The 72,089-nt window shown below is 39.0% G+C and overlaps 3 protein-coding genes and 1 long non-coding RNA gene across 9 annotated transcripts in view; 3 read left to right on the forward strand and 1 right to left on the reverse strand.

The window, feature by feature from the left end:
* Positions 1-6,392: 6,392 nt before the first annotated feature.
* Positions 6,393-7,276, reverse strand: LOC144531213 (uncharacterized). Its single transcript, XR_013503200.1, has 3 exons — positions 7,133-7,276; positions 6,866-6,987; positions 6,393-6,738 (listed from the first exon to the last, which is right to left on the reverse strand). It is a non-coding gene; the product is annotated as an uncharacterized LOC144531213 (long non-coding RNA).
* A 4-nt stretch (positions 7,277-7,280) lies between these two features.
* Positions 7,281-34,493, forward strand: gpsm1b (G protein signaling modulator 1b). Of its 4 annotated transcripts, XM_078271217.1 has the most exons (15): positions 7,281-7,536; positions 17,845-18,066; positions 18,834-18,969; positions 19,326-19,468; positions 20,910-21,033; positions 22,564-22,679; positions 22,968-23,123; positions 23,215-23,323; positions 23,405-23,546; positions 24,998-25,068; positions 25,175-25,345; positions 29,983-30,145; positions 30,236-30,441; positions 30,633-30,839; positions 34,411-34,493. In XM_078271217.1, exons 1-14 carry the CDS (start codon positions 7,475-7,477, stop codon positions 30,831-30,833), a joined length of 2,022 nt encoding a protein of 673 aa, XP_078127343.1. In that variant the 5' UTR covers positions 7,281-7,474; the 3' UTR covers positions 30,834-30,839; positions 34,411-34,493. The 4 variants fall into 4 exon arrangements, with proteins under 4 accessions (XP_078127343.1, XP_078127344.1, XP_078127342.1 ...); XM_078271218.1 differs by lacking the exon at positions 34,411-34,493 and having other exon boundaries at positions 29,986-30,145; positions 30,633-33,714; XM_078271216.1 differs by lacking the exon at positions 34,411-34,493 and having other exon boundaries at positions 7,282-7,536; positions 30,633-33,714.
* Positions 34,494-34,517: 24 nt separating this feature from the next.
* On the forward strand, positions 34,518-42,297 carry ak1 (adenylate kinase 1). Of its 3 annotated transcripts, none has more exons than XM_078271221.1 (7): positions 34,518-34,570; positions 40,356-40,393; positions 41,089-41,124; positions 41,235-41,398; positions 41,722-41,838; positions 41,932-42,123; positions 42,210-42,297. In XM_078271221.1, exons 2-7 carry the CDS (start codon positions 40,387-40,389, stop codon positions 42,273-42,275), a joined length of 582 nt encoding a protein of 193 aa, XP_078127347.1. In that variant the 5' UTR covers positions 34,518-34,570; positions 40,356-40,386; the 3' UTR covers positions 42,276-42,297. The 3 variants fall into 3 exon arrangements, with proteins under 3 accessions (XP_078127347.1, XP_078127348.1, XP_078127346.1); XM_078271222.1 differs by lacking the exon at positions 34,518-34,570 and adding an exon at positions 39,710-39,813; XM_078271220.1 differs by lacking the exons at positions 34,518-34,570; positions 40,356-40,393 and adding an exon at positions 40,850-40,990.
* Positions 42,298-46,807: 4,510 nt separating this feature from the next.
* Positions 46,808-72,089, forward strand: part of eng (endoglin) — a 43,176-nt gene continuing 17,894 nt past the window's right edge. Inside the window, exons 1-3 of the mRNA XM_078271017.1 lie at positions 46,808-46,934; positions 47,938-48,143; positions 65,563-65,705. Of these exons, the coding sequence (XP_078127143.1) occupies positions 48,086-48,143; positions 65,563-65,705 (201 nt within the window). The 5' untranslated portion in view covers positions 46,808-46,934; positions 47,938-48,085. The remainder of the gene's footprint in view (positions 46,935-47,937; positions 48,144-65,562; positions 65,706-72,089) is intronic.

The raw sequence follows: 72,089 nt of genomic DNA on the forward strand, positions 1-72,089 counted from the left end.
GTAGTGTATTATGATGAGCTGCAGAGGCCTTTTGTCCTGCTTTCAGAAATTAGAAAGACACAATGTTTGAATGATAATCGTCCTGACGTGAAACAACACTGTAAGAGAAAAGCTGTTTGTAATGGTAATTCATCAGGTGCTCACCTACAGTATATACCTGAATATCTGCTGCATATCTTTATGTTTTGACCACAAAACGAATGAAGCATAAGCCAAAAACTTTTACTTTTAATTTATTTTGCAATTTATTTTCAAATTAAAAGTGATATCTTATTGTTGATGGCATTGCCTTGTTTGATTGGATTGGTAATATTGTATATTTTGCCATTATAAAGTACAGTATGCAAACAAAGCAAATCAATGTTGTCTACATGGGTACATGGTTTGAATCTTTGGAATGCAAAACGTAAAATAATAATAACAACAAATTGAAAATTTATATAAAGTTAAAAGGTTTAAATGCATGTATTTAGAAGACTGTAAATCCCACTGATTAAATCAGCGAGGGCACAGATTGATAGTAATCTTCACACTGCCTCACGTGAGAGGTCAAGTGGGCTTAAGCAGGCTTAATCTATATACGTACATATATATGTACGTATATAGATTAAGCCTGCTATAGTGTGTAAACCATATGATAAACCCAAACTTTACATATTTAGCAGTCTGCACAGAAGGACAAATGTAACACCTACTGTTGAATAAGCTGTGATTGGAACTTATTGGAGCAGAGACAAACAATGCATGTTTTAACAGCATGCAGCAATAAATGTCTTCCTCCTGGTTTACAATCAGCTTTCATCTTTTAGCTCTATCTGTTTAACCCTGTCTTCGGTGAAAAACTTGGTTTCTATTTATGAAACTGGTGACTTTCTGGTGTTAAGAGTAGCTGTAGCCATATTTGATGATTCATATGTGTGTTGTTACTTAAAAACCTTTGATTGGCCGCTTTTCTTCATCTACTTTACGTTTACCTTCATTTTTATTTAAAAAAAAAAAGATTTGCTGGTATTTCACATTTGCCTTTATTTCTCATGTGCCAAAATTACCAAAGACCTTTTTTCTTCTTCTTGTGTAACCGAAAATACACATCATCAGTTACAAGTGGAAGCAAAATTCTGGTATGATGCAGATGATACACACTGAGCTTGTTCAACGCAGGAGCACTTCCTTATATTGAAATGGCAGCAGAGAGGTCAGAATCAATAGGGAACTGGTGCTTTTTACATTACTCTATTAATTACTCTATTACTTACTATGTTTTTTATTATTTCACCAAATCCCACACTATTACAAGAGGAAGCAAACTATTGCCATAATCATGCCAGAAATCTGCCTGTTCATTATCTAAATTTAAGCTGTGAAACCTATTTTTTAAAGATTAGGGCACAGTTATTTTCAGAAGAAAATGTACCAATAGTTTGTTGTTCTAACTGCCAAGCAAAACAAACTTTAAAAGATCATATTACTGTTTAATCCTCCTCATATTTCCCACCATGTTACCAGCAGACACACAATTGTCTGCCTGTTTTGTGGCCAATAATATATACATTGTATTGTATACATGTTTAGCTTTTATGAACAATGATAAAACGGTAATATGTTTTACAGTTTTTTCCCTACATAAATGCAGTAATATCCAGAAAGAGTAAGGAAAATGCACGTCCCTGTCATACATCTGTACTGACTGATGTTACCATAACCCTGTGAAAAACAATACATTTCCAAGAGTACCTAATAGATGCAGGCAGATGGTTTTGTTTTTGTGAAATGGGCTGCCTCACAAAAGAGAAACAAATTTGAGTTGCTCAGTTTAAATCTGAAATCAGCTTTCCTCAATCTCATTTTGCTTTTGCTGCTCCTTGTTGTCTGTAATGAGCTGCTGCCATGCACAAGATCCACCAGATACACGGCCGAAGGATTAAGGCAAAAACACAACAAAACGTAGTGAGACCAAAAACACTTTTTTAGAGAAAACAACAACATATAAGAATCTGAAGTAGGTGATTTGAGGAGCTTATTATTTCAAATGTAAAAGTAGGGTTTCATTAAAATAAGTGGTTTCCATTGCAATAATATAATAGTAGACAAAACAAATACAGTATAAACATACAGTACTCTGAAGATTAGTGGTTGGTCGTTTGTCCTCTAGGAACATTTTTCTTATAATCCCTAGTTTGTCAAAGCAAAAGCTCCAAATAATAAATAAATTTGACATGGAAATGACATCAGTGTGTTAATATATATACAAAGTGATAATGTAAAGAGTACAATAATACCATGTCATCATTATTTTCTAACTGTAATTGTAGAAAACGTTTATGTCAGTGATATGATGGGTAGGATGAAAATAAAACAGAAAATGGATAACAGCAAATTAATTTAGAACAGTGTGATACACAGTGTATAAATAATGTTGGCTTCAGGAGAATTCCAGCTGTTTTCTTTCATGATTTTGTTGCATGAAATTATAAAATTCACAGAAGACCTGCATTTATTGACAGATTATGATCATGGGCATATTAGGCATAGATAATATTTATTCTTTCTTAGTCTCTATTTTCATTTGCTGTTCTGGTGGATAAAGGAGGCTGGGAGGTGCATGGATGTGTGGCTCTATGCATTAATAGGATTTTCACATACCTAAATCTCGTTATACATTATCATGTTGCTGCTAGCTAACATATTAATGCCATAGAAGAGGAGCATTGAGGAGTGCTGAAAAGCCACACGACCTGATACACTGCAACCAAAACAAGAGGACTGCAAACATCACAGCACAACAGCTTGGAGCCTATAGTGGGGCTCCGTATGTGACAGAAAAATCCCATGAAAGGCGAAACCGAGAATGTGAAATCATTTTATAACATTTGTATATTACATACAAACTATTTTACACAATGAATCATTAAATAAATTGCAGACAAAATTAGTGGATATGGAAAACTAATACTTATTGTTATGTTTGCAGCCATGTGTTCCACCAGTGGTCCATGTACATGTTCAAATATTACATGGTACATTCAAACAAATAGGCAGATTATATAGAGCAGTAATAAAATAGTAAAATATATATAATTACTGAAATATGTACTATCATGAGAAAAAAAGAGGAATACTTACCGCTGGAATTAAAAAACACAACAATGAGAAGAATACATCTTAAAAAATAATAACTAAGAGGCAAAGATCGGAAAGAAAATTTATAAAAAAGTAAGATTCATGAGAGTGTAGCAGACAAACAAGCTTTATTTAATGCTGATTTTACATCTTATTAAAAAAGGCATAAGAGTAAAAACAAAAATTGAGGCTTAAAAAAATCTTAACATTATAAGGAGTCCAAAAACTTTTGTTGGTGTTTGGTATTTTATGGTTAGGTCTTCATGTTATTGTCTTCCTATCATGTACTCCTGCATCTCTGAGATGCTTCAGTATGGAAAACAATGTTGTTTCTTTTGGCTTGTAATTCACTAGTGCAATGCTGCTCTCTTATGGTGAACCTTAAGAACTGCAGAGACCTCTTAATCATTCTAAGATAAGCCTTTATTGATCCCCAGAGGGGACATTTGTTGCAGCAGCACAAAGACAAAAATAAGTACAGATAAATAGAAAAGTGAAAACAAAAAAAAGAATGTATATACAACTACCATATGTGTACTTCTATTCTTATGGTGGTTGTCAAATACTATAAGAATTGAAGTAAACATATGAATAAAGTGCATGGTGTGGTTAATAGCAGTAAGTCAGCAATTTGCAGTGTACAGTGAATTTACATTGATAAAAAAAATGTTTTGATGTATTTAGACAAAACAAAAGAATATGGCTGAACAGCAAATTGACAGTGAAACTGTATGTCATTTATTATGAGGGATACATTTAGCAATTAATATGTGAGTAACAAACTCCATATGGCAATGTTATAAATTAATTTCAAGATGAAGGGATGGATGGATCATCCTATTTATATTCAAGTAACTATGAGGTAATAGAATGGATTAAAGAAATTAAAATATTAATGAAAGCATCACATGCATTACTACTGCACTACTGCTGGCCATTTTCCAAAGCATCATTTTATGTGGGCAGCCATTGTTCAGGGTTGGGCTCAGGGAACATGTTGTGTGTCTGCCTGGTTATCTGGCACAATTGGCATGTATTGTTTGATGTAACATCAAAAAAACAACATTTTATTTCTGAATCTAGAGAAGTGGTTCCCAACCTTGGGGTCAGGACCCCCAAGAGGTCACAGAATAAATCTAAGTTTCTACACAAAAAGTACAATTATTTTTTCAGATGTTCCTCTAAACTTCTTGTAAATTGCTGGATAATATCTCTTCATAGGCATCTAATAACTACTCAAATCATTTATGCTTTTTGGTTGACTTGCTCATAATCCATAGATTTATGCAACTGTAGTTGTGATGGGTGTCAAGTAGGCATTGCTTAATTTTAAGGGGTTACAAGGCCAAAAGGTTGTGAACCACGTACGTACCTAAAGTATATAATATATTCAGATGTCTTTCACAAAAACAGATTTTACCAATATAGCTGGGCAGCATCTTGGGATGCATATTATAGCAGGGTGCATGTTTGCCTTTAGCTCTCACTATGACAATGGTAAATCAGGTGGTGGGGTGAAAGGGCAACAGGGTGGACTGCGTCTTTGCATAATTGAGCATATGTTTGAAAGGGCTACTGAACAAACTTAATGACAACAGGCTGAAATTAAGAGTATATATATTGTTAAGGGAAAGGTATTTCCAAGGCTCTGCAAAGCTGATAATTTAGATACCTGTCATAAATCTAGTAAGGTGGTGTGACACAAATCTGAATGACAAGGAGCAAGTCTATTATAAGCAGGTGCAGATAGCTGCATTACGAGAAAGTATCCCTAAAACAGGATTGTCATGCAAGTTGAAAGTTACTGTGCTTGCAGTTTGGGACTACCGACTCTGCTAATGTGGCCGACGTATAGCTCTAAACTGACAATATACTAAATGGTACTAACGCTGGTCAGCATATGCAGTTTGTGTTGCTTTATTGCAGTATTATTAGTATTTAACCATTTTCAAGATTTTTTTGTTTTGACAGGTATTCCTTTCTGGAAAACTAGGGGTTTCAGCAACCTGGATTGATATTATTTCATGGGCTGATTAAAGTACGTTAAGCCTTATATTTATTTACAGTAGTAAATTTACAGTAGTATTTTGAAAATCTACTGCTTTTAGGCTAATAATTAAATGAAAAAGTAGACTTTAATGGTAGTGTGTGTGTAGACGGCTTTGAAACAGCATTTAGATCCTCATGTTGGGATATAAAAATTAACAGATAATATAGTTAAAAAAGAGTTAACTTGAAATATGGAAAATCCAAATTTTTGTCATTATTTCTAAAATCTTGAATTAGGTCCTCTGGGTTACTAGAGCTATTAAACTTCAGCCTGTAAGTAAAAGCAAAAGTAGGCTACCCTGTAATATTCGTGAGTTAGATTACTGGTGAGGAACAAAGAGGCTGGAAGTATTTTAATCGTTTTAGACAGTATTCGTTGAACATATTGAGTAGCCTACTCACTTGCTTTGTAATTGTCAACTACCATGTGCTACTAGCCTAGCCTGTAACAAGCGGCCCATGCCAGCTGGCAGCCACCAAGATAATGTGTACGGTAACATTAACGTTCCACACGTTCATAAAGTTATTTTTAGTAGCCTATGATTCTTCTGACCGTAAGCTATAGTAGCTGTATAGGTAGTCGACTCATCTAATGGTAAGTTAGCAAGTTAAGGTTACATTACCTAACAATACTTGCGGCTATTTCATTTATCACTTCAGATAGATTTTCATTGGAAATGGTGGTTGTTTAACAATGAAGACAACTCTCATGATCACGCGCTACTTCAAGAAGTTATCAAAAACATAGTTTGAACCCGATTCTTTTTTTTACTCAAACACTTTTATATTTTAATGCGAGTACTTGAATATGAAAATAAATGAAAATGCCCAACCCTAGTTTTAATGGTAGATACACTGCATTAATAAAACCCTGTTAACCCTTGATTGTGCAATACTGCAAATACATTTTACTAAACTTAGCACAAAAAGTAAAGTAGATTTAATCTAAGTTTGGTAGATTATTTCTCTGTGGTAACAATGCTTTTTGGCAATAGATCTTCTACTGTTGGAAAGCCTGTTTAGTTCCCTTTGAAATGGTGGTCCATTTGTAAGGAACATGCATTTGTGGGATGAGCAGCAGCGCTGAGTATGTGGGTTGTTCCAATAAAAAATTTGCCAAATCTTCTCTGCCAATGCCAAACAGTTTATTCTGCCATTGACTCGTTTGGTGTTTGGTGGATTGAATGATTGAAGTTTGAAGAAACAAGACATATTGGCAATTTAACAATTTATTCATTTTACAAACAGGAGCCTCAGTAGCATGTGGAAGAACCATACACAGCCACAACAGCCTGGCACAACCACCTCCTGCTGGTCACACACTGCTGTGGGATGGCATCCCATTATTCAACCAGCATTTGTCGCAAGTCAGCCAACGTGGTTGTGTTGGTCACTCTGGCACGAACAGCATGCCCAAGCTGATCCCACAAGTGTTCAATGGGGTTGAGGTCAGGACTGCTGGCAGGCCATTCCATCCTCTCCACTCCCACATTCTGGAGGTAGTCTCTGATAAACCCCGCCCTGTGGGGGCGAGCGTTGTCATCTTGGAGGATAGAGTTTGGTCCCAGACTGTGGAGATATGGGATTGCCACTGGTTGCAAAATGTCATCTCTAAATCTAAAGGATTTTGAATCTTGAATCTTAACACCCTGTGGAAATATTTATATTGCTAACCTACGGTGGTTTAACTTCTCACCTTGCTGCTGTGTGTACTCCACATGTAATATTAACAATGGTACTCCAGGACCCTGTGACGTCACTGCTGGTGAGGGTAGCCTACAGGTAAAAGAGCTGGCAACCTTCTGACCACACCTCCATCTGTTGTCAGAGGTAAAACAGGCTACAGGTTACACTTTAAAGAGAGAAAAAAACTTTTTGGAGAAGAGACACTAAACAATAAAAACGTTGAGAAAAAAAATAAATAATAATATTTGTAATATGTTGCTTAAAACCCTTTACACACAGTTTGCCCTTGCTCCCCAGCCAGCACAGTTAACGCTCTCACGCACAAGCAACTCCCCCACCTGTGACGTAATTTCGGGGGAGGGGCTGTGTGTTTTTATGGTTTATTTGCACAATACCTCACTTCCTCAGTCAGCAGCTGCCATTGCTGTGGTGAATAAGGAAAGAGGGGAGGGAGAGAAAGAGACAGTGGTGAAGAACGAGAGAAAAGGGAGGAGGGAGTGACAGAGAAGCGAAACGACAGAAAGAAGAAAAGGGTAGCTGCCTCTGGAGGAAATAACTGTGAGGGGACCTCATAGCGGGAGGAAGCAAGCTAGGAGGCAGGCAGATTAGCAGCGGTTCTATGGCTCAGTCGGCTGCTAACGGTGTGGACCAGGATCTGGCCAGCAAGAGGCTGCACTCAAGGTAGGACCCGGGGGGAGTTCACCGGCAAAAGGGGGAGGGGGGTCTGACAGGAGAAAGAGAAAAGAGAGACAAGAGGGAACGGCTGAAGGGACAGAAAGCAGGGAGCATAATATAGCCTGCCAGCTCAGGGCTTTGCTAAGGAGGAGTCGGGCAGGCGGAACTTGACCAGCCAGCTTTCACTGATGTAAAGCTCAAGACCCAGCCACAGTTGCAGCCAGAGCCCGGTTCCAAGCCTCATTCCTGGCTCGGGTCATTGAGCTGCTGTGGCTGGAATGTACAGACTGAGAGGAGCCTCATAAGATGTGAACGTTAGAGGAATATAGCAAGGAATGTGTTTGTCCAGGTTGGACACTGACAGTACACATGGCTTTGATTTAAACGTGCCATGTGGTTGCAGAAGCACACCATGTAAAGTCAGGAAATGACACGATGAAACATGTCAGTTTCACACCTTATTTGTATATTAGGTGTATATATCATAACCATGTTCCCCCTCATTTGCAGACTTTCTCTTTCGTCTTTTCTTGCCTCACTACTATCTGTATTGTTGCTTCATAAAAACACCTTTTAACTTTTAACTGTCTTTCAAAGCAGTATCAATAGCTGTACTTGTTTGTTGATACACTGTCAGAAAATAGTGTAAAATAATGACAAAGCATCAAATCCTCACTTTTGAGAAGCTGAAAACAAAAAATGACAAACTGTTAATTGACTGTCAAATAATGCAGATTCATTTTCATTCAATCAACTAATCGTTTCAGTTCTTCTTAATGTATTTTGATAGAAGCACTGGCTTGCCCATGGGACAGTTTATCTGTTTGCCTTTTGTGTCAAGTCATATAGACACCACTGAACAGATTTCGGAATGATGCACCTGTGTTAAACACTGATTACACTGTGCCTCCACATTTTTGTTACTCAGTCAAGTAGAATAAGGCAGATATACCACCCAAGCATTATGCAAAAATGTAGGGAAATCCTCCTATGTAATAAATGCATGGTAACATTTTCCAAAGAAGGTTTGGATATGAGTCCTGCAATTCAAATCAAGATAATATAGTATGTGTGAAATTTTGTAATATACTTTGAGCAAGCACATTTTCTGCATTGAAATTGTATCCATTTCTAAATTAACCAACATTTAACAGAACAGATACATACATTTTTTTTAAGCCCAGTGTCTGTGACTAAGTGCAGGCTGCTGGGAATGTTAATAACTGTTGAGAGTTTCGAAATGACATTCATCAACCCTGCCAAATTATCCATGTCTCTCTCTCTCTCACACACACACACACACACACACACAAAATGTATGTACGGGGTCTTTGTCAACAAACTAGTCCTGTAAAGTACTTTAGTTTTGTTAGGCCTTTGGTTCCAGACTCTTCATTGGATAGCCTGACCGAGAGGAGCAAAACTGTTGTATCTCCTTAAGGCTGTTTTACAGTCGCCGTAGCCAAGCTGGCACGCGCCAATGTGACGTCAAAATTACGTAGCTCTCGCTGGCGCTCCAGGATTTTGAGTGCTCGTCCAGAGGGCGCGCACCACTCTATTTTTTTCAGCGGCGCGCGTCAAAGTGGAAACGGGAACCATGAACGAACTCGAGGGTAACCGGATGCCAGGACTCAGAGTGACTGCAAGTGTCTCTTGTAAACTTACTGGGTTAAGATGAGTTCTTTTATGGTGAATGAAAGGCTTGATCCGACGAAGTAGGTCATCAAATCAAATCCAAGCATTGACGTAAATGCTGCTGCCAGTTCTGCCATTGTTTACCTTTTTCTTCTTCTTCTAGTCCGTAGAAATAGCAAAGTCGGTAGCCTTTCCTCATTAGCGCCACCTCTGTTCAGGAGAAGACTGCAACTAATGTCGCGACCACCACGCGCGAGTATAAACAGTTTACGGCGCTCCCATGACGTCATAGCGTTTAGCGTTATCCAGTCGTCAATCAGCTACAGAATTGGCTAGTGAACATAACTATGAAGCAAAAGGAGTCACTCAATGTCACCTCATTATGAAAGGATAGATGCCTGACACTGAAAATGGGATCATTAGATCCATGTCATGTTCTTCACTGAGACCAAGGAACATAGGAATAACTGCCTATGATATGAAATTAGTTATTCTTTCCAAAGTTGTGTTCTTTAAATGTTTTCTAGGACCATGTTAAATCATACTGCCCCGTTAATATTGCTACAGACAAAACCGGGTTAAGAAAAAACGAAAATGCAGTTTTACAAGCAAATCGGACAAAAGAAGATAGAAGGAGACAGCTCTGCTCTAACTGGGGGTGATATGCACTGCAAGAGAAAAAAAACATTCCTAGAGAGTTTCTCCTTGGTTTCCGTGACAACTAGCCGTGGCACTCTGTAATTATGGCTGGATTACTACTCTGAGCACAGAGTTTCTTAGCTAAGCCAAGAATAACGGGGACAGTAGTGTAAACCCCTGAATATAGAATAAGGATCTATTAATAAAGAAAATTTTTTTAATTCTAAAGTTTTTATCAGGATTTAATAGGGTCAGATCTCATATTCAGGTTGTGGCTGCATATCGGAACTATTCAAAATTGTACTATTTATTATAAATGACATAGGCCCACCTTTTATGGGACTTGGATTTTCAAATCCAGTATACAATATAATGGTAGACCGTATGTAGCAGCAACTATTTAGGCTAGGTTGTAAGAGTTGTATCTAGGGCTAATGATTATTTTCATTATTGGTTATTCCGCCATTGTTTTATTAATGAATTGTTTGGACTATACTTTTTTTTTTTTTAAATGCCCATCACAACCTCCTAAAGCCTAAAGTGCCAGTTTCAAATGTCTTGTTTTGTCAACAGTCCAAAACCCAAATATATTCAGTTTACTTTATGACAAAGAAAAGCATGCTCTTTTCCACTGAAAGAACAAACCATGTCGTAGTTCAGTTTACACACAAACCTCCCTTCTAACTCCCTTCTAACTCCCTTGCTTCCTGAAACCTGTCCAATATGGTACATGTACTTTGTGCTGTCATGGTAACAGCACTGGGAGCTTTTCTTTTTTAGACCACAGGCAGGCTATTATGGGATAAGTGTCTCCCAAACAGACCAATTAGAGTGGTAATCAGAGGAGGCATTGCAAATTGTACTGCACAGATCCATTGTTTCTCCAACCACAAATATGACAAGAATCAAAGTCACATGGTGAAAAACCTCTTGTGAAGAAAAATCATTTTCTTTGTCTCTGTCTTGTTTTTATGTCTATAAATGTCTTTCTGTTAATCTTGGTCTCTTTTTATTTTATCCTTCTTTCTGTCAGTTCGCCCTCAGAGCTAGCTCTCTCGCAGTACTTGTAGTTTTGTGACTCTGATGAAGATGAGTGATGATATATTGGCCTCTAACTTTACAACTGCACAGCTTAAGTTATTTAACCATGTCGCCAGGCGTTCTTAAGGCTACACCCTTTTTCCACAATCCCCTTTTACAATTCAGGGTTTTACAATTTGGTCGTGGTTTACAGAGGCCCCTGCACCATCTGCAGCTGGACTTAGTCTGTCTTCCTCCTCGTCTTGTAACATCGCATCTAAAATCACCTGCTTCAACTTTACTCCTTATCACACTCATGCTCGCATGAAGACGCTGCACTGATGTCCTTGCAAACCCTCACCTATGATTGGATAAATGCTGAACACAAGTCGAGAAGCATGTCTGCACAAGACGTAGTCCTTGCCAATCATGAAAATTACCTTCATGGCCATTTGGTTATATCCTCCGTTTTTTGTCAGATTAAGCTGATTGTATTGGCATTTTTCCATTACATGGTACCTGCTCGACTCGCCTCGACTCTACTCGCCTTTTTTGGTTTTCCATTATTAAAAAAGTCCCTGGTACCTACCAACAGGTACTTTTTTTAGTATCACCTCCGTCTAGGTTCTAAGCGAGCTGAGGCGATACCAAAAGGTGACGTGAAAACCTGCAGACTACTGATTGGTCAGAGAGAATCGTCACTAATCACTGCGTCGTCATTGCTAGCGACAGATGGGGGTGTCCTGAACAAACCCGCCATTTTTAAATAGTTTAGCCAGCTGTGTTTTTTTTGCTGCCTCCAGCTTCTTTTAAAACACAATTTGTCTTCAGGCTGTTGCACACCGAGAATCCAAAACGACACACCTTCGACGTTCTCTGTGTGTGTGTGTCGTGTTAGGTCACGGCAGTTTCCTGCGGCGTCGCTATGACGACCAGCCAAGCTCGCCTCACGAATGTGGCGATACTAAATCTGCAATGGAAAAAGGAGGACAGGGCACCGCGGCTGAGCCGAGTAGAGCTGGTACTAGCAGTGGGTAAGTGCCATATGAGAAGCAGAGGAGATAAAGGAAAGAAACATCTCTGCCTCTAGTTGGAGTGGGAAAATCGAATTTTTTTTTTTGCGACAATTTTTAAAATCGATTCTTTTCCCAAGACTCAAAACTTTTCTCAATTTGACTCAATTTCTTTTACCAATGAGTCACCAAAGTACTTTCTGTTTATACTGTACCGCTGATGGCGATTACATCATATCCGTTTCCAGCAAAACAGAGCGAAAGCAGAAAATGCAGAAAACTCGTTATGCACATCTTTAACAAATGAAATAAATGTCAAACTGACTGACTGATATATGATGCGCATTCTTCTTAGAAAACAATTAGTTTTTAGAAATGTCTCATGATGAATTGTCTCTAGAAGTGTATTATTCAGCTTTTGTTTTTGTTAAAGAAGAAAATCAAAATTGCAATACTCCATACCATTGAATCGCAATACTTTTAGAATCACAATAAATGAAAATCGCAATACAAATCGAATCAGCACCCATGTATTGTGAAAGAATCGAAACGGGACAAAAGCATATCGTCTCAGCCCTGGCCTTTAGTGCTCTCTGTGCAACGTGACATCATGACTTTGCGTAAACATACACGCCACTTTCCTAAAGCCAAGAGGCGTCTTATCTGTAAGCATTTTCAGCTGTCCGTGTGTATGTCTACGTTGTATACAGCTGACTGCAGTCTGCAACGTCTTTCTAAAGCCACGTGGCGTGTGGGGGTTGCGTTGAAAAAGAAAAAAACTGTTTGGATTAGGAAAAGAAGAACGGTGTTGGGTTTAAGAAAAGAACAAATGTGGAGAGGAAACATCACACGAGGGACACAAAGGAAACGCCACACGCGGGAAGCGATCCCCACTCTCCTGGGTGAAAGTCCTGTGTTTTACCCATCCACCACCCCAACCAATCAGATTTTCGGCCTTTCATACGGTGTCAATTCACACGCAATCACAAGGTAATGTAAGTCAATAGAGGCCAAACGGCGTTGATAAACTCACCAAATAGCGAGTATGCGTCTTTATAACACGCAAATCATGGCATATGAATTGGCGTGTCATACATACGCCACTTCATGAGAACAGTCTGCTCTGGTAGCTTCTGAGGACATGCTGAAACCTTGCATCAGAACAAACAAAAGAGGGTTGCTCTGTGCCATAACACTAGTGCAAGTTGAAGGGACAGAGTCTTTACAGCTAGAAAGAAAGAAACATGCTTTATTGGTCAATCAACACAAGGCAATTTTTGCACATGGGAAAGAGAAAGAAACAAATGTATCTTACTTAAAAAAAACAGATCAACAGTGAAAACACTTTGAACTGTGACATTTCCTTTAATACTTTTGCTGTTTGAAAAATATTTTTCATTCTTTCGTTTTGTTTATTTGCAAAACGTTATGTGATGTGTCTGATTGCTTACTGGAATTATGAACATTTCTGGCCTTTTTCATTTTTCCAAGCTGGAGGGCTTCCCTGTATTTGATGCCAAGGATATGACCTTGTAGCCTAGAAATCTAGACGCACCCTAGTGGCAGCAAATTTATTTTGCAGCTAGGGGGGTCTAGGCACTTTCCGTTGGCTTGCGAGCTGGAAAAACCAAACTGGTCAGGCCAATCACATCATGTATAGAATCGTTAGGCGGGCTTATGGCTGCTGCTGCTGCTGGGAACAGCGGTCTTCTGGAAGACTTGGAGTTAAGCTTTTCTTTGAGAAAAGAACAAAGAACGACACTGAATATATATATATAGATAATATAGTACCAATAAAGATTGAGAGAGTTATAGGTTTGGGCAATATAACAATATATACAGTGAGATGATAAATGTCTACATTTGTCTAGCATCAGAGATTTTGCAATACTGTTGTATGTCCTGATTTCTATCCGTTTAACATATCTGGCTGTAGAAGGCCATTGTAGGATATGTTGCAATTCAATTTTCTCATCAATGTAATGAATTTCAGGTATTACATTTTTGGGATTAGCCACCAATAGACATTTCTGTCTGGTCATGTCATTCATCAGTACAATAAATATCAATACCACAATATAGAATTATTTATTTTTTCCTTATTGCCCACTGCTAGAGAGTGATATAAGTAACAAGGGGGGGGAATACAAAAGACCATCTGGTGGACTCTGCCATGGTGAGTTTACCAGCTCAAAGAGGAATGCTTCTCTAGTTATGATCTCAACCTGCGTTATCGGCATCTGTCTTGGAGAGGTCTGCACATAGGCCTTTTTCTCACAGAGGACATTTTACACAGTAACAAAAGCACAGGTGTAAATAATAAAAATGAATGATGGCTAAATGCCATGTAGCTGCTTTGGTCACAGGGTCCTAGTATTGTGCATGCTGGCTCACTATCAAGGAAAACTAAGACGCTTGAATACAACCGAGCTATTGCTAATGTTATTAGTATCACCTGTGCTTTTTTTACTCTAACAAGTCTAAATGTCTACTATGAGAAAGGTCTAAAGTGGTCAAAGGGGTCACTCTGGTATTGAGACACAGTGTAACTGACACTAGGATATGTCTAAAAGCTGGAAAAATACTGGGTTTGCCATAGAAGAATAAAATACTCCATTTATTTAGATTGTGGGGTAATAAGTAAAGTAACACCTGGCAAGTTTGTATGATGTTTCCATGGCCCTTACACACATTAGCAAAGCAGACATACAGTTCAGGTACAGTATTGCGTGTAGGTCAACTGTGTTTAGAAGTGGAAAAATAGGCTTTGGGTCGCGTTTACGTGTGTATGGCGCGATTGACTAATTTACTTAATTTAGAATGTCCCTGAAAAATGTGTAAATACTTTAAACAGTTTTACGCTTTCTTGAGGTGTTTTTTTTTTTGCCTTTGTTGAAAAAGAGTTGATGCGCTAAATGGGGAATGGGAATGCCTTTGCCAAATAAGTTCTGACGTAGCGAACATTTAACTCACTGATCAGCTGTTTCCAACGGTGGCGTCTTCCAGGATTTTATATTAATTGGTTTCATCCCTGGACTGCCTCGGACAGCATGTGTGTTTACTGGTGGATTACAGCCATGCCTAGCCTATACTGCCAACTTCTGTTGAAACTACGCTATAGCGTAGTTTCTTCGCTCCAAACCATTTAATAAAAACTCACCTAATTTGCATTTCTTTTTTGCAACATTTCAAAAGTTTGCATACAATTTACTTGACAATTAAATGTATAGGTCCCTTACCTCCTCTTTACTCACAGTCTTATTTGTCTTGACTGGTGACCTAAAAATGTTCCTGCTAGTGTCAGCAGATAGTTGGATTAGTCTGGGCCAATCAGTGCACTGTGTGATCTCTACCAAGCAGGTGCAGGTCACTGGATTAGTCTCTCTCTCTCTCTCTCTCTCTCTCTCTCTCTCTCTCTCTCTCTCTCTCACACACATATCCTATCCTTCCTCTGTCTCTCATTGGGGCAGTGGTCAAGCTTAAAAGTATTGCACTCGCTTTGCCCCTGCTCTTACCCAAATTGTTCCCTAGATTACACTCTTCCTCTTTTAAAGCGTGGCTTGTTATGGCAAGGCAAAACAATGGATTTGGCTGTCACAGCTGAGTACAGGTTGAGGAGGATGAAAAGAGAGGACACATTTCTGTCGGGGATAGTAAAAACTGAATGACATAACCGCAACAGAGAACTACTTCTTGATTAAGTTCAGTTGGATTAGTAAAACATGCCCTCTGTAGACTTTTAAATTAACATGTTTTTGCTAATGAATACAACTGTAACTGGAACATTTTTTGTGGAGTTTCTACAATCCACATTTGACTGGCTCGGCTATGGGAGTAGAGGGTTCGTTGAGTTTTTGGAACGTTCTCGAGGACTTGAAAAGCAGATGTGATTCTTGGCTGGTCTGGGACTGTGTGTCGAAATTCCAGTTGGATTGTGTCCAGGTTTGCTGCAACATTGCTGACATTCTGGATTCCTATGGAGTAATTCAGTGGACAATATGGACTTTGAAACAAAGCAACTATTAGGTGGAACTTTCATCTCAATTAATCAAATCAGCTCAGCACTGCATTATCAGTGATACTGCTTTAATGCACTGCTATCTCTATGTAAAGAGTTGCTCAGTTCTCAATTTTTTTGACAGCTAGTCTTATTAACACTTGCACTCATGGCATCTGAGCCTTGCCCCCTGACTGGAGCAGAAAGAGCTATGTGTAGACTGGTGCACTGTGGAGCCCGACCTCAAGCTATGCTAAGGCCATTGCACTTGGAGCTACAGGTGTATGTGGACAAAACACGAACCAAGCAAAAACACAGGTACTGTTTGAACAGTGAAAAGGACCAGTTCTGTGATGATTTTGTTGCTTGGCAAGCAAGGTTTTGCAAACCAAATGACTTTGGTGAGCATACTGATTTTAGATCAGGACAAGTTGAGAAAATTAGACAAGAAGATCAAGTTGGAAATATAAATTACTGTTAATTGCCTGTTACAATAAATCCTTTCAGCATTGAAAAATGTCTACCATTGCAATTACGGTCATGTTTTTGGCAAGCAGGAAGACAGGAGAGACATCTGCATCTACATTTCCCCTTGACTACAAAATGGCTACAAAATACAAATTAGTTTGTACTGAGGGAATTGTGCTGAATTAAATTTTAAGATGACCAACATTACAAGGAATCAAGATGTAGTTTGAGTGCATGTAATATGATGTAAACATTCCTGTGTCCTTGACATAATAATGTATGGTGGTGAATTGCAACATGGCAATATGAAGAAAAGGGGACCAGGTAGCCTAGATCAAATACATATATATTAAAAAAGATGGGGTCCTGACCAGTGTAAATAGAGAATAAATAACAGAGAGATATAGTTAATAGGTGAGGAGGAGTGTAAAGAAGTGGAGGATGTGAAGTGTTTCTTCAATGCACCCATGAAATGAATGAACGCTTTGAGTTTTCTACTAAAGTTGCAGGTAAAACCACACAATGGTACACATGTCTCCTAAACTTTTGAATGGTGCCATTTGTAAAACAGATTGGATTTCAGGATAATCCTTGCCATACTACTGATCTTTAGTTTTATCCTGGATTATACAATGAATCTGGGGTGTATACATTCTGGATAGAACTCACTGACTCAGCCTTGTTGTGCATGATGTGACTGAGTGCTTTGTGTGTGCAAAAGTTCTTTAAAGGACCCTAAGGCTTGATACATCAATATTTTGGTACATGATTATTTTGTCTTTGGAAAAACGCCTGTTTTTTTAAAAAAAATTCTCAAAAATAATGTGTGCCGTGTGCACAGCATTTTAGAGCCCTAAAATGCTTACTTTTCAGATTATTAAAATAGGTTCCATCAAATATTTAAAAATGTCCCCTTAACAATAAGGAAGTTGTCAAAAGACACACAAAGTTAACATTTCTTTTACATTCCCTGAGTTAATCCAACAGTTGCCATGGTAACCACACTATTGTATAAGTGGTGGGAAAACTCCTTGACTTCTGATTTTTGAAGGTTATTTCTGGAACATGAATGGCCAACATTATTAATTTGCTGATTTTTCCATGTTCACATACATAGACTATGAACAGTATCACTTAATGAATTACTCTTTACTTTCTTACTCTATTAATTTTTCATAGAAAGCATTACTATAAACACAATACAAGGTTGATTTTAATCTTGGCATGCAAAGCATCTGTACATCTTTATAAATCAGACTCTAAAAAACAAGCTGATATGAGCATTAATGACAAAAAGTGGTACACCTTTTCAAGGTACCCATCCCTGAGCCGTAGACTCAGTTGCTAAGGCAACAGTCCACATATTTGGCTACCGACCTTGTTGTCATGGCAATTTGTTCCTCACCCTGAGAAGATATTGCACTGCCACTGTAATACGTGTCTATATTGCTATACATTGTTCTATCTCTGATAGTGCTGATGTGTTAATACTGTTTCCTGTCTTTCCCTTTATGTGTGTAAACCTGTGTGTGAACCATTTAGGATGGAGGCCTCTTGCTTGGAGTTGGCCTTGGAAGGAGAGCGGTTGTGCAAGGCTGGGGACTTTAAAGGAGGAACAGCGTTTTTTGAGGCAGCCGTACAGGTCGGCACAGAAGACCTGAAGACCCTCAGTGCCATCTACAGCCAGCTGGGCAATGCCTACTTCTACCTCAAAGAGTATGGCAAAGCCCTGGAATACCACAAACATGACCTGACTTTGGCCAGGTGAGCATTGTACCTTTTTAATAGCTGCTACCTACTACATAGTAAAAGTTGGTGTCAAGTTGCCACTAATTGTTTTGAGCTGTTCAGAATTTTGTGTAAATAGGTGTTCTTTCCTATAGGAGAAAGTAATTGAATTTGAGAGGTATTCACATCCAGTCAGATATGGTGGAAAGTTTTCCTGTACTTTGACTGTAATTTGTCTGTACAAGTTCAACAGTAAACCCTTAAACACTTGACAGGCACAGAATAGAGTACAATAGTGTCTTCATACTAAGGGAACTTATAGATAGGAAAAAGAATACTATAAGGAAGGAAAAGATTAACCTGTTTTTACCAGCATTTGGCTGGTGGCTGGTGCTAATTTCTAAAACTCTCAGGGATTTTATTATGTTGTCATTGAGTTAGACAATGAACATTCCAAGAAAAAGTGAGTGAACTTTCATATAGTAACAGTCGACAACTACCAGCTGGATATTTAGCTTGTATGAGTAATCCGGTCCCCTGCAGAGAGTGCAGCTGGTCCTTCAGCAGGGAACTGATCAAAGACCCCGAGGAGATTTACGTTGTTACAATACAGTCTCACCAGGGCCACTGGGACCTGGTCCTACTATGTAAGCAACCAAAAATATTTTTTACAGCAACTACCAATTAAATCTTCTTATAGTACCTTAATGGATATTGTTTTAACTAAATAACATTAACATAGAAAAACTATAGTCTTTGCTCCCACCACTGACCATCAAAAATGTGTTTCTTTGCTTTCTCAGAACAATAGGAGACAGAATTGGAGAAGGAAAAGCCAGTGGCAACCTTGGTAACACATTAAAAGTGTTGGGGCGCTTTGATGAGGCTGTTGTGTGCTGTCAAAGACACCTGGATATTTCTCAAGAGCAGGGAGACAAGGTAACATGCGTCTTTTATAATGCATGTATTGTGTATTTGCACTTTGGACTGCAATGAAAACTGTCCTGGAGAATCTTTATTTAATATTTGAGACATTTGAAATGTATATACAGAATTGTAATACCTTCAGTTTGTTTCTGAGCATCATGAAACATAGTAGCCTAAGCGTATTACTGCTCACATGCACACAATCTTCTGGGGTGGGGGGGGAATCAAAAGAATAAAAATTAACAAATTAAAATCTTTGTAATTGATATACACTCATATCTTGATATCTGCAGAGAGGTCTTTCTGCATCCCTTTTCACCCTTTTCTTTAATCTTTCTTTTCTGTGTCTCTTTATTATCTGATTGCAGGTTGGAGAGGCCAGAGCACTGTATAATATAGGGAACGTGTTTCATGCCAAGGGCAAACAGCAGTTATGGGGCTGCACCCAGGAACCAGGGGACCTGCCTCCTGATGTCAGAGACACACTGCAAAGGGCTACTGGCTTTTATGAGTATGTGTTGTTGAGTAGTAAACTCAAAACAACAGATGATTTATTGTAGAAAACCCCACAATATTGATGGCTTTAGAATGTTTGTTTTGCTTTCCCAAAATTACAAACAGAAATTTCATTTAAATTGGCAATTGTGTCATTACTTTGATCCCTGCTTAGACTCACCTCTGGTAGTTTGGTTATTATTGAACACATCTGTTCCTGCGTGGCACATCTTGATTTGTGTGCAGTATAACGTGGCTGGAGCGCATCTGTGGGGGAAAAAAGCAAACTGTCCATACACAGATTTTCACAGACATTTTTGAACTTGCCTTTGGCTGCACTGTTTGTCCATAATTTCACAACTCTTTTCAAGAAGCAGTCCAGACTTGATTTGGTTGTGTGGCCAGTTTGTTCAATCAAAACTAAGATTAACTAACTAAAGATTATTCTTACTCATAAAAAATTACATTTACCTGAATTTGCCATTGTTCCATTTATTTTCACAATCCCCTCAGTCCCTATTGCTTAAAAGCAACCCCACATATTGCTACCAATGTCATACTTTACAACAGGGATGCTGGGAGAATTGATGATAATTGAGTCCATTTTCAACAGAATGTTCTTAACCATTGTTGCTGGAGCTTTCAGTTTATTTTCATCAGACCACAGAATAATTTACTCCATGCTCACAGTGTTTAATACGTTATATCGGCAAACTCCAGGCTCCTTTTTTAAAGTGGTTCCTTCACGCCAATCTGCTTTATAGCACAGCTTTGTGAAATACTACACTGATTGACAAGATCTTCCCTCACAGCAAAAGAGCTCTGCAGTTCTGTCAGATTTGTCCTTGGGTAAAGAATGTTTTCACTTTTAACCCTTAAAAGATATTACACCATTACGCCATTATCTGAATGAACTCAAGTTTAGATTAAAGCTTAGGTGCAGCAAAATTCAGAAAAGGTGGAGGTGTTAAATACTTTCTGAAGGTTCACTAGAAAAAGGAAACTCAATGATGGGAATGTGTGGAGCTCCATAAACGTGAGGCAGGTTGGTGATGAAAAATATCATGCACATTTAGCATTGCCTGGATAGATAGAACATTATGATAATAATAGCTCATCTCACAGGGCAGTTCTCTAGGCCCTATTAAAGCCATTTTATTAACAATGGAGCAGTTAACATCAAATTGAGAAACAAGATGAAAGAGTGGACTCACATGAATACCATGTACATATTAAAGGCTTAATTTGTCCTTTTATGTGCAAAAAGAAATGCATTAAGCTAAGTTTGTTTTATAACTAATCCTGCTAAACGTATAACTTTGTTCTACACCAACATTTAGAAATACAGAATACAGACTTATATTTAGCTATTGTCTAATGTTAACTTACAGCGTTACAATACCCTTTAAAATAATGTACATACTGCTACTAAATTGGTGTGTACTTCTCTTTTGTAGGATGAACTTGTGTTTAGTCAAAGAACTTGGAGACCGAGCTGCTCAGGGGAGGGCCTATGGGAACCTGGGCAACACCCACTATCTGCTGGGAAACTTTGTCGAAGCTATCAAGTTTCACCGCCAGGTGAGAAATTCAAGTGTTTTGCCAGCATCATATTAATACCACTAGTGCATAGATAATAGTTATCAGCCTTGTTGTTGTGCCAGAACAGTGACCTTGGGTCACCTGGGCAACAGCCTTAGTTTGCATTTTACACAAGGTCACTCCCATTACAGCTATTCAGTGACTTTGTGGCTCGCCATGATATCGCACTGGAATGCACTTGATCGGAGTGGAAATACAAAGAGACGCAGTGCAGTTGTCGTGGATGGAATTCCTTGATCTCCCCTTATTAAGATCAGGTTTCTGTGAATACTGTGAACATAAACACCCACATAAAGACATCCTCCTGTTTTAGGTACTGCCTTTTTAAGTTGCCTTGTCCAAACCATTAACATGCACAATAAAATGTGTGTTTTGTTTTTTTTAGTGGCTTGTGCACACACTGTGTGGCTATTACGTCCTAGCCAGGGATCTTTAAACGTCCTCCTTGAAGCCACAGTGCCACATGATAAATTTGCAGACCTTGGTTTTCATCCTGTTAAGCCTTTTGTGTGCGCTTCCGTCTTGTGCAGCCTAGAAGCAAACAAGTGGTTACCAAAAACTTGGATTTACTGTTGCATTGTGATCAAATATGTTTGCATGATTTTTAGCTAATGGGTGCAGTCAGACTACACTGCTGTTCATATCAGCGAAGAAGCAGGCTATATGCATTTGCTTCTTGTTAAAAATCGTACCTGTGTGCCTTGCACAGGATGAAATCTTACATACAAAATAGCAAGTCTCCCCAATGCACAGCCAGTTTGAGTCTGAAGGGGGGGGGGGACTTACTTTTGTAATTGTATTGTACCTGTTACAGTCTGATTTAATACAAATAGCAGAGTAGAAGAGATGGCATGGGTGGCAGTGAGTGCAAGGACAGGGATAGAAAGACAATAGAGTGATTAATTTGAAAAAATCAGGTATTTTCTTGTGGCTTGCTAGCGTGAGATAGCGAATCATGTTAGTCCTAGCTTTTTTTGCGAGTAAATAACACCTTGGTGAGTTTTCAGTGGATCACCATCCACCTCACTCTGTACCAACACACAGTGTGCAGAGATTGATGGCGTCTCATTGGGAAAAAAAGTGGAGGAAATTGGTTTCTTGGTGAATAACTTGCAAGCATGGCTTCAAGCTCTGTCTCTCCATGTTTTCTCTCCATTGTAAACCAATTGTCTCCCTGTGGGAGAAGGCTGCCTCTCCTCTTTCCCATTACACATCTATCATTGTGCCATGGAGGTGAGCACACTTCCTTTAAAGGGAATGAGAGGAGCTGATTTGATGCACCACTGCTGCAGCAGCACATCTTTTCATGGAATCATGTGCCCCAACAGACCTTGCAACTTGAGCTTGTGTAATTGCCTCTGCTTGTACATTGAAGCAGAGAAAAAAACCGGGTAAAATAGGGTGAAATGACATGGAGTTTATATGTTATGCTATTTAGCTGCTTAGAGGCAGGTTTAAAATATTGTGCTAATTTGGTTTGACTTGACCTTGCTGCTCTGTCTTTCACAGCGATTATCCATAGCCAAAGAATTTGGGGACAAAGCGGCAGAACGGCGAGCCTACAGTAACCTAGGCAATGCCCTGATATTCTTGGGCCAGTTCAACACAGCCACTGAATACTACAGGTGAGGAAAGAGGGGAGTCTGACATCTAGTGGAGGGATGGTGAAGTGAACCAATTTTTAGAAAGAGTGAAAATGTGACTGAAGTACAAATCAAATATGACAAAAGAAATCATTCTGATGCATGACACAAGCACTCTTAAAATACCAAAAAGAGTGCTGTAAGGCTTTTTTCCCCTTTTCTATTCTCCTTTTCTCTTTAACCTCCCAAACTCTCTTATTCATCTGTAAACTCACTCACCTCTGTATTACCGTCTTCACTCACTTTATCCTTCGGTTTCTTTTTCTATAGGAAAACTTTGCAGCTGTCCAGGCAGCTGAGGGACCAGGTGATGGAGGCTCAGGCCTGTTATAGCCTTGGAAACACTTACACTCTTTTGCAGCAGTATGAGAGGGCCATAGACTACCACCTGAAACATCTGTACATAGCCCAGGAGCTTACTGATAGGTAAGATGAGCAATATCTAATGCATATGCACAGATATGCCCAAGCACAGAAATAGTTTTTAACATTTGTCTGTATGTTCATGTTTCATTAGAGTTGGAGAGGGCCGTGCCTGCTGGAGTCTGGGAAATGCATACGTGTCTTTAGGGAACCACAAACAAGCTTTCCACTATGCCCGAAAGCACCTGGACATCTCTAAAGAAGTGAGACATTGAGAATGAAAATGCACCTTTGGGAAAGTTGAGGCTTCTTGCATTCTGCCTAATTTGACTCATCTGGCTCAGGTTTGTCCTCTTCAATTTTCCCCTCAGATTGGAGACAGAAATGGGGAACTGACAGCCAGAATGAATGTGGAGCAGCTGATGGATGCTCTGGGGGTCAATGAGAGCGACCTTTCACCCTCCAGTTCAGAGTTTGAGATGCAAGGTGACACTGAAACTTATTTCTTTTTATGCTAAACTAAGCTAACAGCTTCATACTTAATGGACAGACATGAGATTGGTATCAATCTCCTCATCTAACTCTGGAGAGGAAAACAAATAAGTGTATTACATACATACACATTCACAGAGTGGGGCAGTCTAATTTAAGAGAGCCCTGAATTTACTGTATGTCTGTCATATACTCTCTATTGAATGTTAGCAATGGAATGACACTGGATTGTTTTTATTGCATATTGTGAAGAATTTGTCAGGTTTTTTGGTGTTCATTTAAAACAACATAAGCATAGCTTAAAATTTCACCTGGGAAACATACAGTATGCTAAACCATTGTACAAGTAAGATGTCCTTATAAAATAATAATTTAGTTTGTACATAACACCATAAGCTGGTGTCAAAGGTCTACTGAGTTTAGGTTTACTGTAAATTGAATTATGTAATGACGTTAATGTTTGCATCTCTCTGTATGCTGTATTCTGCTATAAATTTTGGTGTGTGTGTGTGTGTGTGTGTGTGTCACACCAAGACCAATCTGTTTACACTCTGCAAACTGTGGTTAGGAGAAGATGCCTAGAGCTGTACATGCCCTCCAATCTCAAAGAAATCAGAACAAAAATGAATGTGCCATTGAGCCCGAGGAAATGTATTATCGTGAATGAGGGGTTTATTAAATGGGCATTTATAACTCCCCTTAAAACTACAGAAAACTAACTTTAAAATCTACTTTTCAATAGTTTTTAGATTTTGCTCTTTTAACTCAAACAAAAATAACGTGTGGGCTTGAACAAGCAAACTGAAATACTGTATGTGTACACAAGGTGACCATTTAAATGTAAAACCAACTTAAGGTGAGACAGACATAACAGACCGACACTGTTTGTGTTATGTCTGAACTAAGGCTAAATGTGAGAAAAAGCAATGGGTGTGTACATTTTTGGGGTAAGATGAAAATTCTTGACTTTACCCCCAGTCTCAGGAGGATGGTTTGATTCTAAAATCTATTGTCAACATTATCCTAAATAATAAAATTGATTATTATTTTTATTAATATCATAGATTCCCATCAACTCACATTATTTGGAGCATTTGAAACGTATACAATGAAGAGTGAGTTTATGTCTGTACAGTCAGCATGGCTTTTGTGTGATATTTGCTTTCATGAACCCTCCTCCAGGCAGAAATTCACACCCATGTCCTACATTTCCCTCTTCGGTGAAGAGCTGGCAAACAGACTCTTATTCAGATTGTTTGGTTGTCTGGCTTCACCTCAAATCCACACGAACATCATGGGACCAATGCTGAAAAGAGAAAAGACAGAGCGCCTTGCATGCTTGATTTAATTTTAGACTAAAACTGTTTGCGAGAATCTACAGTTGTTTTAATGTTATGTAATAAGTTATGTAGTTATGCTTATTTACTTCTTTATTTTTTCTGTAGGAGCAAGACCCAAATTCACCAAGAGAAACAGCATGGACAGTGTCGAATTGTGGAAGTACTCTTCAGATAAGGTGATTTATCTCTCTCACATTTCAGTACGACACTCCAGAGAGGAATGTGCCTGTAAATGTGGCCCACACACCTCTCCCCTCTAACGATGTGGTCTTTTACTTGCAGAATGGTGAGAACCAAGACTTGGAAAGTATACCCAGGAGATCCAAAAGTCAGCAGTCACAACCAGGCAAAAGAAAAGGCTATCCTGACAGCCAATCATCAGATGAAAGGCCGTGGTTGGACTCTCCTGTAGACACTGATGACATCACTGTGCAAGTCCCGCCTCCAGTACCAGTGAGTAGCTGTAGCTTTATTTTGTTATTCGCTTCTTCTTCTTCTTCTGACCCAAGTATGCCATAAATCTAAGATATGCCCGCCTTTTATTTCAATCACTGGGAGCCCATCGGAGAAAGAATAGGTTTTATTTTTCTCCTAGAAAGCATCGGACCTGAAATGCTGACTGCTGAATTTAACTAACTACTTTTTCCCTTCTTATCTGTTCATCCTTTGTCCAAAATGTCTTCAGGGCTTCTGCTTTAAAGAGAAAATGAGAGAAATTAGAGAGATTAAATTGGGAACATTTCCCTTAATTTCCCATGAGATTATATAGTATTATGTTAGAAGTCAGATACAGTGTAAAAGGTGTCTTCTCATTAAATACCAACAGTGCTCCATTTGCTCTGAACTACATTCTAAATGAATTTGCTGTTTTGCAGCTGTTGTATCCTAAAATCCTATGCCCCCACAGCACCTAATCATGCCTTGCTTCTGTAACAATGCTAATGGTTGTAATCAGCAAGCTGACATGCTAGAAAAGAGTGAAAATGATTAGGCTGCATAATGATAGTTTATTACCAGGGACTTGAAAGCTAAATGTTGGTAATCCTGATGACATTGAAGCATACCCTTTTTTTTTAAATCTGCCAATCTTTTAAAGCCAGCTGGGAGTCTGTGGACTTGGACCACTCTTTCCTAAGGATAGAACTTGTGATTTCTTTAGGCCCCGATCAGACAGAGAGATTTTTAGCAGCCTTGGGCGGCTTTTTGTATTTGTTTTCGATGAGCGTTTTTACGCTCTGTGCCCCGCGTTTTTGCAGGAGAGCCCTGAATGCTCAAAAAAGTTAAACTCAGAGTAGAAAAGCGTAGAACATCAATTGCGTTTTTTTTCCCGTTTTCTAATCGGATGAATTGAAAGCGGGCCTTTTGCGGTAGTTACCCAGCAACAAAAACAAAAATGACACAGCAAGCTGCTCTTTTTCTAAACTGTAGGCTTAAAAGAAAAACTGTGTGGTGTGCCTCGCGTTTTGCAACCTGCAAAAAGCGCTCCATCTGATCGGTGGCCTAAGGTTGTTGTTGGTCAGGGGCAGTTATACAATAAATAGCACACCAAATCCTGATTCGTTTTAAAAATGGAAACCCTGTCAAAGGGTCTTTAAATAAGCAGTGGATGTCAACATGCGTAACATAATGCTTAAGAACCTAAGCTACACGCCCAAAGCAAAAAGTCAGCATCCTCACCAGTTGAGGATCCATGTAGAAGACATGCAAATGAAGAAACTGCATTGTTCTTGTATTACAGAGTGGAGCAGTAGAGTAGTTATTCCTAGTATTTTAAATATGATAAGGAAAAAGTTACGATTGGACAACTGCTGTTCGGAAGAGCGTGTGAGTGGGTTAGCGAACGGACAATTGAGGATTGGGTTTTAGGTTTAATTTCTTTTTCCTTTATTCTTCATCTGTAATTAATTAAAATATTAACATATAAGAAAGCACAGTGGTGATATAATGTAGGAAGAACTGCCTTTGTCTTTTATTTTCCTCCATTCACACACTATCTCCCCCTCTCTTCAACACACAACTTCATTTCCCTGCATCTCTCTCTCATCATCATCACCGTCACCATCACGTGTTCCTTTCTCTCTTGTTCTGTCCCTTTGGCCTACTTGATTAATTGGACAATAAAGGGAAGTGAGGAGATCCACACATAGACCATGGGGCCAAGGACAGAGGACAGAAATGTCTATAAGTCACAGCTGATTAGAGTGCAAAGAGCAGTTAAATAACAAACCCATTGAGGATTCTTATCTTAGTGCATGTCAGAAAATATCCTTGGTTATGAATGGTGTATTATAGAATGTATCGTTTTTAAGAATTGAGTGCTGACATTGGTTCCTCTCATTTGAGGGTAGTTGAGTAGTTAATCTCTGCTGGCTGCCACTGTTGTCTGTTGGCATGTGATTTACTCATGACTGTACCCATGCACCCGTCTTTCCACTCCCCAGCTCTCTCTGCTGATAATGGGACCTTGATCACAGAGCTGCTACCCTCCCTACAGGGTCAACCCCCTGCTTCCTATAATGAGTTGTTTTCCCACAGTGGGTGAACGGGACAAAAATGGCCTGCCGGAGAGCCACAGAGAGTGAGAGAGAGTGAGACAGAGAGGAAAAAGAGAGGGAGACAGAGAGTGGATGACAGAGATTAAAAGAAGGCTGTAGTAGAGGGATGCAAGATTAGAGGAAAATTAGAGGCAGGGAGTTGAGTACAGCAGGGGAGGAGAGTAAAGCAGTGGGTGAAAGTAGAGGAGAAGGAGGTGTGAGCCAGGCGTGTGGACAGATCGAGAGGGAAAGAGAGCTTAGCGAGATATGAGAGAGAGAGAGAGAGGGATAAATAGATAGAAGACAAAGAAGAAGTGCTGTTGGTAAGATATTTAATTTACGTTTTCCAGCTTGAATAACAACATGGTGCAAAGGATACCAGAGGTTATTAACTATTTTATTCCTTTAGATTATTGACACAGGTGTGTGTATGTATTTGTTTCTACTCTATGTATAGATATCTTACTCTCCTTTCAGGGAGTTGATGTAGTGTAAGTGAAGAACAGTTTTTTTTATAAATGGTAAAAGTTCTGTTTTGTTTGAAGCATAGTTAGATTTTCCAATACAAAAGTTCCTAGAATAAAACTGAGTGAAATCCAGTGTCTGCTGACGCTGACCTACTTTACATCTTGCTGTAAGGCAAAGTAATTTTAACTTCATCCACTAGTTGGTGTTCAAAGTGTCATATCTTATTCTGGCTCCGCGGTACATTGGAATACTTGTAATTGTGAATGTTAATGGGGGTAGTATGATAAGGTGGGGGAGAGAAGGATAGTCAAAAGCTTTTATAATGGGGACACTATTTTTAATCTGTAATGCTTACTTTTACCTCGTCTCCCATTAACCTGCTTTTGGACATTTTTTTGATGTCTTGTCATCACAAATTGCTTTTGCAGTGTAGTGATTGTTGTTCATGTTTACTAAAGTGTGAATTGTCTTGTCAGTGTATGAGTATGATGAGTACGAGTAGTTAAAATGAGTCCTAATCCATCGTTAGTTTAGTTAATTAATGTTTAGCTTAGTTTAAGAAGACACATCATTCATTACAAAACAATATGCCACTGTATCTATGATATGTTTGTCTTTCAATAATGACCACTTTAAGTCTTACATGTCTTTAGCGATATCTTGCAATTTTAGCAGACGTAGCTTTATTTTGATTAGTTGAAGATTAATTTTGAGATTTTATTGGTTCATTTTTGTGGTTCAAGTTTTAATCTCTTTGAGAGACATTTTGAATTATTCATCTGCTAAGTAAAAGTCGGAACAAGTCTTTTTGCCACAGCCCATGTTTCATATTTGAGTTTTTTTATTTTTTTTATTATTATTATTATCCACATTTCTTAGTAAACCTCTTCTTGGAACTGACCCCAGGCATTTCTAAGTAGAACCCTTGTAATTGGGAGGATAAGATGGAGGATTCAGCCTATTTTAGTACTTCTACTGTAGTTTATTATTTTGTTAAGAATACAGATATATAGTTGTTTTTAATTATTATATTGATTTCGCTTTATCTAATAGTTTGAATTAGTTTGTCTGCAATTTTATATGTTCTCAGATCATTTCTCAGTAGGCCAGCAGCTTAATTTTTTATTTTGGCTCAATATTATTTTTTTTATTGCTGCTGTCCAGTAGATTAGTTCTCATTCAGTATCATAACATCGCAATCTGATTTCCAGGATATTTCAGTAGCGCTTTTTAAACATAATAAATTCCACATCTGCTTTGCTTTTGTGTATTTGTAGTTAAAACATTTTTTTCATGCATATGTTATCCACTTCAGTTGCAAAGCGTAAACACATTAGTTAGACTGGGAGAGGGAGCATCATGTGAGAGAGCACATCTCTTAAAACAAACAATGGAAGCAGCACTGTCAGAGGCTGACTAGCCACGAGGATGTAACACGTTAATACATTCAGCCAGTCAGGGATTTCATTATTTTTCGGCTGGTCATTGATTAGATCTATGTGCTCATCTTCCAGCTGAATCTAAAACAAAATACATTTGGTGTTTAATTCTACTGCTTATGCGTGAAAGTTTAAACCAATGAAAACCTTTTTTAAAATAACGTATGCCTTATTAGGTCAAGAAACTAAATAAACCAAAAATATAGCAAAACCCAGTACAACTATTAAAAAGTGACACTCCATATATTATTATTCTATCACATTGGAGTTCTAACTAATTAACATGCTCTATAATATGGTGGCTACAGCTGTATCTGTTGATATTTCCAACTGCTTTTAGAGGATACCACTATATGGCTCATTTTACTTAAATACAAATGGGTTGTTTATTTTTACATGACATTTTATGATATTGTACCACCCTTCAGTATCTAGGCCAAGGTAGTTTCACCAGGAAGGCCTTCCCATGTGAGTTAATCAGATTATTTTTCTCTTTCACAAGCTGGTCACCTCGTAAATCCTCATCCTCTTGCAACGCATAATGTCACTGAGTTTCATTATCTGCAGATCATGTTTCTTGGATCTCCGAACAGCTCATCCTAATCAGGTAGTCCAGTAAAAACGTAGTGAACCACATTCTCTTTCTCAGAAGCTGGGTCGTGACCCCTCCGATGAAGACTGCTTTTTTGACCTCCTTAGCAAGTTTCAAAGCAGCCGCATGGATGACCAGCGCTGCCATCTTGATGAACCACAGAACGGAGACAACAGAGAAGGTGCTGCGAACTCCGTGCCATCCCTGAACGAGATGATAGGTTGGTTGAGAACAGTGTTCGCGTCACTGTCATGTCCTATTTTTAAGGACACTTGTGCTCCTTTTTAATAACTCTTATCTCTTGTCCTAGATCCTGCAATTACCACTTCCCCCCAGACTGAGGAGCTGTTTGATTTGATTGCTAGCTCCCAGAGCCGCCGTCTAGATGACCAGCGGGTTAATGTTGGTAACCTTCCAGGCCTGAGGATTACCCATAACAATCTGGGACACCTGGTGGGTGAGGGAGATCATCAAGAACCTAGCGATGACTTCTTCAACATGCTTATCAAGTGCCAGGTAAGGCCCCAATTCCCATTTGACAAGAACTCAAGGGTTTAATCCTTTTTAGATTCTTAATTATTAGTCTTATAGACAGTAGGGATTGTTGTATAGGGAATAAAATAAGTTGCCCTAATAAATCTGTTTCTCTTTACAAATGTGTAACATTTGCTTCCACACTCTAAATGTATAAATCTTTCTGACTGCAGTCCTCTAGGATTGATGATCAGCGGTGCTCCCCACCAGAAGCAGGCCCCCACGCCCCCACAGTGCCTGATGAAGACTTCTTCAGTCTGATCCAGAGGGTGCAGGCCAAACGTATGGACGAGCAGCGTGTCCAGCTGCCCTCAGACGACCAGGACGACCCTCCGTCCCCTGATCCAGAGCCACCTGGTGGTTTTTCCAGCTAGGACTTGGTGAATAATGCTGCATAACCTAATGTCAAAGAAAATAAAAGCAAAAGAAATGAAATAGGGATGAGCCAACATTTAAAGACGGCACTGAAGAGTGAACTAACAAGTTTAGACAAATCCCATGTGCAATAGGTGGTGCCCTGTCAAATGTTGCTCAATGTATTATGTTCTAAATGTGTTGATGATAATATAATGGGAAAACAAGCAGAATTGAAGCTCGGTGGTTTGGAGAAGAAGGAAATATGTTTAGGGTAACGTGAAACAAATATGACGTCAGTAATCAGTGTAATGCCTTAATCAACATTTTTTTCCAGACTCAAGATTGTATTCCCTGGTGTCAAATGTGTTCAGTAGAAGCACATGATGGGCATACAGTGTAATATGGACAATTAATGTGGAGACGTACAGCATGAGTCGTGGGAATCACATAGACTGTAAAAATAATGGCCGTAGTATCAGTGATTAAACCCATTGGTTTGTGGACTACCGTTTTGAAGCCTTGAGTTCCTCAATTTGACTGTCGCCATCTTGGTTTTTAAACCCAGATGTGACCATTTTTGGACAAGAGAGTGGAGCTGAGGAGGATGATGCGTCCAAGCCAGTGTTGTCTATTCTTGCAATGGCGCTGCGCTAAGAGGGAAAGTTGCCGGTTTTCAACCCTTCTGAAGCGACTCATCCGTCAGTTTTACCAGCAGGTGTGCGGGCCTCCGGGTACTGAAGTGAAAACACACAGTGAGAGGTTCAGAGTTTAAGACGAAAACATAGTCAACACCCAAAACTAGTCCACGTATATTTTAATGTACACAGGGTCATGCATATGCATAGCTAAGCCTCTGTCCTGATTGACAGATCCGTATGTAGCCACACCCTAAAGCATGCCCTTCTTTATTATCTATTTTAAAATAAATGGGACCATAATTTACAAAATGAACGTCATGCTGTATTGAACAAGAGGTGAAAGTAGCGATTGAGGCCATACATTAATTATGAAAATGTTTACTGACGTAATAAATCAAGTGAGAAGTAGGGTCAATTTCTCATAGACTTTTATGCAATGGGACTTATTTTTGTAACCAGTGGAGTCGCCCCCTGATGGAAATTAGATAGAATGCAGGTTTAAGGCACTTACTTTTCAGACCCTGAGGCTCCTTCCATTATTTTTTACGGTATATGGGGAATCAGATTTAATGATCAAAGATCATGAAAACAGACATGACAGATTTGCACTGAAATTCTTACTAGTTTTATAAAGACATGATATAGATATATATATATACAGCAATTTACTAGTGAAATAAGTTATTGTTATACATTATTATTAAATCATTTAATTTTGACCATATGGCCTTAGTCGGTAATCGGTTCAGGCACCGTTAATTATGTATGGGATTAATTTCGATTAATTAATCACAGAGTATGTAATTAACTAGATTACATTTTTTAATCGATTGACAGCCCTTTTATTTATATATATATATATATATATCTCCAATTGTCTTTATCAAACAAGTTGAATTTTCAACAAAATGTATCAGTTCAGTTGTACTCTGATCAATGCTGCTTTTATCATTCGATTTGTTGTGGTTCCCACTGCTCATGGAGAACTGGTGTTATTTGTGCAGTAACAGTATTAGGAATCATCATCCAGTGTTTAACTGCTTCGGTCAGTGTAAACTTTCCACTGATTGATCACCATTCATTTTCTTCTGACTTAGGCAGAGTAATATGATTTATTTAAACGGACAGACTAAAATAGGACTTTCCACATAAATGTTATTTATTTGCATTTCTGCGTTTATAAAAATGCATCTCCTTACACAGTATGCAGTAACCAAGGTTACTGAGCAAAAAATATGAAATGGCTGCTTTTTTTTTTTTTTATAGATTCAAGATTAGAGATGTGTGATAATTCAAGCTCCAATAAAATGTTGCTGCTTAGCTTTAAAAGTAATGCTATCTGCTGCCCATAATGTTCTAAACATCTGATAACAGACTATGGCTTACTGCCATTATTATTATTATTATTATTATTATTATTATTATTATTATTATTATTACTTAACATAGAAATATAAGCAGATGGGTAAGATGGATGTGTCATATTTTGAAAAATGTAATACCATCACCAAAGCACAAATTTGAGGTTGTGCTGCCGGTGTGCTGACTCCCTGTGGTCAAAACCTGGTATTACCCATGAGAAATCCAGAATACAATCGATTGGGGATAAAAGGCATTCCCTACTCTTGAATATCTGTAGGACAACATTATAATATTAATATTATGTGATACAATATGATGATTCTGAGATCTTTCCTCTGGTTTCAGTAACTTAAACCATAAATGTGGAGATTTTTGCAAATCATTTTATAAAGGTTATATTGTATCATTTTAGTTCACTCTTCATTTCTATCCATTCGTTGCCATGAAAGGTCCAAAATCAGCAAGAGAGATACAAAGCGCAGCTAAGAGTTTGAAAACCTTTTGCTGTACAGAGCATCTGGATAATGGTACTGTACAATAAATATTTGACCTTACCTATGGGCTTGCTTTCTATTCAAAAGTAGTGCATACCTCATTTTTGTACCTTAAAGCTCATGGACCTTGGCGATGTTGATTTCTGAACCAGGATGGATCATGTACCAAGTTCATAGTGGTTATGTGTGATTCATCTGTTTTTGATAAACAACACATTGGGAGTTAACGTTAATATTTCCTTTTTCTGTTTTTTGTTGTTGTGAATTAACATTTTTAGAAAGCACCTGGTACGCTTCTATTTGTCTTTGCCATAATTTGTACATATAAATATATTTTGTATTTGTGTTCCTTTTGAGGACATGAATATGTCCCCTCATGCTTTTAATAAAATGTTTCAGCTGTTTATTTGGCCTCTATTTTTATTAAGTTTTGGAAAAATAATGAATAGAGTTTTGTTAGGTTTGAACACATCAATTCCTCTTTGCGTAGGAAAATTACATGAGTAACACTGACCTTTATAGCACAGAAAAACTCACATTCGCTATATTGGATTTCCCCTAATCTTTGGTGGAACAAAGCACAAAGGGCTAAACAAAAGTGTTGGTTTACTACCAGTTTGGTTGCATCACCAAGATTCAGTAGTAATGTAAATAATGTGTTAACACACAAAGATATTTATTCAGCTTTTTCATTGTTAAATTGACTCTTTCCTTTTTCTGCCTGAAGATGCAGTCCCTTACATTAGGTCATGAACCAAGTGTCATGCTGGTTATGTCTAATTTATCTCAATTCTCTCATAATAATAATAATACATTTTAAATTCCAGTTGTATTACTGTCAATAATGACAAACACTTTTACTATGACATGATTAAGACACCTACATCCATGCCATGACAGTTCATTTCCAGTTTCCAATATTCTGCTGGGCCCTGATATTAAGTGAAGTACAACATTTCAAGTTTAAAATAATGCTGCACAAAACGACCCAAGTCACTTACAGTGGTGCATTCTCCCACAGTCCTCCCCTCCTCTCCCTTTAAGTTCACCCATGCCTCTTACTGTCCATCATCCTTTCTCTCCCTCCCTCTCTTACCCAGAATGCAACGCAGGCTGAACAGGCTCAGCTGAGCTATAAAAAGGCATAGCAAGGGGAAGGGAGGGCTGCCGTGCAGTAGGAACTGTGCAGACACACACACACGGGGATCCAGGGACAGCAGCCCCTTGCACTGGGATCTAGAGCCACAGCGCCAAAGAGAGGTCAGTACAGAGGACAAAGGCTCCATAGAGGAAGCATGAAATGACAGGGAGTGGGTCTGACATTGTCAGAGCGAGTGACGAATACAGAGAGAGAGAGAGAGAGAGTGAGAGAGTGGGTAGGCAGAGTGGGCTGGGCTGTTTGATGGGATGGAGAGTGAGAATAACAGACTGTAATGGTGAACTGTCATCTGGTTTCTCGAGACACTTTGGTTAGTCACACTGTTTAAAATGCTTGACATTGTCAGAAGAGCAGGCATTTCTGCATAGTGCAAAGGCATGTAGCTCTTGTGTGACATTGACAGTGATGCAACTCAATGCATGACATAATTGGTTTGCTAAACAAATATGTATAACTATCATTTATTCTTATTTTTTTCCCTCCAGACATTGTATTGCACATGGTTTGCCTTCACTCTAATAACATTATACTCCACCTACACCTATTTAAGGCCATTTTAATGCTGCTCTACCCTTTTAATTCCACTGCCATGCTTCTTGTCCCAGTAGCGGTCATTAACAACTGATTAGGGGCTTAGTACTATTGATCCTTGTGAGTAGATGACACACATTAAAGTAAACCAACGTATGCAATTTGGAACACAAATACGTCCACAACAGCTACAGCTAACACAGAAATGATCTCGCTCCATCCTTTCACAAACATGGAATATCTCCCACTGCACTGACGTCAAAGGGTCCCCTGTACTCCCTTAAAGGAGCAGTACACTCAATTAATTTGTAGAGTGCCTTAGTAACCAACGATACACAGAGAGAATGCACTAACAGATCATGTGCTCAGTACTTTGTTTTCACTCCTGTTGCTTTCTAAGGGGACTCAGTGAAGCTTTATCCCTGTGTGCTCTTTGGGAATGGTTGACATGCTATCCCTTAACAGCTGAGTCTTTTTTTAGCAGGGCTGAATGTTAAGAAAGAGTACTAAGACATGAGGGTGGGACTGGTGACTCACATTGGGGTGGGGGTTGGGGTGTGTCCAGTTTCTCTATATTTCAAATCAAGGATAGAATAACACAAATCACATGTTCAAATGTGTCTCCATATATCAGGTTACACTCAGCAAAAACAGCGCACTCAGTCGCAAAGTATTACATTATTTAAGCAGTAAAAGAATCATGAATGTTAAGGGAAACAATCTGGATCCAATCCTACAGTACATTCACAGGGCTTTGTCCACATATGATAAAGTCCAGTTCAAACATCTTGCCACATCTATCTCCAGTACTGATACAGTCTCTGTTTGGAAATGTATTGGCACAATCACACTACAGCAAAGCCATGTAATGTTTCACTGCATGGTAGGTTTTTGTTCCACAATTCCATGCAGTACTGAGAGGAAGTCCCACACTGACAGCCATGTAATGTTGTTTGCACCATATTAGAACCAGAACACGTCTGGCATGCCATAAGAAGCAGGGGACCCAGAAGATGATACCATAATAGGCCAGAGAGGAATTACCAAACAAGATCTGTGCTGACTCAGATGTCAGCCTCCAAGTGACATTTGCACAGACCACAGGGTTAAAGGCCACTGACATAAATCTGGACACCTGAGAAGCAGCACCACCAGTGCTAAGGAGTGTTGCATGTGGGAATCAGAGAACAAGCTGGTCACATTTACAGCTTAAGTGTACACTCTGCTAAAATATATCTTAATGGTTAAGCAGGAAACACATGTTAGCTCTGGAAAAAGAGAAAATCTGACAAAGTATAATTTAACTTTTTTTTTCCCATCTGCAGTCTAGCTACAATGAAACCTATCACCTTTCTAATACCATGCATTTCTTAAAGCTTACTTGTCAATAATAGCAGGCATGTGGCAGTGAGCAAACAGTTGTTACAAGGTCAAATTTAAGTTTTGTTAAATCCGATCTAATGTCACTCCCCCAATTTGTATCTATTGGGCTAAGAAAATATGTAGGGTGTAGAATTATCCATCAAGACTTAGAGAATAAGTCTAAAATCCCATGATTATACTCAAGGTACAAGATAAACTTTATTATCCCAAATAAGGAAATTTGGGTGGTCAAGGTGCAGATACGCAAAGATATACAAAACAGTCATCATAAAAACAGAAATAAATACAAATATTCAATATGCAATTCCCCTCCTTCCATCCCCCCAACAATCAACCCTGCCAAATTATCCATGTCTCTCTCACACACACACACACACACACACACACACACACACACGCACACACACACACACACACACACACACACACACACACACACACACACACACACACACACACACACACACACACAGAGCAAGTACCCTCACTCTTGAATACACTGCCAAACACTCATAAATACGATGTGCAGAGGGCTATATGATCCCTGTGAATGTCCAACAGCACTATAATCCACTAACAAATACATATAAATATACAGTGGGGCAAAAGTATTTAGTCAGCCACCAATTGTGCAAGTTCTACCACTTAAAAAGATGAGAGAGGCCTGCAATTTTCATCATAGGTACACTTCAACTATGAGAGACAAAATGAGAAAAAGAAAAATCCAGAAAATCACATTGTAGGATTTTTAATGAATTTATTTGCAAATTCCTCGGGAAAATAAGTTTTGGTCACCTACAAACAAGGATACAAGATTTCTGGCTCTCACAGACCTGTAACTTCTTCTTTAAGAGGCTCCTCTGTCCTCCACTCGTTACCTGTATTAATGGCACCTGTTTGAACTTGTTATCAGTATAAAAGACACCTGTCCATAACCTCAAACAGTCACACTCCAAACTCCACTATGGCCAAGACCAAAGAGCTGTCAAAGGACACCAGAAACAAAATTGTAGACCTGCACCAGGCTGAAAAGACTGAATCTGCAATAGGTAAGCAGCTTGGTGTGAAGAAATCAACTGTGGGAGCAATTATAAGAAAATGGAAGACATACAAGACCACTAATAATCTCCCTCGATCCGGGGCTCCACGCAAGATCTCACCCCGTGGGGTCAAAATGATCACAAGAATGGTGAGCAAAAATCCCAGAATCACACGGGGGGACCTAGTGAATGACCTGCAGAGAGCTGGGACCAAAGTAACAAAGGCTACCATCAGTAACACACTACGCTGCCAGGGACTTAAATCCTGCAGTGCCAGAAGTGTCCCCCTGCTTAAGCCAGTACATGTCCAGGCCCGTCTGGAGTTTGCTAGAGAGCATTTGGATGATCCAGAAGAGGATTGGGAGAATGTCATATGGTCAGATGAAACCAAAATAGAACTTTTTGGTAAAAACGCAACTTGTCGTGTTTGGAAGGGAAAGAATGCTGAGTTGCATCCAAAGAACACCATACCTACTGTGAAGCATGGGGGTAGAAACATCATGCTTTGGGGCTGTTTTTCTGCAAAGGGACCAGGACGACTGATCCGTGTAAAGGAAAGAATGAATGGGGCCATGTATCGTGAGATTTTGAGTGAAAACCTCCTTCCATCAGCAAGGGCATTGAAGATGAAACGTGGCTGGGTCTTTCAGCATGACAATGATCCCAAACACACCGCCCGGGCAACGAAGGAGTGCCTTCGTAAGAAGCATTTCAAGGTCCTGGAGTGGCCTAGCCAGTCTCCAGATCTCAACCCCATAGAAAATCTTTGGAGGGAGTTGAAAGTCCGTGTTGCCCAGCGACAGCCCCAAAACATCACTGCTCTAGAGGAGATCTGCATGGAGGAATGGGCCAAAATACCAGCAACCTTGTGAAGACTTACAGAAATGTTTGACCTCTGTCATTGCCAACAAAGGGTATATAACAAAGTATTGAGATGAACTTTTGTTATTGACCAAATACTTATTTTCCACCATAATTTACAAATAAATTCATTAAAAATCCTACAATGTGATTTTCTGGATTTCTTTTTCTCATTTTGTCTCTCATAGTTGAAGTGTACCTATAATGAAAATTACAGGCCTCGCTCATCTTTTTAAGTGGGAGAACTTGCACAATTGGTGGCTGACTAAATACTTTTTTGCCCCACTGTATATATACTGTATATATTGCAGTATATAAATATTGCATACAGATTGCCATTCCTCATAGCCCTGACCAAAATACCACCAGAGCCAATGTTTTTGTACTGTCCCTCTTATCTAATGTCTAATTGCTGAAGGAACAAAACTTAAACCTACAGTAGCTGTTCTTATTTTCCTTTGCAGAATCTTTACTTTTCCACGACAGCTTAGTTGGAAGCTGTTGTGCAGAGGGTGAGCAGGGTCATTAAGGATGCGCTCAGCCTTACTCTGACTGAGGTCCTTACACAACTGAGCAGCTGACATCTGGTCATACTAACTCTGCTCGCCATACTGTTCATGTATACTTTTCCGCAACCCATTATGGTTTAGGATGCGCATGTTTACAAACATGCAAATCAGGCCAAAGCACACAATGCTCTGCAGGACAGCCTTGTAAAACCGTTGCAAAACATAACGATCCACATTCAAACTGGACAGTTTTCTTAAAAAGAACATTCACTGTTGCAGTTTTCTGACCTTTACAGTGGCACATACATCAAACTTCAGCTAGACATTAATCTCTATCTCTAAGTATCTGTAAGTGTTAATGCTTTGATGGGTTCATTGTTAACCTTGGTGAGTGGGACTTCTCCTCTACTACATCCAAAGTATATGTCCATTTCCTTTGGATGGAAAGGCAAAGATCACTATAATGTAATAGTAGTTATAGACAGTATATAATATAAATTCTACACATTTACAGGTGACTTAAGGTGACATTCTGACTCCAAATGAATTCCTAACATCGAGGGAAATAGTTTTATTGGAGATAGCAAATGTATTTCAAAATACATGCAATTGAGAACTGAATTTTATTCACGGCATCGTGAAATTTGGCCAACAGAGTCAAAGCAGATCCAAAACTAGGTGGTTATTTTGGCATAGGCAACACCCGTTGAGCCAAATCTTAAAGTTATTTAAAGTCAATTCTTTCAAACACATTAATTTTTAACCCAGGGCACATGACACACGCAAGCAGCTAGTTGAAGATATCTATTTACAGTTGCCAGCACACTCCTTCCTCATTCTTCTGTATTTAAGTCAGCTGAAAGGGGAGTGTTAATAGGAACCCAAGTACAGTAGTCTTCTTTAGATATATTCAGTAACACAGAATGAATAGACATTTCCTGTTTCAATCAGCTGTTCAGTGACTAGAACATTTTCTTACAGACTGTAAAAGCTACTTAGTATTGTTATGCTCTATGTAAGGTAAGCGCGGCCACATCATACAGTCTTTAATAATAAAAACAATTAATCACTGCTCCAATTACTCATCCTTGAAATACTGAAAAAAGTACTAGCACTATTAGTACAGCTACTTCTGTAGATGTGTTTATGTGTTTGTGAGGTGGAAGTGAAGCAGTTAAAACGTCTGTGGTTGGTGTTATAGTATTACAAAATATTCACAGTAAAAAAAAAAGAATGCACAGCAATACTGATTCTCTGAAAAGATAACACAGTTATTAACACTAAAAGGAAATGCTTTTAGTGTTGACCTTGATTATGTTGCTTCAACAACAGAAATAAGCAAATGTTGGGACTATGTTTTGGGATTTACAATGGGAAGCAATTTGTCTGGAGTGTCCAAAGTTGATTTGATAAACTATCAAATGATAAAAACACGATCAACAAAGTGTCACTTTTCTGACAGTGTGTATAACCTACTCAAATTCTAATATACGGTCTACCTTTATTTCAAAATATGTGCTGTAGTGAACTTATTTACTTTTCTGTCTTTTTCTGTCATTTAGTTGAAGGAAAACACTCATCTAACGCAACACAATGGCAGGTAAATAATATACCATGTGAAAGATTGATTGATGATGATTAATGATGTGTGGAGTTAAATAAGGCAGAAGCAGACTTGATGTGTTTTCTTAGACTCTACTGCCCTCTTATGGTGATCTTTGAGAATACAGTGGAGGTCTTTTTTTTCTTGCATTTTACATTTTACAAAACTGTACGGATATAGTATTCCTTTAAACAGATTGTTATGATATTACATTTAATTAACAGCACAACATTGTATAATAATGCAATTATCTTATGATGTACAGTAGTTGCACACATTTTCATACCATATAATTAAGAGCAAGTCCAAATTTTGTGGTTTCTTTTCATTGTTTTGCTGTTTTGTTAGATTTATAACTCAGGCTTTTCCGGTTGCTCCCTGTGACAAGTTGTATCAGGCTAAATAACATTATCAGGTGACAACAGTTACCATAGCAACACTGTTTGAGTAATAGCACAAACCTACACCAAAGCAAGCACAGTCAAAACAGGCTAGTGGACCAGGCGACACTGTGCCTTGCAACTAAATAAATGGGAAATACGTGTACTGCTGATCACACTATCGACATTACCCACACACCGGACCGTCGAGATGGTTTGTTTCAAAAATCTTTTACTTGTGAATTTAAAGAAGAAAGCTTTGCCAAATAACATGCATGGACTCATAAGGTCTTTTGTACATGCTCATTTCAGACAAAATTAAAGATGCCAAGATCATCTTTGTTGTTGGTGAGTACACATTGTGTCATTTTGCAAAACAACACATTCAAATATAGCTAAAAAACAACAACAGCTATCTCCCTTGTGCTATACTAATGCTTTTTGTGTTTTTTTTTCAGGTGGGCCTGGCTCTGGAAAGGGCACCCAGTGTGAGAAGGTAGTTGCAAAGTATGGTTACACCCACCTGTCATCTGGGGATCTGCTCCGTGCTGAGGTGTCTTCTGGTTCTGAGAGAGGCAAGCAGCTCCAGGCCATCATGCAGAAGGGAGAGCTTGTGCCCCTGGTAAGAGACAAATAATCGAATACAACAGTCCTGCAATAAACTCTACATTCATGAAGTTTATAATGTTCACTTTTTTGTCGAAACTGTTTTAGAGAGGTGGTTCAAGTAATTCAACTTGATCACTTTGGAGGATGAAGTTTGTGGTGCTGTTGAACTGTGTTGCATTATACAGAGAGGTGCTTTTGTTATTTAGCCCACCCTCATTGATATTTATTGGGAGGACAAAATCTGTCAGTATAATAAACTAGCAACTGAGTGTATTTTCTATCAGAAGAGCCAAATCATGGTGAAGGTTAATCATAATGTCTTTGGTCTGTTTTCAGGACACAGTCTTAGACATGATTAAGGATGCCATGATCGCCAAGGCTGATGTCTCCAAGGGCTACCTTATTGATGGCTACCCCCGTGAGGTGAAGCAGGGCGAGGAGTTTGAGAAAAAGGTAGGAGAGGGCATGAGGTGTTGGTCTATAATTCATCCCCGCAAAAATCTTTTACTTTACTTTACTTTACGAGCAAACTACCTTTGATCCCAGATCGGCAAACCCTGCCTGCTGCTGTACGTTGATGCAAAAGGAGAGACCATGGTCAAGAGGCTTTTGAAGCGTGGTGAGACCAGCGGCCGTTCTGATGACAATGAGGAGACCATCAAGAAGCGCCTGGACTTGTATTACAAAGCAACTGAGCCAGTCATTGCCTTTTACGAGAGCCGGGGCATTGTCAGGAAGGTGTGTATGACTGCTATGATAGTGAACATTTATAACAAAGTGTGAACTGCATGTAAAATCTAACATTTATTTTATATTTGGCCTAGGTTGACTCTGAGCTGCCAGTGGATGAGGTCTTCAGCCAAGTTTCCAAGGCTATTGATGCACTGTAGTAAAACAACATGACTAGATGAACTGTGTCTGTTTTTTGTTGTTTTTTTCATCAGTATTAATTTCATCAATACATGAACAACAACAGAAATAATACCCTAAAAAAAAAAAACTGAAGGCCGTTAAGGAAAGATGCCTTAACTCTACTCCTACTCCAGCAATAGGAATCTTCACGTTTTAAGCTCATAACCATGAATCTGCTAAAAGCAGCATCTGAAAATCCATTTGTTTCTTTAAGACTTGCTTCCATTCTGTGCTGAACATGAATGAATGTATCCCAGTGACATCGCAAAAGGAACTGCACAGTAGGTGTCAACCATCTCTGGGGCACTTTACACAATCTTATTTCCTGTGTTAACCCTTCTATGTAGAGTTCATTGGAAAATTATAGAGTCCTTTATGATTGTGCCATTGAACAATAGCAGAGATCACCCACTGTGGACAAACTGGTGAAACTCTGTATACATGTACATTCACAGCACTTTTAAACTTTTCTCAACCACCATTATTCATCATACATTATTTTCTATTAATCCATTTACATATATCAAGAACAAAAATATTTTTCATCAAGATGCACACATGTAACATGGGTGTCTATAAAGTGGTATATGTAAAAAATAAAATAAAAATATATGGAAAAACTCAATATTTGAATTAGTTTATTAGCTATAACTTTGAATTTTCAAAAGACTTGCAACTTCCAATGACATGCAATCTACTATATAACTGTACGCAGATTGACATTATGAGTAATCCTGGACAACCACATACACATACATAAACAAGGGACTTTGACAATGCATCATGGTTGAAAACACTTTTCTATTCAGACAACATTGTCAAGGTGCTGGAGCATGTAGACACAACAGGATACAGGACATGCTGCTAAAGCCGCAGTTCACTGCTGTTTTTATAGCTTTTTCTTTGAGCCCATGATGACCAACAAGTCTTCCTTTACCTCTCACCTTCCTCACACTCACATACACATTCACACACTTCCAGCTGGCCAAGCAAACACCGCAACAGGTATCCGGACTACCCTCCAAGGAGAGCTCTGATCATGACTGCGCTGTGGGGATGAGGAAGAGGAAAACAGCTTCTGAAGGGGGACAGGATGTGTCCATCGGAAAGTCAATCAAGAGAAGGCGTCTGTGAGCACTTTCATAAAGCCATCGAGGATGCTGCTTGAATGCTAGGAATGCTGCCCTTACCTAATAAAGGTACAAAATACAAAGGGAAGAAAGGGGACAGCAGTGTTATTTATCACGTACAGCCGAGAGAGAACAAAAAGAGTCACGTTTTTGAATGTGGGGGAGAGAGGAAACTATGAGCCGACGTGTGTGTGTGTGTGTGTGTGTGTGTGTGTGTGTGTGTGTGTGTGTGTGTAGACTTACCTACAGTCCTGCAGTTCAGGGGATCGCAACCTAACCTATTATGACTTAAGTTTGAAGACAACCCCTTGAACTGCCAAGTACAGAACATTTGAGCATTCAAGACAAGTGATAATTTACTTAAAGCTCCAATGTGTAGGATTAAGGCAAACATTTTCAATTTGGTATACAATTCCTTCTCAAACCATCTACTCATCTAGGCTGCATGAACAAATCAAAACAAAGTAGAAATGCAAAGGCCCTGCAATAAAGGAACAGCAAGATACATATATTTTGGATCTTTCAAAAATAGTAGATGATCAATGCATTAACGTTTTGTAAAGGAATAATTGACCAGTAGATAGCTAAATGATAGGATGATTTTTTTTATCTGTTACCGACCTGCGGAGCTAATGGTTAAATCTTTGAAATAGACTAAATGACTATAAACATTGATTAATAAGCAAATTGCAATTTTGCAAATGTAACATTTTGTGTGAGGCATTCATCAAGGCAGATAAGATTAATCTTAAAATAGCGTTCATGCTATATAATTGTGTGCACCTGCAGAGTCTGACATAATTACAAGGACAGGATTTCACATACCAGTTTGGTATCACCTACTTGGAAAATAATTGTCATTTTCCAGTTGGTAATAATAAAACTAAACTGTACTGCTGCATGTGGCAGCTAAAAAAAAGATTGATACAGAATGCATACATGATACTTTACTTTCTGCAGTCAGATGGGTGTCCAAAATATAAAAGCTAGTAGCCCAGAAATAACTATTGATAATGAGTAGTAAGAAAGGCTGGTAGGACTAATGTAACCTGGCCATTCTGTATCTCATGGGAATCATCTGGCCTACCACTGAGTTATCCATCCAAGGTTGATATGGGACATTCACAGCTTTAAATATAGCTAGCTTGCTGAGAAAATAATCCCTTTTTAGAATTTCACACACAATTACATGCAGCGTTGTGGCTCCAACGTAAAATGAACCAGGACCACTAACTTAACTGAATCCTAACTGCGCTTGCATGCAAGTAACATTTAAAATTGAGATATGTTTTTACAAATGGGATGTTTATATAATGAAGGTCCTGACAAGCTGCCTTTTAGGATTGTAGATGTGCATTTAGTGACTTTGTAAGGCTGACAGGCCTCGGTTCATCTAATATCTGTCTTGGATATTACCGCTGCAAGTGAATGCGTCAGATCCCCCCCTTGGAGGGTGATAAGGAAAGTAAGCTGGAGTAACCTACCGGATACACTTCATTCTCTCTCTCTCCCTCCTCTGCTATAGACTGCAGAGGGCTGGCTGGCTGGCTGGCACCACAGAGACCCAGTGGCACCGTGCGGGAACCAACGTCAACCTGTGATGAAAGACGATGGCCGATTGTTTCCTGTTATTGAAACACTACTCATGGGTGGGGGTGGAGAGTGTGGGGTAGGCTCCAATAAAAAGGAAAGCCATTGAAGTAGAGTGCTACTGTAGAAGTATCCTTTAGCCAGCCTCGGATGTGATGAAGTACCTTAAATGAATGCCAACTGTGACATATGCTTAGAAACTAAATCCAAGTCATGTCAACTACTAGAGGACTGCAATTATTTAAGTAACAAAGAGTACAAGTAGGCTATAATCAAATTGTCCCTATTTGAAGTGTAGTATCCCATGTGCATTTCATTGTTTGTGCTGCCTGAAATAACAAGGTAACTGTTGTAAATGCACTGTGGGAGTTTAGCACTCTAACATGTCAATTAGTCCAATTACTCATTAAGTGCTTGTGATCTGCAGTCATGAATTAAATGGATTAGGCCTGGCATTCAAGTACACATTAGCTAAGACTTAACACTGTTTACTGCTTCATTAAAGTGGGTATCAATAATGTTTCATTTACCGTGGCTGGAGACATTTTAAAACTCTAAAACTAAGAAATATTGATTTGATTTGTTTTTCAGGTCACACCAGTTCTGGTTGATGAATCCAATAAATAGCTTGAATCAGAGCCATGACACTAGTTGTGACAACATTTCACATTACTTTGTAGGCCCTACCTTCAAGATTTGTATTTATCATATTCATGACCTGCACTTAATCTGTAACGAGTAGTTTTTTGTTTTGTCCTGCTACTGCACTTTGTTCCTGATGTGCATGTACAGTTTGCTCCTGAATCCCAAATTCCATATATAGGAAAGGAGACACACTTTTTTTTTTCCAATATCAGAATTAGGAACAAATTTAACTGAAATGAACTTGACTGGCTTTTCTTACTGATGAGAGAATGGAAGAGGATAGAGAGCTGGGTTCCACTCTCCTGCTGCTGTTAAACAGTACAACACATGACACACATATGGAGCCAAAACAGAGAAAGGGGCAAAACAGAGAGAGATTGACAGAGTTGTTATTTGCTACAGCAGTTTTGTAATTTTTCTAAATGCTTTTGTAGCATTGTTGAAATGTTTTTTTCCCCTTCATTTTCTGCTACTCCTCTGTTCAGCCAATAGACTTTGTGTGGAGAGTTGATTTGACGGGATGATGACTCCTCTGAGTCTGTTCAGTACAGAAAGGATGTTGTGTCTACACTTTGTTCCAGTCTATTTCTCACAAAGTACTAGTGGTGGCAGATCAGTGCTGTTCCTCCAAAAGAAGGAATGTGAAGTTTCATAAGGATAAACTAATTATTAACCAATAGTAAAGACCAAAATAGCCCACTTGTTTTAATATGCCAATTGATACAAAATATGATATGAAACATACACATCTTCCAGTGAGGGGTTGTTAGGCAGATTGTACTTCACACAACACATAGGCCTAGGCTACTATCTCGTGAGTTCAAAGTGAATACAATCTCTTTACCGTGAAACATGAAGGTCGAAGCAGGTAACGTTTCCTGTAACGTAAAGCTATCACAGACAAATTATAGTTAAAGACTACCATACTTAACAACAGGACTGTAGCTAAAGAAAATGACCTATTATTAAATAGAACGTTAAACGATGTGCTATACAATCACAATACAATAACTGAGCTGAGATTTACTTGTATTTTAATAGACTCTGTGTTGACCAGATAAGACAATGCTATGACAGGGGTAGTACTTTCTTGGAAAAGAAAAGAAAAAATCCGGTGGGCGGGGGTACAAAAGTAGATCTGCACCGCCCAGGCAGCACACAAAGTTTGGAAAGTCCTGACATCGTTGCATCGCTGAAGGCGACCGCCGCATCCTCTCCCGTGGATTATAAAGTTTAGGCTACTTCAGAAGAAAGCCACCCTACCTAAGTTTTGTGAGTCATAACTTTATTTTCACTTTTGTAGGGATGTGTGGTCTATTTGATTTCCTTGACAGCCTAGAGGTTTGTAAGTCAATGTAGCCATTCTCTTAACCCTCGAGCAGTCCGTTTTATGTCTGTTTTGAAATGATTAGCCGATGCTAATGTCAAATAAAGGTAGAAAATGCTAAATATTAGCGTTGTGAAAACAAATAGTCGTATGAAAGGGGTCTGCTTTTTACATCACTATTTTGCGTCATTAATTCCATCATTAGTTAGTTTATTAGTGGACTTAATTACTTGTGTTTCCGCCATTAAGCTTATTTTATTTATTTGTAAAGTACACTTTTAGTAATTATCTTGCGATTTAAAGACATTTTTTTTTCTCTTGCAGTAAGAAGTGCAGGGAAATAACGTGACTGTTTTCCTTTGGAAGTGCGTAAACAGTTTACACAGGTTCTTCCTTTCCCTCTATATGAATCATATAACAAGAGCAGTCTCCTTCTTATCTGATCTCGGCATTGTGATATTATTTAAAGAAAGCGATGCCGTAGTGCTTCCTGAAACAGTCGACCAGAAGTTAGTGACCACTAGATAACCCTTGGGTTCAGACCCTCATTGTGCAACAGGAAGGCGGTCAGAAATATTATGGGATTGTCTCAGGAGGAAAATCCTGTCATCCTACTGAAGGCATTTAAGACATTTCATTAACATTCCATCCACTGTTAGTGTTGAATAGGTTGTGAGTAAATGACCAATGCCCTTTCTCAATGATGTTGTTGGAATTTAATCAAATGGCTTATAGTTAATATTTATGTTCAATCATCAATACTTATGACCACATGCATGTAACCTTTTCATGACAGTCTTGGATAACAGGAGATAGATCTGATATATACACTACCATTGTTTTACCATTGTATACCGAGTATGAGAGTGCATGAGATTGGCAGTGATCCTTATCAACAATCTCATCTCCTCATTGATTCCCGGCTTCTTTCTTTCCTGACCTTTTAAGCTTTAACTGGAATTGTCTGCAACTCCGCTGCCACAGTCATTGCTGCTCTGCCGCTAGACAAGGACACTTCAACCTCTGCCTGAGTGTCTTCACACCCCAGAGCCCCCTACTCAGCTTCAACACAAACTCAAACATAAACTTAACGGAGATGGAGGGTCAGGTGGCACGGTTTGCCCTTCTTCTGTGCATCACTGTTGCAGCCTCTGGTAAGTGTACCAGCTGATATTCACTGTTTTCAGCATTTAGATATTATGTTACTGGGTTTCATGCTAAAACATGCTTTATTGAAAAGTGTATAACCTTATACAATAGTCCATATGTCAATGGATTTAGTGGCTTTTGAGCCTCCTTGGCTCATTTCTGTCAACCTGAAGTTCAAAGGCAGATATTAATCTGACATAATTTAGTCCTGAAGAGTTATTTGCTCTGGTGTTTTTTCTTGCATGCTAAATCAGGATTAAACAACCAGTCTGTAGTGAGAGGTTATGTGCCAAATAGTTCTTTTGGCTTGAATGATGGTTTGTCCTTACAACAACTCAGAGATTGTCAGAGATAAATATGATGAAATGAGAGCTAAATTCAAAACCTATACAACTCTAAATGGTATTGAGACAATTGAACTAATAAGTCATTTTGGGATACATTTGTTTGGGTATTTGTTGAGATTTTAGTGATAATAATATTTCATTCAAGGACAGTCCAGGCACAAGAAATAAGAAAACATGTAGGGCGTTTATAGATTTAATGTGATCCTCTGCTGTTGGCCCCCTCTAGCATTCCCTCCTCTGGTTGCCTGTGGCTGCCCATATCAAATTCAAACATGTAATCCCTACAAGGTGACAAATGGATCTGAAACCTTCCCTGTGCCCTCAGGCCATAATCCAGCCTCACACTTTTACCAGTGCTCTGCATTGCTGCTTTGGGTCTCATTTCCCTGCAGTAATCTGGCATTTGGGATGGCCACACATGACTTTCAATAATAAACCAATTCATTAATTAAAAATTAATAGATCTTTTTGATTATTATTCCCTTTTTGTGGAAATGTCTTCAATATAATGTTCCAAATCTACTGACCTAATTAAAAACAACAACATACAAATCAAAATTGCATAATGTCAGGCAATTTTAGTTAAACATGTTTTCCAGTAAGAATATATAGTTTTAAATCTTTTGGAGATTAACTAATCTTTTCATTCTTATTAAAGTTATACTTTATAGTTTTAGATGAACTGCGCCACTATCTGAGAGTACTAAATTGTGACAAATTAAAACTATTATATACACTCTGTGCTACAAGCAGCAATTTTCCTCAGATTCTAAATGCCAGCAAAGAAAGCATAATGCACCTTGCTGTTATGTAATATAGTTTTAACGGTCAACTAAATAAGGTTGTCCACATTCATTTTTCAGTGATGCACTTGAAGGTGAAACAAACACTTAGGTGCCAAACAACGTTTTTCTCACACTGTGTCATAAACCTACACCAGAAAAATAAACTGGCATTTTCAACTTGCTTTTAAAATAAGGCAAATTGGCCCTGGCAAGCATACATCACTGTTAAGATTATGTGCCAGAAAAACAAGCCTGTTTGCTGAATCTGCCTTCACTGCTGACCTACTGTATGACAAATCACAACATTGCCACAAGTGCTAAACACCCTCTCAGCAGGGGTGCTGGTGGCAGGGATACAGAGGTATTTTTTGGCCAACTGGCAGACCTGCGGAGAGGTGACCTCATGTAGCTTCCACCGCAGGGGATGATTCTCACAGTCTGCTGGTGGAGTCTGCAAGGAGCTGTTTAGCTCAGCCTTAATTGCCTCTGTGACACAGTCCTGGATTTGCTATCATTTTCTTTCTTTCTTTCTTTCTTGCATGAGGTTCCAAGGATTTTCTTCTTTCCTCCTCTTATTTTTTTGGCTACAGCAGCATTAGGAGAACACCCAGAGGGATAATTAAAACATTGATGTGACATGTACGAGTTCCTCTATCTCAGGCATTGTTTATTTGTCATTATATAGTCCAGTTTTGTCATATTAATTTGTCATTTCCTCTGACATTGTCTCCTGGGCTTAGAACTCTGTTGTTGTTGATCAGATGAAGCACAAACATCAGGTGTGACTCACTAAGGCCAAGAGTATACTCCATAGGAAATCAAATTTGCACGTTCCCAGACTGAGTAAGGTGCTTCAAAATCAAACGGCACATATATATTTACTGGGATTTGAGGTCTGTTTGTTTAATAGCATCCTCACCAGCTGCAAGTCATTGTGATTGAGATTTCTGAAGCATGGTTTGAATATACAGCAGCTATTGTGCTCACAGTTAAAGTAACCCAAACCATATCCATTGTACAACTATAGATAACCTACATACATGATGTATATATGATATATACATAACCTTGCTAAGTGACCCAATAAAGCCAGAGGAAGATGTCTAATGCTTTGGCTATACTTGCGTGCGACACCGTGGCTCGGGCCTCCGTAGATGACGCACGCTAAGAGCATGCACGGAGACGTTTATGCTCAAAGCATTGTTTGTTGCAGTATTCTCTGAAACACTAGAAGGCATACAAACAAAATAATCTGTGAATAAGCAAGAAGTAGTAAAGACATACAGAGCAGAAGCAAAGGAAAGCAGGCTGCCTGGCAACAGTAGTAAACACATCCATGATAAACACCGACGTACTGCGAAACGTTACAATTATCTACTCTAATCATTAACATGACTGTCGTTTATCTCTAAGTCGAAACTACTGTCTGGTTCTAACACTGTAAGAACACTCTCCATGAAGCCTTTTTTAGCTTTGACAAAGCAATCTGTCATGTTTTTCCACAATCTCCAGCAAAATGCTTCTTCTTTTCCCAGTGTGGTGTCTCTCTCTGACCACATATTTAAGGCTGTTTGACTCCCATACATGAAGAATCGATGTTTGTAGAGGCGAACATGCTCAGCCAGTCTTCCCAGCCGACCATGTTAAACTGAAAGCCCAGCGCACGCCGATTTACAAAAATTTAGAGGTGAGAGAGCACACTGGTCTTAGTTTCCCTACACTGCCTCCCTGTGAGGTTAATTGTGTTTAAAATGTTGCTGTTTGTTTTTAAGGCCTTACATAGTCCAGCCTACGGGTTTATCTCTGAGCTCCTGTGGTGCCACAATTCGTCTAAATCCCTTTTAGTTATTTAACTGGGGTATTTGTTTGTGCCAAGATCATCCAGCCTTTGCAATAGTGGAATTAATTATCCCTCTCTGTTTGATCAACTGAGTTCTTCCTTTTTAATAAAACATGCCAAAGAAGTACCTTTCTCCCAGGCTTCTAACTGTATTGCCTGTTTTTCATATTTTGTTTCAACGTTACTCTTTTTTAAAAATCTTGTTTATTTCAGTCTGTTTTTCCACTGATTCTAGGCAGTTGCTCTTGTAACTGTGTTGTTGAGAGGCATTTAACAAATGTATTTAACTTTGCACCTTTCTTTATGGATGTGATAACATCTGCCTCAGACACGGCAATGTACATAATTTACTTCTAAATATATTTTAACATATCTCTTGAAGAGTAACTGTTTTTTACTAGACCTCCTCTGCCTGGTAATGCCCATGTTTTCCAATTCCCACACCCTCAGTTTGGAACAGAGCCTCTCTGGGTTAAATGGTGTCTCCAAATCAAAGCTGAATAACCCTGATGACATCATCAGGGTTATTTTATCACACTTGACAAAGCTCCAGATACACAAGACACATTATATACACAACTGCTTTCACAGGCTATTTAGTACCCCCTGTGATGCGTAAATTGATCTTCATGTGTAAAGTCGGTGGAGTGTCCCTTTTTTTAAGGGTTTTAAATCCTAGAATCTTAGCATATACAGTGTGTATTTTTCCTTGCTAGCATTGCTAGGCTGATTGGCCTTTTAAAGGACATCAAGAAATGGAGGTTCTCCGATTATGTCTGCTTAACTGCTTATTACATGAAGGTTGGTTGAATACATTACATTACATTACATGTCATTTAGCTGACGCTTTTATCCAAAGCGACTTACAATTGATATATATCAGAGGTTGCATGCCTCTGGAGCAACTAGGGGTTAAGTGTCTTGCTAAGGGACACATTAGTTAATGTATCACAGTGGGAATCGAACGCAGATCTCCCACACCAAAGGCACCAGACCACTTTAAACTCGTAAGCACAATAACCGACACAAACATGTATCTATGCGTCTGACTGAAGTCTTTGTATTTAGTTATTTTATCCACTGTATGCCTGACGTTTCCTGGCAGGGAAGTTGTGTTGAATATGCCCCTTTCTGCAACAATTTTTCCAGTGGGAGCCAGGCATCATGATGTTAACTGCCAGACCTCCTGCTGCATTTCTGCCTACCCCAGAGTCTCCCTCCATGGGCTGAAGGAAAAGCACAAACGTGATTAGTGAGCCGCTGGAGAAGGAGGGAGGGCCGTCTGGAAACGAATCGTAAAGAGGGAACGAGAGCCAGACAGACAGAGATAACATAATTCATAAAGACTGATTCATGGAGACAGTAAGGGAGTGGGGGGAGGGGTCAAATTTATGTGACTGTCAAATAGCAGATAAGTGGTTGAGAGGAAAGATGTGGGGAAAGCGAAGTAAATAGGGGATTAAAAAACGCAGATAGGAAAAAGGACAAGACAGAGATAAAGTCTGGGAGATATGGAGACCCAGTTATGTGATAAGTTGTGAAAATAAAAGACGATGAGTAATTGGAGAAAGGAGGGGGAAAAAAAAGAGAAATGGGGTATCAGGGATTTAAAAAGGAAAAAAAGAAGAATTGGAAAGAGATGACAGGTTTCTCGGACGGCATGCTGTAGTAGAATAAGCTGAAAGCAATGGAAAAAAAAGTCATGTTAAAAATGGCGTTGAGAGTCAAAACAGTCCACATCCCCTGTTTTACTGTAGTGAGCCAGCTCTGCCTGCAGTCAGACTGGGTGGCAGGGAGACGCGACCACTTGTCGCTGCCTCAGACCGATTTCAATCTCCTTCCATGTTATGCCCCTCCCAAATAACAATCCATTTTTGACTGCCTTGCTTTTCCTCTGTTTGAAAACAGAATGCAGTGTGAGAGAGCCTCACTAATGCTATGTTCCTCTCTTTCTGTTTGTTCCCACATGATTTTCACCAGCTAACACTTGACTGTTTATCAAGATGGTTCTAGCATACAGTGTGGTTATATTTGTGGGATCCCAAAAGAAAAAAATACAAGTGAATGGTATGTAATGCAAGTCTGTTTTCAGTTTTAAGTGACTTTATGCACGACATATGATGCTACAGGTGAATTTGTTTCAGTGTTTGATATTCTCTTTCTGTTTTTGAAAATAAATCTGGAAAAAGTATCAGTATTTATTTTTGAATAACAGAGAAAAGGTGAATCCTGCAATCTCTAATTTTATTATCATACTATACTTATAATAATTAAAAATAATGCTATATTATTACTCTGAAGGACTCTGGCTAATCTGCAGCACATTTAGCAGCTCTTTTTTTGTTATCCCTCCATTTTTGCTTTCACTTTCTATTACCAGAAACACATGTTAGGCTGTCCTTGCATTGGGAGAACTCTGGTTTCTATAAATTGTTCCAAACAGTGCCCTCATGCAGAAAACACAAATACAGATGTTTTGGGGGAAACATCTGAAAAAGCTGAACTCGATAACCCTTTATGCTGTAAACAGTGAATGGTCTTTACTTTTGTCTTACATAACTGGGTCCCTGTTATTCTAAATGGCACTCCAGCATTGAGAGTTTAGTATGAATGAAGAGGTTAGAAAGCTATAATGCTCATCATTATAGATCATTATGGTTTTTGCTGCATCTTGTCTGAATTTCTCCTCAACGTCGTCACTGTGTGACTACAGGGTCTTGCGCCCTATGGCTCAATGCTGTTCATTATGCAGTTGCATGAACGCTGAATGGCTCATTAGTAGTGGGCGAGATAAACGCCTCGTCAGCATGGCGACCACTTATGCTCACATCAACATGCCTGCTGTCTGCGCAGATAAGGCATGGCATTACGTACTCTTATCTCTAGGTCTGTCTACCCATGGTCAACCCTGGGGTCTGCACAAACACATGAAATGTACCTGGACAGAATTTGGAGGGAAAAACTCTTGGTGGGTCAGCTGACTCACCTACGACTTTAAGTCAAAGGTGCTCAAAGTTGGGAGGGCTTCCGATCTCTGGCAAAACAAGAAGGAATTTCACATCATATGTCTTAATTTACTTAAACCTTTATTCACTAGTGACGTTAATTAATGAGGGTACTATTATGGGGCAGAATCGGCCCCTTAATCTGTCCCTGGCAGAATAGCTACAAACAAAATATTCTCAACTAGAATGTCAGCTCAAATGCTTCATGTAATGTTTTTGCATGAACGAAGAGCTTTTGCTTTGAACTTTTCTCTTGGCCTGAAGGAAATTGCAATAAAGAAAGCATTTTAGAGAATGTTAATGCAATTTTAGTACTTGGCATTTTTCCGTAAGAGAACATGCTAGTTCTGCATACCCTGATTTGGTCAGTGGTCAGTGCTGTTCAGTGTGCAGTTAAGTGTTGTGTAATGGCAGAACCTCTTGATTCAAGCACTGGGTGGGTAGTTTTCCTGTTGATTCAGGTGCCACTCTGGTCAATCTGTATGTGTGTGTGTGTGTGTGTGTGTGTGTGTGTGTGTGTGTGTAAGAACCCTGTATTCATATTTTTGGGATATGTTAGAAAGCAGAATATGACTCAAGGAAAAGCCTTGAGACATCTGACAGATTATTTTAATCTGCTCATGTACTGTAACTACAACAAATACAGCAGTCAAACTCTGGATACTTAATAATCTTCTCACAGATGCTGAAGGAAACAAAGTTACATTTGTCAAACAACTCTCCCAGTCCAGACACTTCCATTAGTTAAATAGTGAAAATGAAATCATAAACCCGAAGCTGTCTCAGATCTCTGTGAGATAATTCCAAAACATTTATGTGCTTTAAGGCCCATATAAATTGAAAGATATCTTTATGCATACAAATGCAATCTTTGAACTACAGAGAACAATACCATTGGGTGTTTCTCAACTGATCATGAAAGAAAATATGCTTTTTTTTTTTACTGATGTCAACAAACTTTTTAACGGCATAAAAAAATCCTGATCCTGCATAATGCATTTTTTGAGGTTTGTCTTTCTTTTTCTTTCGTTTACACTTGGATCATGGATTGCACTTTTTTAATTCTCACTTTTAATATGTTTAATAAATAACAGAGCCTTCATTACTATGCCACCCTTGTAACGGAAAGCATTAATATTTACTGGCAAAAATCAGTCAAGAAAGACGAGCTAATCTCTGTTGGTTCTTCACGAAGCATATGTTGGGCAAAGCTACATCAATCTTGAATGATTGGGAGCAACCACTGTGCAATGAATCTCTAAAGCTTCAATATGCTTTGGTTGCACGCAGTTAGCATGAAACTTGCTAAATTAGTCTGTCTATCCACCAATTAACACTCAGATGATTAAATGTGTTTTGCTAGTGCTCTTTCTGTGTATTGGGAAGGAAAAACTATCTGTATAAGTGAATGGAAAATACGTACTATACCCAGTAACTGATGGTGTCTGGAATATAACAGATTGCCTGGAAGTATATATGGGCATCAACATAAAAATGATGGCTTATTTTTAATGCCTGCAGCTGCTGCTTGCTTACAAAGAACAACAATCCATACGACCAAATTTAGCTGCATCTAATCATATGGAATGTCTTAATTTTTAGCAGCAGACATGGCATAAAGTTAGTGTGTGAACAACAGAGGAAGTGAGTCGTAGACCTTTCATACGCCACTGTTGGACTTGTTGTTCTGCTGGCTTCCGACAACGATGAGACGATGGACGAATGGCTCCCAGAGGTGTAAACAGAGCTAGTGTGAAGACAGGCTGTCTCCAGACCCGCTATCACATCCTCAGTTCCTCCGCAGTGAACATTGGACACAGGACTTGGCACACAGGCACACACAAAAAGTCTTAAGCCATTAAACTGACAAGACTAATTGGTAAATTTTTGGATAGAATTCCAGGACTTGGGAGAGGGAGGTGAGATGGTCAGGAAGCTTGTATTTTGTGTGGAGTGTGTAATGTGTAATATGCAGGGGTGAGAGGCCAGGGGACAGTGCTTGCCCCTGCAGAGCACTGATAAGGGCTTGTTTACCTTCCTGTGGATGGTCAGACCTCAATCTGCTGTTGCGGAAACGCTGGGACAATAGGTGTGTGTGTGTGTGTGTGTGTGTGTGTGTGTGTGTGTGTGTGTGTGTGTGGTCGAGAGAGACTTGAGCCAGCCTTGAAGCTCCCCTATCCGACTAACTCTGATAGGACCGCTGACCCCTCCCTCCCCCTTCCACCATCATGACTTCGTCGCCCGACCCTGGACACAAACAGTTTACTCTACCCCGAGGGACCAAGGGAGACAGTTGGTCTTGACGTTGTCTGCTGTCAGGGTTTACCCTATGGTTCCCCCCCCTCTTTTGCAGCTAAACTCTAGGCAAATAGCTGATGCTCTTTTCCACAGTGACTTACAATGAGGGAAGGCATGAAAGACAGGCCATGACATCAAGTCTGCCTGCTTGCTTGCCCGAGGTGAGTGAAGAGGCAGCTTGTTATTGGGCCACAGGTACTCAATTCCCTGAATCTAAATCATTATTTAGTTAAGGTGCGATAGAAATGTAAAATTCAAAGCCTTGCCACTGCCTGTCAGTACTCTGCAATGTCGGCACAGCACGGATGCTCTAAGTTAAGGCAACAGTGTTACAGACGGGCAGGCGGATGTTTAATTTACTGGCAGACGTAGCCAGCTAACAGAGACAACACTGGCAGTAGCAATAATGGCAAACGTTGTCCACCATTTCCACCGAATCAACCATTTTCAAGTATGCTCTATTTCGTAACATAAAAAACAATACTTCAAATATAGAAAACACAACCTCAGTAAATTACAGCAAACAATCTCAGCAAAAAATCTGTTGGTTCAACATTTATTTGAATCCATCAAATCAAATTGTTTGTGGAGAAATTGACTTTTTCCAAGAAGTGACTTTGTTTTGGCAGGTTTCCAATCTTCCCTCCTGTTATTATTACCCCTATAACCACCTATAAGTCATTTTTATTTCTGCTGACCAATGAGATGCTGGCACAGAATATGTTCAAAACAAGAAGTGAGAATTTAGTCAGTCTGATACAGTAACAGTGGAAAAAAACAACTGCATCTCTACATCTTTCTGCTTTTTGTGCAGTTATGGACAGTCAGGAGCAAAAGTGTGCCATTTCCAGGACATATGATGTGACTTCTCAATTATTTGTGTCTTATTTTGTCATATATAAGTCACTTGTATGGTGAATTAGTGCTCATGTAAATTAGTGGAGCAACAACAATTCTCCTCACTAAAGGCGTTCTGTCATCACTTCACTCTCAGCCTCTCTAGTTTTCTGCTTGCAGCCCTACCCTTTCTCTCCACTCACAAGAGAAAACTCCAGTTTGGTTGGATGGGTATGAACAGATATATTTTTCTTATCACTATAATGTTAACATAGTGTGTAACAATGAAGTGAATGTTACCCTAAAGTTGAATTATGGGCTGTAGCATTATGTAATACTTGCTGGACTTGAGCTGTGAGTGCACTGCTCACATACCCTACAATGCCTTTTTGACCTTGCTAATGCCTCAATGATGATGCCCAAATTATGACAACTTATTTCCTAGAGCATTTGTAACAATGTAATTTGGTCCACCAAACTTTGAAATGTACGTTTTCATTTTTTGCATTCACATAAGCTACTTGCATTTTTTTCCAAGGATCGGACAGTCAGTGAGTTGTCTTGTTTCACGATTGTTTAAAAGAGATGGTTTTAGAGAGATTGTTTTACAGAAGTTTTGCATACTGGCAGAGTTGTGTACAATATAACCGTTGCTATGTGTTTGTCTTAAAACACTTCTGAGAAGAAAGATAAGTACAGTTTAGGGCTACTAAATTGCCTCAAAGTCTCCAGTAATGCCCAAGCACAGCCACCAGCCTCAGTTCAGCTATGGTGAGCGCTGCCTAATTATGTGGACAGTGAAACTTCATTAAGGTTTATTAATGTTAGCAGGATAAAATATGTGCATAAAGCACAAAGTTAACTTGAAGTGGCCTTAAAGCTGATAAAGTACAACTGAAACCAAAAATGTACCGCAATCTGATGCATGTTGAACTAAACTTAACAAAGTAGGCCAATAGACTGATGGAAAAAGTTAATATCAAGCTGATCCTGAGATGCCCTAAAATGATCACAGTAGTGGTGTTGTCTTAATGGTACTATGCACAATTGAACACATGGAAAACGGATGTCTGTGATTTGATGAACTATTCTCTTATCTTTTTATGGAATACCCTGGAGCTTAGGCAAGAAAGAGCAGATAGACCCTGGACATGTGAAGTTACCAGATGGGAGTTTTTGTTCTTCTTGTTAGCTGGGGCTCCAGGGTGCTGCAGACAACCAAGACATTTCTGAGGGCAGTTTAAAGTGCATCCTATTCTAAGTTACTCATTGCTCCCAGATTTTGGCTCAGTCCACCAAAATGTGCTTTCTCCAAAAGCTGCGGCACTAACAGCAAATTGGCCAGCATTGATTTTGGCTGCACACTCGCTGGTCTAATTTTGTATATGCATTCGATCAGTTTTCTATGATATGTGTAATATGTTTCCAGTTAAATAAAGGTGTCTATTAAGTCTGGTAATTTGACCATATAGTTTTGTTAATGTGACAGTAATCTATTCAGGCATACAAATTCATTGATGCCCATTAATGGAATTTGAAGAATTAAAGCAAACTTAAGATCAAATGTGATTATAAGCACTTTTCATGAATTGAGCCAATTTTCTGTCCTCCCTAATGTTCCCTAATGTTTTCTACTCACATCTCCCCCTCATACCTAACATCTAAATGGAAATCATCAACATCCATAAACATGTCTTCTCATGGAATGGGAAATGGAGGGGACTGATATAAGTAGATGAAGAGGACAGGGAATGGAATGACTCTTCTATACCTCATTTACCAGCAAACCGCTTAGCGAGGCCATTGGCATTTCCGGGGTCAAGAGGGCAAAATGAATGTTCTTCATATCCTATGGTGACTCGTAAAACGGAGACCAGTGACACATGCATACACACACACACACACACACACACACACACACACACACACACACACACACACACACACACACACACGCACGCACACACGCACGCACAGTCTTAAGCAGTCAGTGTGATTTATATTAAGACCTCTCGGGCGACAGTCATGGGCCGTTGACTCTGTCACAGCAGAACAAGAGAGAAATGACTTTATGGATGTGGATGTTGAGCAACAGACATTAAAACAGAGGGCCAGAATAACAGGAAACCAGCCTTGACCTCTAGGGTGAGGGAAGAAAAAAGCGATGGCAAGGGAGCATTGATGGCTCTCCATCTTGATTTGCTGGAAAAACTGCCGTCCAAAACTGAGCAGATTAAGAACCAGTGAGGACATTCCATGTTCCAGGAATGTTACAGCCCCCCTCAGTCCCCTGATTAATGACAAATGTGTCCTTGATTTGACCATAAAATACTATTAAACGGCAGAAGAAAAGGGGAAAAAATAAGATTTGAATGGGACACAAACAATACAAATGTATAATTTTCAAAATGTTTAACAATAAAAAGCATCTCAGGTATTATGTGTGACAGGCTAATTCTAAAAAATACATAACTGTGATCAAATCTAAAATAATTTCTCATCAGCAGCTCTTTTCGCACATGAATGACTGGTAGACTGTAAACACACCACACACCCCCTTCGCAGACTCTTCTTCTCTCAGTACCACTTCTTTCTCTCAGGACATTGTCAGCAGTGACATCTCCCCCTACAGCCCGTCAGTGGCAATTACACAATCACCACTCATCGTCCCATACAGACCATTTTAACAATTAGGCCGTCCACCCTGAAGAAACGCTCTGGTGGATCACTTCCAAGGTATCTGCGTCCCCTGGCCCGGGCCCCTGCTGTACCTAACAGTAGGTCCGCGCCTTTCAAGATGGCGCTGATAAATGCTCGATCCATTACAAACAAATCTTTTATTCTGAATGATTTGTTTATTAATAGGTGCCTTGATTTCTTGTTCCTGACAGAGACTTGGCAGAAAAACTTGGAATACGGCCCTCTAATTGAACTTTGTCCACCAGGACCTCAGGTCGTGGTGGAGGGCTCGCGGTGGTATATAAAGGCTGCTTTCAAAGTCGGACAGTACCCATTAGAGTTTTTTCCTCATTTGAACTGCAGGTTACCAAAGTTGGTAGTTCTAATCCATTTTATTGTATTTTAATTTATCGACCGCCTGGCTCTAACTGTTCTTTTTTGTCTGAATTTAGTGATTTCTTTATCAACCTTTATCTTTATGTAAGTTATTATGGTTGGAAATTTTAATATTCATGTTGACGACTTGTCTTGCACTTTAGCTGCTGATTTTTTTAATGTCACTGAGGCTTTTCATTTTATCCAGCATGTTTCTGGTCCCACACACATTGGGGGTCACACTTTGGACCTTGTTTTTACTCTTGGTCTTAATATTGACTCTGTTTGCTCTGAGGAACTGCATATTACTGACCATGATTGTGTTTTGTTTAATTTGTCTTTTAATCCAGATGTATTGCCCAGTAAAAATGTAAGATGTTCTCGCATGTTAAATCCTCCTCAGCTGAGAAGTTTACTGCAGCTTTTGTCCAAAGCGCAGTGCTGTCCTCTCATGCTGACATTAATGATCTGGTCCATTCATTCAACACAAATTGCATATCAGTGTTGGATAAAGTGGCTCCATGTCAAATGCGTCGTGTTTCCCCCGTCAACTCATCCCCATGGCTTAGTGACTCCATACGCTGTTTCAGGCGTACATGTCGGAGGGCGGAACGACAGTGGAAATCCTCCAAGCTTCATGCTCACCAGCTATATTACAAGAACTAACTGAATACAACAACATGGTCAAGGAGGCGAGAACAACTTATTTTGCTAATCTTATTTCTTCCAGTAAACAAAACCCTAAAGTCCTTTTTGAAACCATCAACAATATTGTCAATCCTGTTCCCCCTGAAGTGCCAATTTTTTCAAATAAGGACTGCAGTGACTTTCTCAAATTCTTTGTAAAGAAAATCAGTGATGTCAGAAATGGCATTATCCCTTCGACTACTCCACTTTTGGCTCACTCAATCTGGCCACCAATCATGAACCATTTTGCTCCAATCTCGCTACAAGAACTCACTGATCTGGTTAGCAGTATAAAATCTTCCTCGAGCCCAGGAGATATTATACCAACTTCATTATTTAAAAATGTTCTTGGGTCTGTGAGTACTTGGGTTCTCGCTATACTCAACAGTTCTGTGCAATCTGGTTGTGTCCCTTCATATTTTAAACATGCAAGTGTTCAGCCACTTCTAAAGAAAACCAACCTGGATACATCACTTCCGGCAAATTATAGGCCCATTTCGAAAATGCCTTTTATCTCCAAAATTTTAGAAAAAGTTGTTGCTAAACAGCTCACTGCTGTCCTGAATGCACACAACATTTTAGACAAATTTCAATCTGGTTTCTGTCAGAAACACTCAACTGAAACCACTCTTCTTAGAGTGTCCAACGATTTATTAATGTCCTCTGACAAGGGTCAATGCTCTGTTTTGGTGCTGCTGGATCTTATTGCCGCTTTCGATACAGTGGATCATAACATCATGCTTGAAAGACTTAAGCATTGGGTTGGTATCTCAGGAAGCGCCCTGGATTGGTTCACCTCCTATCTATCAGATAGAAGTTTTTCTGTATCTCTTGGTCCCTATTCCTCAGAAACTGCGGCCCTTTCCTGTGGGTTGCCGCAGGGTTCTGTGTTAGGTCCGCTTTTATTTGCATTGTACATGCTCCCCCTGGGACATATAATTAGCCAAGTTGGAGATATTTCTTATCACTTCTATGCAGATGACATCCAGCTGTATGTCTCTTTTGAGCCAGAAGACACTGATAAAGTGTTGAAATTGCTTAAATGTTTCAATTCGATCAAGGATTGGCTCGCAAACAACTTTCTACAGCTCAATGAAAATAAGACCGAAGTCCTTATTGTTGCTCCGGACACTTTAGCTTCCAAGATTAGTCAGCTGCTGGGCTCCTTGTCCTCAGCTGTTCAGTCCAAACTGAAAAATCTTGGTGTAATATTTGATAATAACATGTACTTGGATCAACATATTAAATCTCTGACCCGCACATGTTTCTTTCAATTAAGAAACATTGCCAAACTTAGAGGAGCTGTTTCACATTCTGAACTTGAGATGATCATTCATGCTTTTATTTCATCTCGGCTTGATTACTGCAACTCTATTTCCACCTGTCTCAGCAAATTGTCCCAGGACCGTCTACAAATAGTCCAGAATTCTGCTGCAAGGCTGCTGACCAGGTCTAGCAGGATGTCGCACATCACTCCAATTTTATACTCATCACATTGGCTTCCGATTAACTTCAGGATCAAATTTAAAGTTTTGGTTCTGACTTATAAAGCTTTGCATGGTCAGGCTCCTGTGTATATCTCGGACCTGCTCCATTTGTACACTACGAATAGGCCCCTCAGGTCTTCTAACCAGGGATTACTGGTTGTCCCACGCACCCGTTTAAAAACTAGAGGTGACCGTTCCTTTGAAGCGGTGGCTCCAAACCTGTGGAATGCCTTTCCTATTGTCTTACGTTCTGCAGTCTCTGTTGAAGCTTTTAAAAAGCAGCTGAAGACGTACTTGTTTAAATTTACATGTGATTCATGTATGTAATTTTTTTTCTGGTGTCTTTTAATGATTGTTTTTAGTCTTTTAGTCTTTTTAGTTTTACAACTTACTATGTTTTGTACAAATGTTTATCATGTGAAGCACTTTGTGACTTTGTCTGTGAAAGGTGCTATATCAAATAAACTTATTATTATTATTTATTATTTTCACATCAGTAATATCCAGAGATGTTATGAACAAATGAATGAATTGAACAATTGACTAAGAGTCCATAATACCAACCTGATTTCATTGGAGGGACAACAAAAACAGGAGAAAGAGCTGATAATGTAACATGTTCAAGGTCCCTCTTTTCTTGCTGTTTTTCATTGCATTTATCACTTTCTCTCTCTGTCCATTATTCTCCTCCACTGCTAGTAATGACTTTGCCTCAACCAGGGTCTTTGATTAGTGCTACTTCTAAATAAGGCACATCCTGTTGGCCTTCCAAACTTAGCAATTTCCTTTTAACCCTTTCCTCACGATTCCTCTTTCTTTCTCACTTCACTTGTTTTACTCCACGTCTCCTCTCTGAGGTGAGATTGTGGCCTGCTGGGTAAACAGACCAAATACATCATAAAAGTCAGTGGAGCGGTATGTCATGCAACATTTGCTTACTAAATTAGTTATGATATAAGTCTTGCTCGCTTATATCGCGTAGTGGATGCTTAAGCGTATGTTGCTTATATTCATCTTACTGTAGATATGCTCATCTAATGCTTAGGCGCAGGACTGAGTAGACTGATCCCATGAGAGCCCACTCCAGGTGGGTGTCTATAAGGCTTTGTCCTGAGGAGAAAATCCAGATTAGAGACTATGCTGTATTCAAAACAGCCCTCTACTAGCACAACATACTTGGCCAAAATGTAACATGTAGTATGCGGTTGGCAAACAAAAGTTAAATCTTCAATATGCCAAAAATACCTAAGTTGGGTACTGATTTGAAAAAAATCTCCAGTATGCATCGGACCAGTCCACCTCGCCTACTGTGTCCCACAATGCAAAGTGCTGGAAGGGTCACAAACAGCAGTTTACATCCCCTTTATATTAAACCGGAAACTAGCTTAGCCAGGCCTAACACACTGCAAAATAAATCAATTTAACAGTTTTATAGAGCATTCTACCGACAAATGCATTATGTATGCAAATGTTATTAGTTGAATTGGATTTGGCTGTTCAATACAAATATTTCATTATTCTTTTTTCATTGGATTTGGCTGTTCATTACGAATATTTGATTATTCTTTTCTTCATATGGAGTATTAAGTAACGCATTATTGAACTGCTAGATTTCGGGGTTTCGGCGGGATGTTCAGGGTGACAAAGATGTTCACGTAATAAAGTAAACAAGCCAGGTTAGCTCTCCAAGCTAATACGTGCTACTGTAAACTACTGTAGCGAGATAAAAACACTGAAGCTCCATATAGTAATAGTCTAAACCAGCGTGAACCAGGACAGCTAAGACACTTTTAACTCCCAGATTGCCAACTGCAGCACATATTGCCAACTTCACTTGCCCTTCACAATAAAAGCCCAACTTAAATTCACTCACAGCATTTCGCTAAGAGGCAACTCAGTAAAATAGCTTACACCTGGAGCCTGACCGGACAAGGCCTCTCGTCCTCTGGGCAGCTGTCTGCTTCTCAAGACTCACCCATCGCTGACAACTTCACCGAGTGTACGGAACGAAGTAGGGTAATGTGCAGCATGAAAGCGAGGAGTGCTCAATCTGCAGCTACTTCAGGGGAACGAAATGTCCCCAGAAGTAGCTGCACACTGACAAAAAACTACTGCTCGACTTTAAGAATCTCAGTCGACTGAGGGGATTACTGACTGATGATTCATATATTCAACATTCAGGAGCCAGCCCTAGTATGTAGTACATACTGTGTACTGCGTTCGTCAGTAGTATGTAGTAGGCGGGTTCGAATACAGCATATGTCAGCCATGGTGGATGCCAACAAGACTGCAATGCCACAGGACTCCCAAAATGCCTGTCAGACCCTTTCTTCTTTAATCAGCAAGAGGCAGAAGATGTGCAAGAAAAGAGATCTCTGATTGAGTTGGAAAAGAAATCTGACCCTTTTCACTGTATGTTTGCATGAGAATATTTTGTCCCTGCCAACTTCTTCAGACAGGTTAGAGTAAGCGTGTGCATGTGCTTTCTCACTTTAATCTCACACAATAGAACACACACCCCAGAGCTCAGGTCAAACACCAAGCATTTATACCCAACCTCATCCATGACCGCACAGCCTCGGCTTGATTAATTCAGCCTCCAGAGACACGGATCCCCAGGTTAAACAGCAGGCTCATAGCAGAGAGCAGAGTGAGCAGGCTTGATGAATGACTGCAGCCTGGTATCCTGACACGTCTGATAAACGTGAACCGGCAGATTCGTTTTTAAACAATGTAGTCCTACCCTCACATTTAACATCCATACTCTGAGACCAGGGAAAAGCTTTCAGAATGACAAATAACAAACTTAGCCACTTTCAGACAAGGAATCTGTAACATTGCTGGGTTCATCTATCTTTTTAAATAATAGTCTTTATTTATGTGCTGTTCATTTGTGTGCTGAGCAAGTTCAAATATGACAGGATTGTTGTGGATAGAGCAATAATCTCGCACTACTTGGCATTTGACACGCAAGACTAGATACTGCAGGAATTTGCGTATTAATGTTGGAGGCAAAGATTATTTATTGGAACTTCATTATATGCTGCTGACACTGCATAACTATTTGTATTTGATTTCTTTCAGCCTCAAGTCAGACGTGTGATCCAATGAAGGTTAATGACAACCCATGGGTGTATGTGAGGGAGAGTCTAATTGGCTGTTGGACCAACTTTATCAGAGAGGACAAGGCAGAGGTCCACATCCTTAACCTGAACTTTGCAGCCATGGTAAGCATGTCAAGGTCCTACAAATGAGATGCTGTGGAACGAGTGCAAATTATGTAAATGTGAAGACGTGAACAATCTGCTCAACATTTTATCAGAATACAGCATAGAAGATCTGCTTAGAAATATAGGAAAGATCAGATAGGATAGAACAACACAATGTAATTATGCTAAATAAAACATCACATTCATTATTCATTTCACTTGTTTTCATTTTAAACGAATTGTATATCCGAATACAATACACATTTTCTATACTATAGGCTCAGTCTGTCACTTTTTAAAAAATAATTCCGGTGCTGGTTCCATGGTATCAGAGTTTAGGATAGTCATCATGGTCATGTGACAAGGGCTGGGAAAATTGGCAGAACAGGCAGCCAAGTGACAGTACTCTAATCCAATGCAAACCACAATTGTCAGATTGACAGCACTCTAGCCGAATGGATTGGCGAAGGGGGGGGCACCAGGGTCAATCATATTTCAGAGGAGGGTGGGTGCCCCATGCCCCCAGTGCCCCCCCGTGTCTTTGTCAGTGGACAGTACAATATGTCAAGTCCAGTCACACCTAAAAGGAAGAAGCAGTGTACTGGTCCATGCGTTGCACACATGCTCACCTTGTATGCATTTTACACCTTTCAGATAATACAATGTCATTCATTGTTACAAAGGGAATCAGTTTAAATTCACATTGGTAAAAGTATAGGTGTAAATAATAGAATTAATGATGGTTGAATTCCATTGAGCTACTTTGGTTTCAGGGTTTTGGTATTGTGCATGCTGGCTCACTGTCACACTGTCACAGTTTACTGGGAACAGAGCTATATGTCATTAGTTGAACCTGTCCTTTTCTTACTATAAGTCAAAATGTCTGCTGTGGAAAAGGCATATAAAAGCTTGTATGCTAAGACAACATGGATGACCTGGCAGAGATTGACTGATAGCTTCCCTCTGCATTTACAGAGGCTAATAGCAAACAAGAAGCAGCTGACTAGGAAGGTGAGTGGGTCATGTGATGAGCTGAGGCAGGACTGATGGTTGGCATGCAGGGTAAAATAGCCAATTTTAAAATCACCTAATGAGAGGTTAGTGTGCACAGATTAATCAGATAAACTGGAGTCAGAAGAGGCAAGAAAGAAGGACAAAGTAACACTGATTTTACACAAGTCTGTTTACAGGTCTTAAGGAGTACTACTGCATATGTATGAATATGAACATTTCTGGTTCTGCTGCATCTCTTCAATTTTAATCCTTTAAAAATCTAGTCAGAAAATGATCTAGAAGTGCTATGCTATATTTTAATGTTATTGTTGTGCAAACTCTTACCCTACCCCTTGAATAAATGAGCACAAAAAACTTGCATCCCACACTATAAAGTGTAAACACACACACACTTATCAGCCAAATAACCAGCTAACACTTAACATCTGCCAGACATAACAGAAAGATAGGGTTTCCCAAAATTTTTACACTAAACCGACTTCTATGACAACCCAGCTCTGCAAGTTTGGCTGTGTTCCTTCCTTTTTCAGTTTAACAAACACACCGTAATTAGAGATAGTGTATTGTGTCATTTTGATTGTAAAACTTTAAGTGTAGGGAATGACATCGGAAAGAAACTCCAACTTTTAATCTATATGTTTTTATTGCTGTGCCAGACTCCATTTTTCACTGTCCAACATTGTCGGTCAGCTCACATTAGTCATTTCTTTATCAGTGCGCTCTGGTTGTTTGCTTCTTCTGTTTGTTCTCACTTAGAGTTCCTTGTGTAGTACTTTCACATAACTTGTGTTAAGCAACTGCTGTTTATTTATTGTCGCTTTTTATTTTTCACTCTGTTGGCCATTCTTTCTCATTTGGAAGTGATTATGAGCAGGGTAGCATATGTGCTATTTGCAGTCTAGCTAAGGCACCATCAGAGGATGGTACAATACAATGCCTGCCTGACTCCATCACCTCTGAAAAAATTAATAAAAGCACTCTAGCCTCTTTTCTTCAGTTGCTTCTAGGAAAGCTATAGAGAATCCTGTCATAATCTTTCTCTTAAGGGAAACCTTCACCAGTTTGATAATCTGGTTTACACAGAATGAGTGCTTTTCTTTCAGAATGAATTCTTTTGGATTTGATGTTTGAGGATACTGAAGTATAGTTTTTATGTTACACAAAGAGACATTGACATACATCATTTATCAATGAAGCTGGTTAGCCTCACAGATGCCCAGGTCTGTAAGATACAGTATATGTTTCCTTACTTAGTTCTGTTTTAAGTAAGTGTGCTAAAATTGTAAGCAGATAGAAAGACTCAAAGACTGGGTTATTGGCATAAATGTATCTGAACTCTTTTGCCAAGTCTTTAGTCTCATTTAATGGACTGCGGAGTTGCAGCATATCTAATGGACTGGAAATCAGAAGAAAAAGCTGTTTGATGACAAAACAGATTTAAAGTAAATTAGGAGGCAAATGCTTCTCTCAGTCATCTTATTAGGCCTGAAGAGTAAAACCAGACACATTATGGTGTATGACAGAATAACAACATTTCATTGCAAAAACAGTTTGTACAATAATGTTCTAAGTTGTCTTACAAAAAAAGTATAAATTAGTGTGGGATTTTTGGGAGTTCACAAATGGAATTTGGCTCGGGATCTGTGTGTTGCAATGGACGTTTGCATATCCTGTTCTCTTGTGGGACGACGAGTGGGACGTTTAATCAAATGAAAGAAGAAAGTAGACATAAGATCTACTAACACAGACCCCTTATCTGCTCTTGACTGTCTGTTTAAAACAGATTTTTCTTGTAAACACAGAGGAAGGGGAACGTCTTCATCTCTTTCCAAACTGTCCAGTCAGATGGGAGGTTTGCTCTTGCCTCCCCCTTTCTTTGTCCTTTCAATTCTCTTATCACCTTCTTCCCCATCTCTTTTGTGTTTCATACTGATTTACAACCTGCCAGAGACAGTTGACTCTCACAGTTTGACCGCACAGAGAATTATAGAGGGAGCATCAAGGGGCTGCATAGGCCAGGAGAATTCATAGGGAGGAGCTGCTTGCACAGGGCCCATTGATGTCACACACTGGCTTAGGTAGTCATGGTCTTGGCACAAGGCCGAGACTACACCAACGGAGCCAATTCAAGTTAAGGGAGAGAGCCAAAAGAATAACTGGAAACTGCATCAGCAAAGGCCCTTCAAAAAAATGCTCTGTCGAAAAAAAGAAAAAAGTCTCAAAAGGAAAACAATTATATCTTGAAAGCGCAGGAAGAAATGTAGAAAGGTGAGTGATCAGGGTCTGCAGCAGTCATGATTCAAAGTTGAATGAGTTCAAAATGAAAGAATGAAAGTCACAAAAGGATGAAGGGGGGGAACTAGACAGAGAGACAATGGAGCTCATTAGAAAGGAGTATTTAAGGAAAGCACCCGCTGAGTTATCTCTGTATGAAGCACAATGAACTCCTGAGGAAATGCCATTCATTCATTTACTGGATGTACATGCCACGCGATTCAGGTAAAAAAAAAAACAAGTTGTATTTCTGGGAAGACATTATGTTTCAATTCAAAGTCTTAAAATCTATCTGTGATAAGTTGAGACTCATGTTATAATAACTCAGTCCCTCTTGTGTGCCTTCTGTCTTCTGGACAATCAAGTTATATTCTTTTTATGATTTAAAAAAAAATGCACTGAAGATGGAAACCAATTGTCCTTTCAAAATGTTTAAACAACAACACAAAGCAAGGAAACATGTCTTTTTATCATATGATAGTGACTCTGTTCATTCAGTAACAAATGTCACCACGTTTTCAACTAGGATTGCAGTTCCCCCTTTGGCCAATTTTTAAAAAAAAAAAAAAAAGAAAAGAAAAGACTGAATGTGTGTGTGTGTGTGTGTGTGTGTGTGTGTGTGTGTGTGTGTGTGTGTGTGTGTGTGTCTTTCAAATGCATCTGTGTTTTGCTCATAGGCAATTTGTGGATGGTCTCCACAGACCTAATTTGGTTTTTACGGTACAGGTCTAAAAATTTCCATAGCTCAGGTCTGAGCTCTTTACAATTATCTTGTCAATCAAGATGTTTCCAGATCAAGCTCTGGAAACATCAGGTAGTAAGTAAATGAATTTAATATTAAGGATTCACACTGTTTCCCCAGCATGCTCATTGTTTCCCCAGCAGGCCCAGCTCTAAAAACAATCTACCTTCAAATAAACAGAATAAAGTATTCAGTGTCAAAAGGCATCGCAGCTGGATGAAAGCAGAAATTAGTATTTATGGATTTTAAATTCCCACAAAAGCCTCACATTGACGGGATATTTCCAAGCGTTTTGAAAGCCTTAGTCACAAGTCATAAAACTGAACTGATTTCAAATTCATGACTCTTTTACTTTTCTAAACCCAATTATATTGTGGCCATTACAGAAGTAAAAGTAATTAGAACTAGGATTTATTGGCATTAAGTCAGTCTTGGAAAAAAACAAAACCCTCTAAACTCAGACTTATTATTCCACAGTGAAATGGTAGTCGCCACCACTTACATCAATAAAACTCAGCAGTACCAGCTTTACCCTACGCACATGTGGAGCATGGTAATTAAGGCTGATTCATAGAGTGACTGTGGTGGTGATTAGCAAATCACATCACAATTGTGTTACCCTCAGCTGAAACTATGGTTAATGAGGTATTACATTGTGTTAAATTATGTTAATGATGTTTTATATACAGTATATAAATACCACAAGGATCAGCCACGTGTGGGAGCACACAGGGTTGCAAGTTATAAGTAATGCATACATTAATAATAATAGGACTACTGTGTCTCAAATAATTCTGAGTGACACGGTAGGTTTTGTTATTAATGTTATAGCATGGTTGCACTATTCTTTTTCATGTTTTTATCATTTCTCCAGAGTATTATCACACTAGTTTTAATGCTACAAAATACAGCATGAATTAAAAAAACAATGCAGCTCATTGCACATTGGGTAAATAATTGATTTAGTAGCTTTTAATTTACTGTTGACTTTTTCCCCTTGTTGACTTGCATTGCAAGGAGATGTATGAATAGAACCAAGCTACTTACCTCATTAATGTGTGTCAACACGAAGGCGGACAGCAAAGACAGCTTCCTGTCTATCTATGAGCACTGCTGAAATGACTGGCACTGCTTTTTCTGGAGAGTTGAATGTGTTGACATTTCATAGTTGCAAAAACAAGGATAATTGTCATATCCCCACTGATTTTTGCAATAGGGTAGAAATGGAATCAAACTTGTGTAGAATTAAACTGCAGTTGGAACTATTTATAAACTTGGTGCCACAAGCAAAATGTCTCTCTACTCCGTCAACTTGAGGTCTGTTCATTTAATAATGCTCCATGACAGATAGGGAGGTTTGCAAATTGGGGAATAGCTATATCCTTATATACAGAAAACCCACGCTGACTTGAAGGTAGGGTATTGGCAGATTTTCGTTCTGTTCAAAAAGGTCATAATAATTACTGTTCATTTTGTTTGGGATCTATGGCTCAGAGTTCTCAAAAATTATTACTTAAATCACATAGTTATATTTTTAATCTTTAATATTGGCAGTAAAGTATAAATCTCAGCAAATTATTCCATTTTAATGGAGCCTGTCGTGTGTTTCTAGTTAAATGTATGCCACTGAGCTGTATGAAAACAGTTAACGATGATGTAATGGGAGCAAGGGGCATTGTTTGAAGTATTCGAAACATTTCATAAAGTTTTAATTTTTTTTATTTTACTTTGTTTGTATAACACAGCACACACTCAGCATGGTACACTTGCCAACAAACTTATTATAGGCAGAAAAGTAGTTCCCATATGGATGGCTTCACAGTGTGAGTGAATATTTAGGGCATTTGATTTCTTTGTCTTCCTAATCAGTCCCAGTGTTCCACCTGGAGATTTACACCATTGCAAAACTTTCTGTGCCTGCAACACAATCAGGATCTCCAAAGTCTTTGGCTTTCACACAGAATTAGAAGTTGTTAACTCATTATTATGCTTAAGCAGCACTGAATTTACAGCTAAATAAGTGACACTGTAAACATTTAAATGTTCAGTTCAAAGTACATTTGGGTTTTAAAAGTAATGGAGTTGGAATATTTTTTTTATATATATATATTTTTTTTTATATATATATATATATATATATATTTTTTTTTTTTTTTCCATCTTTGTCCTAATGCAAGTGCTCATATTATTCTCATTTTCAGGTTCATAATTGCATTTAGAGGTTATATCAGAATAGGTTTACATGGTTTAATAAAAAAAAAAAAAAAAACATATTTTTGTTGTACTGCACATTGCTGTAGCTCCTCTTTTCACCCTGTGTGTTGAGCTCTCCGCTAGAGTGAGGCATCTCACTTCTATTCCATCTTTTTTGG

Source organism: Sander vitreus, chromosome 16 (assembly GCF_031162955.1).
Source record: "Sander vitreus isolate 19-12246 chromosome 16, sanVit1, whole genome shotgun sequence".
In the NCBI taxonomy this organism is placed as follows: domain Eukaryota; kingdom Metazoa; phylum Chordata; class Actinopteri; order Perciformes; family Percidae; genus Sander; species Sander vitreus.

Coding starts and splice junctions, on each gene's coding strand:
- ak1 (XM_078271220.1), top strand. CDS start 40,927: ATGGGAAATACGTGTACTGCTGATCACACTATCGACATTACCCACACA. Junction 40,991..41,088: donor CACACCGGACCGTCGAGATG/GTTTGTTTCAAA, acceptor TGCTCATTTCAG/ACAAAATTAAAGATGCCAAG. Junction 42,124..42,209: donor GCCGGGGCATTGTCAGGAAG/GTGTGTATGACT, acceptor TATTTGGCCTAG/GTTGACTCTGAGCTGCCAGT.
- gpsm1b (XM_078271217.1), top strand. CDS start 7,475: ATGGCTCAGTCGGCTGCTAACGGTGTGGACCAGGATCTGGCCAGCAAG. Junction 18,067..18,833: donor CATGACCTGACTTTGGCCAG/GTGAGCATTGTA, acceptor TTGCTTTCTCAG/AACAATAGGAGACAGAATTG. Junction 21,034..22,563: donor CTATCAAGTTTCACCGCCAG/GTGAGAAATTCA, acceptor TGTCTTTCACAG/CGATTATCCATAGCCAAAGA.